This window comes from Phocoena sinus, chromosome 6 (genome assembly GCF_008692025.1).
Source record: "Phocoena sinus isolate mPhoSin1 chromosome 6, mPhoSin1.pri, whole genome shotgun sequence".
Taxonomy (NCBI): domain Eukaryota; kingdom Metazoa; phylum Chordata; class Mammalia; order Artiodactyla; family Phocoenidae; genus Phocoena; species Phocoena sinus.
Genome location: NC_045768.1, coordinates 32896314 through 32967954, shown reverse-complemented (window position 1 = coordinate 32967954; position 71641 = coordinate 32896314). Strand labels below are relative to the sequence as shown.

The following is a 71641-nucleotide window of genomic DNA, read 5'->3' as shown; positions in this document are numbered from 1 at the left end:
ATGGGGAGCATGCTTGATTCTTCGCCACCATGTCCCCAGCACAATGATTTTTTTGTTTTAAACGATACAAGGTATTGCACATAAGTTTGTTTAGCCTTTATTGCTCCCAAGCCAATGGAGGTAAGAAGCTGGTTTTCATTTGTTTTTGTGGGGGAGCGGTGGGTTTTTTGTTTTGTTTTGTTTTTGCCATGCAAATTCCCTCTTCTCCTTGGCTGCTTGAGGAAGACTGCTTCCGGCAAAGACAGCAAGTTTGGGTGATCTCTCGCTTAGATTCCCACACACACCCCACCCCCGCTTCTTAAAACCAAACCATGTCCAGAAAGCGTCCTCATGTTAGCTGATAACCCCTACCTTCCCACTGCAATAAACAAGCTACTCCAGTTTCGCATGTCATGGGGTGTGCCTCATTTTCAGAATTATGTTCGCTGGCTTTCCTGGAGGTCTGCCGCCCCTCCACCTCCTCCTACCTTTCCCCTGTTCATTCTCCTGCTCTATTTCCACTGCTTTGGGCAGCCCTTCCATAATTTTAAGTTTTATTTGTCTCCAGTTCCAATAAAAATTGTTTCCATTGGATGATTTCCAGGAAGAGAAAAGGGGTAAGTTGACATCGTGTCATGAGGTGACTTTATGGGGATTGGGATGAAGCTCTCTGGGGGGCAGCCCCAGCTGCTTGTTGGCATGTGGGCTGTGGGCTCCCTGGTACCAGATCTTTCGGGTGTTCATACTGCGGGGAAAGGACTGAGCCAGAATACTTGGTGTCTGATCATAAAGTCCTCGCTCCTAAACATTATAAGGTCCCCATTAGCCATGCTATTGGAAGAAAAATAGAAAACACTGATAAGCTAAAATAAACAGTTAAAATCACCCATCATGTTTCCACCTAGAGAAAACCACTGTCAAATGTGTGATATGGTGGTTGAAAGCACTCAGACTTTTTCTATACATATACATGCACACAAAAATATTATATCACGCATGTGATTCTGAAACCAGATATTTTTACTTAGCACTATATGAATGTATTTCTATATCAATCAACACAGACTTATTTAACTTTTAGTGGCTCTATGGTATTCTAGTGTATGCAGGGAGTATGATTTATTTAATTAGTCCTCTATTGATGTTCACTGTTTCTAATTTTTAACTTTTTGTACAATGCTGCATTAAATATCTTTGTATATATATCCTGTGTACTTACTTGAGTTTTTCCCCCTAAGTCAGGGTTTCTCAACAATGACACCGTTGATGTTTTGTACCAATAATTCTTATCCCTGGGGGGCTGTTCATTGCAGAATGCATTATAGAATGTTGAGCAGCTTACCTGGCCTCTACCCACTAGATGTCAGTATCAGTAGCACATCCCTCCCCCCAGTGTCCTGACAATCAATATCTCCAGATTGCCAAATGTCCCCTGGGTGGCAAAATTGCTCTTGCTTGAGAACCACTGCCCTAAGGATAAATTTCCTAAATCAAAAGTTTCAAGGATATGGGTATCTTAAGACTTTTGTTATCTATTGCCAAATCACCTTCTAAAAGTTGCAGGATTTATCACTTTATACTCCCACTAACACTGTATGAGCGTGCCCAATTTACCACTCTATGGATATAAGCATTATATCCATAATTTAATAATTTATTAAGACAAAAAGTTCTTTCATTGTTTGATTTTATTACTGAAGTTGAACATTAAAAATACCACATTGGGGCTTCCCTGGTGACGCAGTGGTTGAGAGTCCGCCTGCCGATGCAGGGGACACGGGTTCGTGTCCCGTTCTGGGAAGATCCCACATGCCGCGGAGCGGCTGGGCCCGTGAGCCATGGCCGCTGAGCCTGCGCGTCCGGAGCCTGTGCTCCGCAACGGGAGAGGCCACAACAGTGAGAGGCCCGCATACCGCAAACAAACAAACAAACAAACAAAAAACAAACCGCGTTGATTGTGTTGATTGGCTATTGTTTCTGTAGCGAACTATCTCTCTGAATAATTTACCATTTTTTCTTTAGGAAAATGCTTTTTTCTTATTTTTCCATGTGATCCTTTAATATATTAAATAAAAAGTACATCCCTTTCGTAGCCTGCTGTTTGTCTTTCTGTGTTGATATTTGTGGTAGTATTTGTTTTAAAATCCTTAGGAATCTCATAACCAGCGCCAGGGAAAGCATTCTTGCACATTTGCCTTTGGGGGCTCTGTGTCCCTCCCTGCCCCTGAGCCTCCTACCCGGCTGGTCTTTGCCTGGTAGAGGATGCCTTTGGGTCATGCTCTTTTATATTAAAATCTGCTGAAAGATCCTTTTGTGTTTGAGTGAAAAGTTCTTGCTCTGAAAGCCCACTTGTCAGGAGGAAGCCTTGATCTGGGAAGACTGACCTGGGGCTTGACCATAATTAGTTCAGGTTAATTATTGCCAATCTGTAGATTTGCAGCCCAGGGGCCTCTCTTCCCCTAAGTCAGGTCCTCTGGAGGTTTCTTTTATGAGCTCCAAACCCTGAGGGAGGACTTAAAGTAATGAATTTTCCTGTAATCAGATTTGAGGGTTTGTTCCCTGGGCTATCCGGTCAATTGGAGAATTGAGCACTGACTGGTTTATTTGGCCAAAGGATGCTGAAGATGAAGCACAAGGCATCTGATAAGCAACCCAGTGAGTATATTGAAAAAATGACTTGACATTTCAGAGACATCCACCTCTTCTATTTCATGAAGTTTTTAGAGGGAACAGATTAATTTACAAGGAGAGGATATCATCTGGGAGCTACTCAGGAAAGAACAGGGTAGTTTTTGTTTTGAGTATCAGGGAGCGAAAGTCTGATTATCCTCCAGTGAAAGCTTTTGAGTTTCACCTTAAACTTCTTCCCTACGGGAGTAACACGGTTTGTACATGTTTATAAGTATTTAATTTGTTCAATATTTATTCAGCATTCATTTGTTTGTTCATTCATCCATTCGATCACCAGGAGGCGATGGGGATGTACAATGCATGGTATGAGGCTCCTGCCCGTTTTAAGCAGCATGCCGTTTTAGCGTACATGCCGCCTGTATTACCGGGCGAAAATAGGTGCTTTGCAAGGGTTTGTGTTACGTACATCTGGATTTACAATGTGAATACCTGCAGAGACCAGGTGGCAAAGTCAGTGAAGCCAGTTCAGGGATCAGGAAGAGGATGAGAGCGGGCTGCACTGAAGGCGAACAGTGATGGGTACCTGCCTGTCAGTCCACAGGCATTCCGTGGACGCTAGCTCCTTCTCCCAGGAGAGTCTCCCATTTGAAGCCCTCAGAAATGCAACAGCCTCACTAGCTCTGAACCTGGAAAAAAGCTCCTTGCAAGCGGGTTTCCCACTCAAAGAACAGGAGAGAAGTTCAGACCTTTGCGTTGCTTTGAGGCCTTGTGGTCAGAAGCAGAAGGGAACTGCAATATCTCCTCTTGTCCTGTGGCAGGTACCTAAATGGCCAAATTCAGGCCCCAGGCTGGGTGGGACCTCTAACAGAGGGGAGCATCCCAGACCAGAGCTCCAAGGAGCCCTGGAGCTGGGAGGTAGCCAGGTGGGAGTGAGGGCAGTGGCTGCAGAGAGGACCCTTCTGCCCTCTGACGCATCACTGCAGTGAATCATGTGTATCCTTCTGACTCTTGATCACATTCATTTCTTGTTTTTCTTTATAATTGCATGATTTTTCTTTCCTTTTTAGCAAGTCTCATGGGTGATATAAAGGGAATTCTTGAGGGGAAGTTTCCACTCAACCCACTTCTTCTCAGGCGTTGTTTACTGGTTTCAGACAGGAACGTAGGTTATGAAATTTTAGGAAAAAGACTGTTCTAAAGACGTATTTCAAAAGAGAAGTTCATTATAGAGGGATGTGAAGCTCTCAAAACTGTCATTCTGAGTTAATTCCATTCCGTAGTTAATTCCAATAAAGGAGAAAAGAAAGAGGCAGCTAAAGGCCCAGGCATGGCTGTGCAGGAAATGGTGCCAGCCTCGAGAAACATAACTGCTCTATGCCAAAGATGCAGTAAGAACACACGTGCACACAGACATGCAGGAGGTGCAGCAAGGGCACGCAGGGACATGGTCAGGATGGTAGCCCACTGTGGCTGAGATTTGTGGAAAAGGACCAAAATTTTGCTGGTTCTGCTCCATGTGAGTTCAAAATTGCATTTAACTGCTGATAGCAGTGACCTGAGATACAGCAGCTTAAACGAAACAGGAGTGTGCTTTTTCCTCTCGGGCAGTGCAGGGTTGCTCCAGCGGCCTCACCATGTTATCACAACCTTCTATCTTTCTACTCTGCCATCCTTCGTAAGTGGATTCCCTCTGCAAGTTCACCTCGTGGCCCAAGGTAGCTGCCAGTGCTCCTGCTGGGAAAAAGGATGTGGGGAAGAGCACAAAGGGTGTCTTCCAAATGTGTCAGCCCCCTTTAAAGTAATCCCCCAGAAACCCCCCCAGTGACTTCTGTGTATTTTTGATGGGCCACCTCATCTGCGAAGGAGGCTGAGACATGGGGTTTTGTAGCGTGGCATGTGGCTGCATTCAGCCATGAGGGGGATTCTGTTACCAAGGGAGAGGAGAGAAGAGACGATGACCAGGCAAGTAGCAGTTTGTGACACAAGCTCAAGGACAATGAACAAAGAAGGCAAAGTGCTCCCCCTCTCCTCCTCAACCTGCGATGCGTGGTGCACTGTTACTAGGCAAGAGAAAGCCCAAGACTGGAAGCTCTAACTAATTTGCTTCCATCTGTAACAGGGAAGAGCCAAATCTGACTACATGTTGGATCTGTTTCTTTTACTTTAACCTTTGCTTTCCGCTGCTTTTGTTCATTAAAAGGATACCGTCTATACATAATGGCCTGCCTCCGACAACCCTGCCCCTCTGCCTGAATGTTAACCAAAGTGCCTTTGTTCAGGCAAACATCCGGACCCTGTCCACCTGTGGATGGCTACAAGAAAGAAGAAATTAACACATCCCCTCCCCCAGGCTGGCCATTCCAGGTGATATTTGCAAAACTTATAGCCTTTTTACTTCACTTCCTCATCTCTACCCCCTCTCTGTGCTATAAAAGAAACTGGCATCCAAACCCCGATAAGATGGTTATTTTGAGACTTTAGTCTGCCATCTTCCCGGTCTGCCGGCTTTCTGAATAAAGTCGTATTCCTTCCCTCAACACCTCGTCTCTCATTTATTGGCCTGTCATGTGGCGAGCTTGGACTCGGTAACACGTCTTCTCCTTAAAATGTAAGAGGGAAGTTCAGACCCACGGAAGTTGAGGAGATAGAGCAGAATTTAAAAGGATTTCAAATTCCAGCCCCCTGGATAAGTTTTAACACAGGGCAGTGAAAGGACTGAGAAATCCTGGAGAATCTGATGGGGGAGGGGCTTGAAGGGCATCACATTTTCTGAAGTGTGCTCCACAAGACGCTGTTGGATGTTACATGAAGAAATGGCTCCCGGGTCACAGAGTTTGGGAAACTCTTGATTAAACCAAGTGAAGCTGTTTATTTCGCTGCAGAAAATGTTGGAGTCATTAATATGCTCACTTATCTTGTGATTTTTTTACTTTTCTTAATAAAAGACAGCATCCCCAAGCTTGTAGAGATGGAAGTCACTTCTTGCAGAGGGTCCCACGGGATGTGTCCAGAGTAAATATTTGGGAAATAGTGGTGTGGGCAGAGGCTGCCTCCTTATCTGCTGGGCTCTAGCTTTCTCAAAGCGCTGCCCATGGAACGCCTGCGTCAGAACCAGCTTAGCCTCATTTCAGACCCACTGAATCACAATCTCAGGGCTGTGGCCTGGAAATCTGCATTTTCCCAAGGTTTCTGGGTAATTCTCATACTCACTGAAGTTTGAGATCCACTAGATGACAGAGCTGAGCCTTCACTTTACTAAGAGTACAACTTGATGAATTTACATCCAGGTAGCTCCTCCCGGCCCCCTCAAAACTCATTTCTCTCATCACCATTTGGTATCTGGCTAATTTTCTCAGCTCTGTTCAGAGCGGCTTGCATTTATCTTTATTGCCAGTCTCTTTATTGATTTAGGTCCTTCCCTGCAATTCGTCAAGCTTGGATTGTATTTTAATCTTGTCCTCCAAAGTAGCTAAGATCCCTTCCAGCTTCGTATCATGCAGAGATCTGATTAGCTGGGTCTCGATTCCATCCTTCAAGTCATTAATGAAAATATTAAATGGTCCTGGGTTGGTATGAAGGTCTTCAGGGTTCTCACTAGATGTATGGCTTCCATATCTGCCACTGGCCTCTGCTTGGTGCAGTTATAGGTTCGAGATCACACCCAATATTTCAGTTGTAGGTTACCATTTTCTCATTTACAAATCCACACATGTAGTGCAAATCTATGTAGAAAAAAACCCCATTCATTAATTCAATAAATATTAGACCAGCAAATGCCTTTAAGGCCTCCTTTACTTTTCCTCTCACATCAGTGGCATGTTGACCACAGGGTGAAGAAGCTTATACCAAATACGTGCATTAGAAAGACCAATTTTTATGTAAAAGGGAGCTCAGCTCCAACTCTGAGGTACACCATTCCAGGCTGAGCCAACCTTATGACAAGCAGCTTCTACATAATAATGCAGTAAGAGCGCACTTTTCTGAACATTTCCTAAGTGCCAGGCACTGTTCTCATCTCTTTACATGTGTTCATGTATTTAATGCTCACAACACCCCTATGGTGTGAGTGCTGTTGTCATCACCCTTTTCTAGATGGGCCGCGTGAGGCACGTAACACACATACGGTGACCGAGCTGGGAAGCGTCAGAGCAAGACCTCAAACTCAGGCAGTCCGGCTCAAGTGCCCAGACTCTGGGTCACTATCTGTACTGTTGCAGCAGAGACTGAATGAATCATTTGGGAGGAAATGCCTACCCAGCGCTCAGAGCCCAGAAATTTCCAGAAGACTGACCGTGATAACAGCTCTTCATCAGTTCTCATTTAATGTCTGAAACCTCTGTCAATCAATATTATTTGCTCTTATTGTCTAAATGAGAAAAAGAAGCACCAGGATAACTCCCCCAGAATCAACCCCAGGCCCTGCGGACTCGCTCCTCCCTGGGGGCTTGCCCAAGAGATGTGCCTTGAAGAAGCAGAGGCTGCAAAAACGGGTGAAGAAATAAGCGTTGCAGGTCAGATGTTCGGTCCACCCCATTCTCCCTAGAAATTCTTTCTGTGGCCTCATCTTCAAACCTGTAGCAAAGCACTGACAGGTATGACAGCTGCAAAGCCTGCCTTTCTCCAGAGTGGCCTCATTCCCCCAGTAGGCCTGGGAGATGATGGCTGGGCTGAATTTTCTCTCTTTCAACAAACTCACTCAGTGGCTCCAGGCCGGGCCTGGCCTTATTCCAGGAGCTGAACAAGACCAGCCCCCGCCTTCAGAAATGTAAGAGTTGAGCAGATATCAGCCACAGTCCTGCTGGCCCTGACATGTGGAGGTGTGGGCTGGTAGCCAGCGTGCAAGCTGTCCCTGCTTTGGGGGAGCAGGAGGGAGCGAGCGAGCGAGGCTTCCTGGAGGATCTGGGCCTTGAAGCTGGATCTCAGTGACAGCCGAGGGGTGGGCTGAGGGGGGTCCTAAGAGGGAACCGACAGGCATGCGTTGCCCTCTTGAGCACTGGAGCGACTCTGGTGGCTGGTGACTTCTCAGCCAAATGCCTGCCAAAGCAACCGACAGAAGTCACATTTTCACCTCAGTTCCTCGGCCCTTCAGCCTGGCACTCAACAGCTCTTTCTTGAGCTGATATGCATCTCATTAGTCAGTCAAGCTGAGGCAGCCAAGGCCAGGGTGCCCAGAATAAAAAAACTGCCACCACCACTTCTCGCTTGGCCAGTGAGAGGAGGCTGGGACACGGGCGGGTCTTTGTTCTCGGAGTTACGACTATGGAGCGCTTTGTCCATCGGCCACCAGAGGGCGACGGTAGTTCACACATCCGGATATTCCTGTGGCGAAGGGGGGGTGGGGGGCAGGGTGCCGCAACTGCCTGGGCGACCTGGGTAAGATGATAGGGACTCCCGCACCCTCAGAGCTTTTAAAAACCTTTAAGGGTGGGGGGTATTCCAATCTTAGCAGTCTAGTTTAAGAATGGCTCCTGAGGTACAAAAACACTTGATCTGGCAGAACACAAGAGAACTGGGTTCAGACCCCAGCTCTGATGCTCACAGACGGTGTTTACCCTCAGCCTAAGTTGCCTCATCTGTAAAATGGGGATAACACTGCTTGTCGTGCCTATCTTACCAAGCGGTCATGAGGTTTAAATGAGACAAAGGAAGTTAATGAGCTCTGAAGGATGGATTTGTGAAGGCAAGAGATTTTGATCAAAGCTGCTTTGTTCGTTGCCAGTATCCTTCCTGTCACGGGGAGGGAGGCGGAGCCCGAGGAGCCCATAGCGCAGGAGACCTCAGGGGCGAGGGAGGCGGGGCAGCTGGGAGAGGCTTGGTCATGGTTCACGGGTTCTGTCTGACCCTGACTCGCTGCGTTACCTAAGGCAAGTCTCTCGATCTGTACAGTGGGCAGATGGGATCTCTCTGTGCCCTTCCAGCTCTGCCTTTCCAGTAGCTCCCACCCTTCAGTGTCCCCTGAGCTGTTATGACATGGGAGGCAGTGGCAGGGAGAGAGAGATCGCTGATCCGAGGAGCTGGAGGGGAGGGGCTGAAGAGTAGTCCCGATGCACAGGGAACCTTGGGACTCTTTTTCTCTGGGCGTAGATCTTCTCATCTATGGAATCGGCAGATTGGACTAGTTGATCTCTAACCATTGTCTCCCCCTAACCTGTCTCAATACATACACATAGAATCCACGTGGATACTAAAATTCCCTGATTCTGATTCCGTTAGAAAAACAAACAAGCAAACAAACACTTTGCCCTTGGACTGCTCCTGACCTCTACAGCACCCCCTAACGTGCCCCAGCTACAGGATGGCTGAAGCACATTACCATGTGCACGTGGCCCTTCCCCCCACTATCATCAGAGGTAAAATGATAGAACACTTAGTCCAACTAGACAATGGGCTAACAGGATGGCGGTGAGAACCACGGTCTGGTTGCCTTCCTGATGCTCCAGGGCCTGGATGCTAAGCTCCACCTTCAAGCTGTGGCCGTAGCTGCCCTTTGTCCAGCCTCTGGTGTCCTGGTCTCCAGCAGACTGAGGCTCTGTCAGCTCCATGTTGGCACCTGGTCCTTTTGTGGCTCCGGTGGCCCGTGGAACATTGTTACCTTGTGTGGCCCATATTTCTTCAGTTTTATCTTCTAATGCTTTCCATTGATTTTTTAAAATTTGTTACTTCATCTTTTAATCTTTCATGCTTTTTATTTTAATCGTGCATCTTGTAGTTTAAATGCACGCAGTTTATTTTTTTCAGTTTATTTAATTAATTAATTTATTTGTGGCTGCATAGGGCCTTTGTTGCTGCGCGGGCTTTCTCTAGTTGTGGCGAGCAGAGACTACTCTTCGTTGCGGTGGACGGGCCTCTCATTGCGGTGGCTTCTCTTGTTGCAGAGCACGGGCTCTAGGCGCATGGGCTTCAGTAGTTGTGGCTTGTGGGCTCTAGAGCGCAGGCTCAGTAGTTGTTGCACGTGGGCTTAGTTGCTCCGTGGCATGTGGGATCTTCTTGGACCAGGGCTCAAACCTGTGTCCCCTGCACTGGCAGGCGGATTCTTAACCACTGAACCACTGGGGAAGTCCCTCCATTGATTTTTAAATTCCAGTGCAAATTTAAAGCAAACTGAAGTTTACAGAGTGTAGGAAAGGAAAATCCATCTAAAAAGTCCCCACTTGGAGCTGGGATTACCTCCCCCCTCTCCTCCCAAGATCTGCATTTCTACCCTCTCCCTCCTCTTTGCTCCATACAGGTACAGTTCTTCCCAGTTTCAAACAAGCCTTCCTTTGCTGCTGTGCTTATATTAGGATACAGTCTGGCTTCCCTCTTCCCTAGCTGTGACACCAGCATTAACCTCCTCTAGGGTCCTTTTTAAAATGAAGACTGGATCCCATCACTCTCTTGCCTAAAGATAAGGGTGGCTCCTATTTGCCTTCAGCCAGCATCACTATCCTTAGGCTGTTACCATTTAGAATAATAGCAAAGACTAACATTCATTGCACTTTCACTCTGCATAAGGCTCTTCACTAAGTGCTGTTATGTATGCTACTCTATTTCATCCTCATAACCATCTTAAGAGGTGGGTCATATTATTATCCACATTTTGCAGATGGGAGAATTGAGGCACTGAGAAGTGACCCAGGCCCAAGGTCACTTAGTTAGGAAGGGATGGTGCTGAGATTTGAATCCTGTTTTCAAAGGCTACCCCTTATCACAGTACAATCCACCTTATCATTTTAAGAAGCTTTCTGAGATTACTCCTATGGGACAGAATTCAAAGTTCCTTCATCTTTGCCTCCAGGTTTTCTTATTATGGTCCTCCTTGAAAGACACTTTGCCGTGGGCCTCTCTGCTCCGTTACTAGATTGGAAACAACTCAAGCATGAGATCAAGGCAAAGATACTCAGAAAACATTGGTTAAATTGAATCCTCCTCTGTTCCAATAGTTTCCCGGTATCGCATACCTCTTTTTCTTACCCTCTTCCTCATCCTCTCTGCATCTGGACTCTGTGTATACCTCTGCCCATCACGGCCAAGTCTCCAGGGACAGACATCCTTGTGGCCATGTACAGCTTCATGCCTGGACTCTGCTGCTGCCCCTTCTCCTTGCCAAAGCTCTCCCGCCTCGTGGTCTCCAGCATGCTGCCCAGGACTGGTCATTTTGCCTCTGCCAGCTTCTCTTCTGTCTCCAGCCACAGCCCTCCCACCCCAAGTCAGGGAGCTGTCCCCAGCTTTGCCCCCATCCCCATTACATGACCCACCCACAGCCCATACTGGGCGACATAGAAGCCGTTCCATAAACAGGAGCTGGATGAATATTTAAAGGGAAGTAGTAAGTAGTATATTAACAATTACATTGATGTTGTAATGATCCGCAGTGAAATATTCCTTCACCTACTTGTGAAATTATCATTCCAAACCACGGAATACATTAGGTTTTATGATCTACTTGCTTCTTTGGGGAAATATAAACCTTGAAACATCATCTTAATATGACAGGGCAAAGAGTCCCCTGGGATACAAGATGTTTAAGAACGGTAACTGAGAGTCAGAAATAGTTTGTGACTAATATTGGTGTTTTGTTTATGGTCACAAATAAATCCCAGGTCTACGGCCGACCTGTACAAATCTGCCCGCGATGAAAACTCTGATCGCAAGTGATGGAATGGGGAAACAATCTGAATTTAAAGAGGTGACTGGGGGGGCAGGGTTGCAGTGTTTAGGAGCTAATATTTTCTGACGATAAATTTGTATTCTGTTCAAACATTCATAGTCACCAACTAAACTAAATATGATAGAAACTAGGAATTTATATCGATGGTCTACAGCCACCCAGGTTTGTAAGTAGGTCATATGAAATGATGCAGTTCTTTTTTCTAGGATCATCAAAAGAGGCCCCCGCACCCTTCTTTCACTGTTCAGGTGAGGAGCTATTGGTGATACCTGACACAAGAGGGGCAGAGGAAGACATATTGGCATTTGGGGGTCTGCGTGACTGGAAGGAGGGTGGGGGGTCCTCATGGGGGGCACTGCTTGGGAGTGAGAAGACCCATGTTTGCTTCCCACTTGTTAGCCATGGTCAGGCCTCTTCCTTGTTTAAAACCCATCACATATGATACTATACATAGAAAACCCTAAAGACTCCACACAAAAACTACTAGAACTGATAAATGAATTCGGCAAGGCAGCAGGATACAAGATTAACATACAGAAATTGGTTGCATTTCTTTACACCAACAATGAAATATCAGAAAGGGAATGTTAAAAAAATACCTTTTAAAATCAAACCCCCCAAAATAAAATACTTAGGAATAAGCCTGACCAAGGAAGTGAAAGACTTATACACTGAGAACTATAAAACATTAACAAAGGAAACTGAAGATGGTTCAACGAAATGCAAAGATATCCATGCTCTTGGATTGGAAGAATTAATATTGTTAAAATGGCCATACTACCCAAAGCAATCTACAGAATTAATGAGATCCCTATCAAATTACTCAAGACATTTTTCACAGAATTAGAATAAACAATCCTAAAATTCATATGGAACCATAAAAGACCCAGAATTGCCAAAGTAATCCTGAAGAAAAATAACAAAGCAGGAGGCATAAACCTCCCAGACTTCAGACAATACTACAAAGCTACAGTAATCAAAATAGCAATGGTATTGGCACAAAAACAGACATATGGATCAACGGAACAGAATAGAGAGCCCAGAAATAAACACACACCCGTGGTCAATTAATCTTTGACAAAGGAAGCAAGAGAGTCCTCTTCAGCAAGTGGTATTGGGAAAGTTGGACAGCCTCATGTAAATCAGTGAAGTTAGAACACACCCTCACACCATGCACAAAAATAAACTCAAAATGGCCTAAAGACTAAAATATAAGACATAACACCATAAAACTCCTAGAAGAGATCATAGGCAAAACATTCTCTAACATAAATCGTATCAATATTTTCTTAGGTCAGTCTCCCCAGGCAGTAGAAATAAGAAAAATAAACAAATGGGACCTAATCAAACTTACAAGCTTTTGCACAGCAAAGGAAACCATAAACAAAATGAAAAGACAACCTATGGGCTGGAAGAAAATATTTGCAAATGATGCGACTGACAAGGGCTTAATTTCCAAAATATACAAACAGCGCATACAACTCAACAACAAAAAAACCAACAAACCAATCAAAAAATGGGTAGAAGACCTAAACAGAGATTTCTCCAAAGAAGTAATACAGACGGCCAATAGGCACATGAAAAGATGCTCAACATCACTAATTATTAGAGAAACGCAAATCAAAACTAAAATGAAGTACCACCTCACACTGGTCAGAATGGCCATCACTAAGAGGTCTACAAATAACAAATGCTGGAGAAGGTGTGGAGAAAAGGGAACTCTCCTACACTGTTGGTGGGAATGTAAGTTGGTGTAGCCACTGTGGAAAACAGTATGGAGGCTCCTCAGAAAACTAAAAATAGAATTACCATATGGTCCAGCAATCCCAGTCCTGGGCATATATCCAGACAAAACTATAATTCAAAAAAACACATGCACCCCTATGTTCATAGCAGCACTATTCACAACAGCCATGACATGGAAACAACCTAAATGTCCATTGACAGATGAATGGATAAAGAAAATGTGGTACATATATATATATATATATATACACTGACACAATGGAATACTACTCAGCCATAAAAAAGAATGAAATAATGCCATTTGCAGCAACATGGATGCAACTAGAGATGATCACACTTAGTGAATTAAGTCAGAAAGAGAAAGACAAATACCATATGATATCACTTATATGTGGAATCTAAAATATGACACAAATGAACGTATTTATGAAACAGAAACAGACTTATGGACATAGAGAACAGACTGGTGGTTGCCAAGGGGGAGGGGGTTGGGGAAGGGATGGAGTGGGAGGTTGGGGTTAGCAGATGTAAGCTATTATATATAGAATGGATAAACAACAAGGTCCTACTGTATAGCATAGAGAACCATATTCAGTATCTTATGATAAATAATAATGGAAAAGAATATAAAAAAGAATGTATATATGTATAACTGAATCACTTTGCTGTACAGCAGAAATTAACACAACATTGTAAATCAACTATATTTCAATTTAAAAAAATGATTCAAAAAAACCTATCACAGACTCTCCATGGCTTCTAGTACAAAGTCCAACCCTCAGAATCCTTAGCCTGGCTTATAAAACCTCTGTAATTTGACACTGCCCCTCTCTCCAGGCTCATTTCCCATCACACCAGGCTTTGTGAACTCAGTGCATGCTCTCTACTTCTTGGTCCCTCAACCTGCAATGTCTGCCCAGATGTCTTTCCTTTTGAGCCATTTGGTAAACTGCTGATTTTTAAAAACACCATGAAGGTCATCTTGTCCCTGAAGCCTTCTCAAGGATAGTTTCTCCTCCTCCAACTTTCTAGTAAACCCTGAACACTGCCCTCTCCCTCTGTCTGGTGACCTCCTGGTACACAGAATGATAGAATATATTTCCCTGCCTCACTGGTTTTGGACTTGGCCAAGGGACTCGTTTAGACCAGTGACATGTGAATGGAAGAGCCAAGGCCTTAAGAGGCAATGTCTTTTTTATATTCTCTAGTGCTTCTTTGACTTTCCACATGAAGAATGTGTCTTTGGCAGCTACTGTTCCAAGGAGACTATGGAATCACGTGGAGCAGATCTGAACCCAGCTCCGAGTGAGGGCAGCAGGCGCGCAGCACTTGGTGGGGGTGTGCTGGGGGTGGGGAGCTGCCTTCTGGGGAATGGCAGGGGAAGGTGGGGGCCTCTTGGGACAGAGGGCAGGTAGGTTTTTGCTTGATGCTAGACTGGGAGGAAAAATCAGTGTTCAATTGTGATGTTTTGGGGTTTTTTTTTTGCGGTACGCAGGCCTCTCACTGTTGTGGCCTCTCCTGTTGCGGAGCACAGGCTCCGGATGCACAGGCTCAGCGGCCATGGCTCACGGGCCCAGCCGCTCCGCAGCATGTGGGATCTTCCCGGACTGGGGCACGAACCCGTGTCCCCTGCATCGGCAGGCGGACTCTCAACGACTGCGCCACCAGGGAAGCCCTTCAATTGTGATTTTAAACAGATTGTGTTTACTTAAGAAAGTAATTAGCTGCAGATATTTCTTTGTAAATGGCTTGAAACCAAGTCTTTACTCAGTTAAGCAGATGTTTGCAGGTAAAGAGAATATTATCTTTAATATGAATTCACCAAATATACTGAGTGTCCATCAGGTGCCAGGCAGACTAGAGAATGGATTTTGGCACGGAGTGGTGAATGGATGAAGAGAAACACAAAAATGAATAAATCGACGTCACCAATTTCAATCCGCTTATTATCTACTTTAATGTTTTCCCATATTTGCTTTATCTACTTCTTAAATTTTTTTTCAAGACTATTAGAAAGTAATTCCAGGCATCATAGCTCTTCATCCCTATGTATTGTAGCACAACTCTCCTAAGAATAACATACTCCTATATCACCATATACCATTATTACTAAGAAAATTAATAATAATCCTCTAATATCATCTAACATCAAGTCTACATTCAAATGTCTCTAAAACGGATTTTATAGCTGTTTTGTTTTAATCTCCTCTGTTGTGGTGGTGGTGTTTTTTTGGAATTACCTGGAGTAAAAGCAACATTTGATTAGTGTAGTAATTGGCATTTCTGTTCATCACACAGCATTTGCTTGCACTGCAGGGTCCTTTGTGAAAGGAAGTCACCAGACTTTGCAGGGCTTGCCCTGCACGCTCTTATTAAGTAACGTCAATTACTGAGGCTTAGAAGGAGAGCTGGCCCCTTTCCAATTCCTCTTTCCAACTGTACCTAGGAAGACCTTAGGCTTGTATCTCCTGGACCATGGAGTGTCCACTCAGGGAGGGTGAATGGGCTGCAGCAAAGTAGGTTCTTTGACCCCTTCTGCAGTTGCCAGTTTCAAACTGATACCATTCAATTTGGCAAACATTTATTAAGTGTCTACCACGCACTGGCCCTTTCACACGTATTACACTGTTAAGTGTTCACAGAAACTCTGCAAAGCAGTACAGCGGTTACGAGTCTCAAATCAGAAACCCAGGTGTACAAGAAATATTATTCTTTATTTCCTTTAAATCAACTTTGGACTCTTGGAGTTCTTTTACCATGATTATTTTACCTTTCTGCTTCAGTTATCACTGGGGTCTTCCTTCGCCGCCTTCTTTTCTCCTTCCCTCTCTCCAACCGTCTCTCTTCCCCCTCTCTTTCCCCCTGGCTCTGCCTTCCTCCACCTCACCCCTTCTGCCCCTCCTCTCCCCTGCTCTTCCCTCCCTCATCCCTTCCTCCTTTTCCTTCTCGTCTGTCTTCTCAACCACACTGAGCTCCTGGGGATGGGGCTATGGTCCATAGTCATGACAGTAAATTCCCATTTATTGAGTGCTCACTGCATACCAGGCACACAGATGCCTCTAATTAGCCCTCACCTAATCCTGTGAAGCAAGTTTATTGGTTATGATGCCTTAGGCTGTAAGTAAAAAGAAATTCAACCAACAGTGGCATGAACCATGAGGACATTTATCCTCTCCTTAACAGGGTATCTGTAGGAGAATGTCATCTTAGTTCAGAAGGTGGCATCAGGACTCCAGCCTGCTCTGCCATCCTTCCTTGGGCTTATTCCTTCATGATCTCAAGATGGCTACTGGGTCTCACTTCCATGTTCAAAGGCAGGAAGCAGGGCAGAGGCCATGGTTGTGAGAGACTTTATTTTCTTGTGCTTTCGTTTCGCGAGACAATGGCTTTCCCAGGAGCTCACCTGAAAACTTGCCCCTCTCAGCTCACTGCCCTAAAGTTATATGGCCACTCCTACCACAAGGAAACTGAGTGGTTAGCATTTTTAGCCTCTGCAGTGGTGAGAAGAGAGGAAGGAGTTAGGAATGGCCTTTGGGCAGCCATTTAACAGTGTCTGCCTCATTACTGGCCTCACTTTTACAAAAGAAAAACTGGGCACAGTACTTGACTAAAGGTCCCACTGCTAATAAGTGACCAAGGATTTGAACCCACATTTCTTTGATTCAAGTTCACAAAAGTTTTTCAGAAAGCAATTCTTATTGACAGAGGGTACTCTACAAGGCACATAACTCTGTCACCATCCCCTGCATACATCTATTCAAAATCTCTGAGCTCTTACTGTGTGCCAACCCTGGGCTGAACACCAGGGGGCCAGAGATGAATGAGGACAACACAGGCCAGTGAGTTCATTAACAGATGATTCCAGGACAGAGTGGCAAGTGCTCCAGAGAGCAGGTGAACAGAAGCACGAGCAGCTAAGGCTCAGAAATGCACCTTGACCGCTATCAGCAGTTAGAAGGTGGCAGGGCAGAGACTCAAAACCTAAGCTGACTAATCACCAAGCCAGAACTCTGCCCCCCTCCCCCTGCGACTTCAGCCGTGCAGTGAGTAACTCTGACACTTAAGCAAGAAATGGTCCCCAGGTCAGTGCAGGTGGTTTCTCAATGGTGGTGATTCTTCTCATAGCACTCCACAAAAACCATGACGAGAGCTTAAAGAAAACAAAAGCACTGAAAGAAAGTAAAAGCATCTCCAGAATAATTGCCCCTGAAAACCTACTGTATTGGTCAACTCTGGCTGCCATAACAAAGTACCACAGACTGCGTGGCTTAAACAACAGACATTTTTTTCTCACAGTCTGGAGGCTGGAAGTCCATGATCAAGGTGCCAGCAGGGCTGGTTTATGGTGAGGCCTCTCTTCCTGGCTTGCAGACAGCCACCCCTATCACTATGTCCTCACATGGCCTTTCCTGTGTGCACACTCAAGGCGGTGGGGGGGAAGGAAGGAAGGGAGGGAGGGAGGAAAGAAGGGAGGAAAGAGAGAAAGAGAGAGGGAGAGCTCTCTAGTGTCTCTTCCTCTTTCTATAAGGACACCAATCCTATTGGATTGGGTCCCCACTGTTATGGCCTCATATAACCTTAATTACCTCCTTAAAGGCCCTACTTCCAAGTACAGTCACAGTGGGGCTTAGGCTTCAGCATGTGGGTTTTGGGAGAACACAATTCAGTCCATAAGACCTGTTCAGTGTTTTTACTGAAAAACAAAAGTTTTGGTCCCATCTAAATTGGCTCAGCACAGAGTAGACAGCCATTTGGATCATCCACATCCTACTTATTTTCTTCAATGCTGACCATTTCTTCTCCCCTTAATTGAGTTTCCACTTGGCTATGTCTGCAGACCCAGTGAAAGGAAGTGCCAACTTATCACAGCTTGGAGAAAAAAACCCAGATCAGTCCTCAGTTTCTTCCTGAAGTCCCCTCCTTGAATCCGCCTACTGTAGAAGCTGAAAATACCAGATACTCACTGCCCCATATCCTTTGCACAAAGCTAGACCATGACCCCGGCTCAGCCAGGCTGACTCATCACTTTGAACTGCAAGCTAGTGAAGCAGAGAAGGGAGGACCCCACAGAAGCCATTCTGGCAAGGGACTGGCCCATCTGGTGGCTACATCTGAATCTAACATCAGAAGGCTGATCATGTAAACTGTGGAGTGTGGGTCCATGACACCAGCAGTGGAGTCTCCACCAGGCCAGTTCTGCAGTTGCATGGCCTCCCTGGTGGGGTTTGGGCCCTCTCATAAACTCTGTGTGCTACCCAGTGTCCTATAACAAATTCCTTGTCTGTGTAAATTAGAGTAAATTTCTGTCACTTGCAACCAAGAAGTCTGGCTGATGCCTGCCTGACATAGGAAGGAGTAGTCTTACTACTAGCTTCCTACTAAGCACAAAAGATGCCTCTAACTTCCTTTTTAAAAAAATAAGCTTGTTATTTTAGAATGATTTTAGACATACAGAAAAACTGCAAAGATAGCAAAGAGAGTTCTTGTATATTTCACACCCAGTTTCCTTTATTATTATTATAATAATTTTTTTTTTTTTGCAGTACGAGGGCCTCTCACTGTTGTGGCCTTTCCCGTTGCGGAGCACAGGCTCCGGACGCACAGGTTCAGCGGCCATGGCTCACGGGCCCAGCCGCTCTGCGGCATGTGGGATCCTCCCGGACCGGGGCACGAACCCGCATCCCCTGCATCAGCAGGCGGACTCTCAACCACTGCGCCACCAGGGAAGTCCAATAAACCATTATTGATACATTATTATTAACTTAAGTCCATTAAGTTAAGTCCATTAATAATCTTAATTATTTAGATTTCCTTAGTTTTTACCCATTTAAACCAGGGTCCATTTTCTGTTCTAGGATCCCATCCAGGATACATTGTATTTGGTCACCATGTCTCCTTAGGCTCCTCGTGGCTGGGACAGTTTCTCAGACTTTGTTTTTTTTTTTTAATTTGTAGTTTAAAAAGATTGAGATGTAATTGACATATAACATTATAGTGTCCTTGTTTTTGATGATCAGTTTTGAGGAGTACTAGTCAGGTGTTTTGTAGAATGTCTTTCTACTGACATTTGTCTGATATATTTTTTCTTGATTAGACTGAGGTTATGGGTTTTGGGGAGGAAGGCCGTAGAAGCGAATTGCCAATCTCATCACATCATATCAAGGGTACATACTAGCAACATGACTTATCCCTGTTGATGTTGACCTTGATCAGTCGCTTGAGGTAGTGTTTCTCAGATTTGTCCACTGTCAAGTTACTCTTTTTCTCCTTTTTCATACTGTACCCTTTGGAAGGAAGTAACTATGCGAGGCTCCAAAATTACCAAGGAGGGAGTTATACTCCATCTCTTGAGGGTGGGATATCTACATAAATTATTTGGAATTCTTCTACATGGGTAATTTGTCTATTCTATTTTCCCCCATTTATTTATTTACTCAATCATTTATTTATATCAGTATGGACTCATGGGTATTTGTTTTGTATTTTGGGTTATGATCCAATACTACTTTATTTTGTTGCTCCTATGTCCCATTGACATACCCCCCATCGATGTGGGTTTTTAAATTTTTTTTAGCAATTTCTTACTTTTGGGCATTACAAGAAGCTCTAGGCTCACCTTGTATATTTCCTGCACCATTCTAGGCTCAGCCATTTCCCTGTGAATGCTTTCTTTTACCGGAGTATGGTATTAGAAACCAAGAGTTGGTGCTAGGTTTGCTTTTTGCTACTGAGTCATTGTTGCCATTTTGTAGCCCCTTTCAGGTGAGAAGGCAAGGAAATATATGTGTGTACACTAACCTATGTATATACACAAATCTATAAATATTTCTTTGTGTTAACCATCTGTGTCTATATTAAGTTAAACATGAATTCATACTGATATCTCCAACCACATCACCACATTGATCATTCTAAGCCATCTCTCTTGGCTTATGTGAAAACTCCCACTCCAACAAGGAGACACCTGGCTCCACCATCTGCCATCCATACTCACTTGTTCAGTTCCAGTGGTTTCAGAATCGTTAACCCGCCCACCCGTGGTAACAACTTTGTCAACTAGAGTGAAGTGCTTGTGTGCCTTTACTTTTGTAGACTCTACTGATTTCCAGAGTTACCTAGGGAGGCACCTTTTTCTCCCACCCCTTTCAGTGAGGTTGTCTCATACATTTGTACAAAATTCCCTTTTCTCCCTGGTAGGCAGATTTCAGTCCACGTAGAGTCAGCCTCAGACAGTCTCTGGGACCCTTTCTTTCTACTGACTTCCCTTCCTCTCTTCCTCCCTTCTGCCCTCTTCTTGGACCCTGGTTTCATCCTGCTCCCCTTTACATGGTGTGGGCCAAGAAGTAAACATTTGGTTTCTATCTTGAAGGAACAAAGGTGTGTTCTTACAATTGGTGGTGATGCTTCATAGACCTCTGGGGGATGAGATCCATCGTCCCAGGTCCTCCAGAGGAGAGAAACTAGAAAACAAGAACTTTCTCTAATGTTCATACACACTCTGATCGCATTACTTCAGTATGCTCTTATGCTAACTTAACTGCCATCCACAGACGGGAGGATGGAAAGGAAGACAGGGGGCGAACAGGGTCAGAGGACACCATCCTGCCACTTGGAGGACTGTGAGGACAGGCTGCAAGGCTGGGTGGGAATTAGCCATGCCAGAGCCATGCCACAGTTCTACATGATATAGATTTCCAAAATCAAATCATTCATGGAAACATTCACCTTTAAACATTTTGTACTTTAAATGTCTCTATTAGGTTTATTTTTAATAAGTCATCAGAGTATTGGAATACTCTGAAAAATCACTCACTCCTCCTTAAAAGGTGATCTAACATTCTCATAGTTATAATAGTCCTTGTGGCTCTCGGGTAGTGGTGGTGGGGAGATGTGGGAGGCTAAAGTGTGAAGTGACATCCTGATCAGTTCTGTCCCTGGGGATGAGAAGAGAGCCTGACAACTCTTGCCTTTGATAAACACCTTTCTTATTCTAATTACACCTTTCCGTAAAGTAACTTTTCCAGCTTCCCCCCTCACCCCACTCCTTACATCCCTGTATAAAAGAAGCCTATTCAGACAGCTTGTGAACAATGCTGCTTAAGGATGGTTTAATCGGGGAAAGGAAACCTGTAGAGGGTCTTATCTGGGGTGAGCGTCTCAAGCAACTAAGATTATCTCCCTGTCACCTTGTGACCCATCTTCTTCATGCCACCTTTTAATTTTGGTAGCAATTACGGTGTATATGGATAATGCCCATTAGCATATTCATGTCATCTCTTCGTATTTATTGTCTGCACAACTCATTAATCTTCATCTACTTTGTGTGCTTGACAGCTCAATCTATTTTGCAATCTCTGGGAAGCAGCCATAGCCCCCCAAAGCTTTTGTTTTCCTGTAAATAAACTGTGTAGGGGACCAGAGGACAATGGTGCATCCCGTGGTGATTGACACCAGCCACGGCTACTAATCAGGATGGGACTTCACTGCCAGCTGAGTCGAGTGCATCATGGGGCCATTGTTCCAATGCTGCCAGGGCAAGAACACACACAGCCAGTCACCTTCACGAGATGGGTTGATTGTTCTTCAAGATTAGACCGAGCTGCCTTATTATCTGTCCCAGACAACAAGGCATCTCACCCAAACAGACGCATTTGCAGGAATGGCCAGTACACTGGCCAGATTTGAATTGCTAATGTATAATCTGCCCCGCACAGATGTGCAATGAATATTTAGATGTTGTTTTGCCCGTCAGTCTAGCAGGCTGAATTGATGAGGTGATGAGTATTCAATGATGGGTCCTGGACGTTGGCCAACATCAGAGTTTGAGCACTTGCGCTGAAGATAATCAGATTACCCCCCAAAGTGCCTTTGCAGTAATTCAGCGGCAAATTCTGTTACTGAGGCTATTTGGTGGAAAGTTCTTTTTTCCTTTTTGGTGCAATTAGATGTTTTGTTATGCTTTTCAGACTTGGGACAGTTATAGAAGTTGCCTTTACTGTGTCCTTACTTGCCAACTGTTAGGGCTGTGAGTAATGTGGAACTGACTGCCTGGGTTTGAATTGGCCATTTTTGAGTGTATTTTCTTAAGCTCGTTTTGCCTCAGTTTTCTCATCTGTTAAAATGGGTTGAAAAATTCTATCAGCCGTATAGAGCTGCCATGAGGACCCAGTGAATTGATATCCATAGAATAAGTCCTAGAACATTGCCTGGCTCATAGTAAGTGTTCAACAAATATTAACTATAAACATATTATTGGTCACTTGCTTTCTCTTGAGATTACTGTGGTCCAATAGGTTGGATACACTGGAAATAAAATTAAACCACCTTTGTTATCTCAGGATGTCTCCTGGCCTTCACCATGCTACTCTGCCTAGTACATTTAGAATTGTATGGAACATTTCCCACACTTATTTGACCATGCAAGCCTTTTCTCTGGAGCATCTTTCACACCTTATTTTGCCTAGAACATAGCACAGGAAAATCTACCTAGAAGATGATAACACAACAGTTGCAAAGGTTTGAAAGAAAAACGTGATTCAGGAATTTTATATATGATCAAGCTATTCATATGTGAAGGCAATGGGAATTAATTATGCAAATACATGTATTCTTTCTGAGAAAATGGTACTCAACATGTGTCCATAGGAAGAGGATGATGGCTCTGAAGAAGGAACTCAAGAACAGCAGGCAACAACTTGTAGGAAGCAGTGAGACCAGTTGATTGTATTGAAATAAGTCTAAACAACTGCAACAAGTATCTTGTCAAAACTGACATCAAAAGATTAAAACATTTGAAAGAAATTATTATACTGAAATAATGGGCTATTGGCATACATCAATGCAGATCAAAAGAATGAAGAAGGGGGAAGGAAAAGCATGTGTCTTTTTAAGAAAAAGAAAAGGTAGAAAGGATACACTTCTGTTTAATAAAGGTATAATAAGAACCACCAGTCATCTTTAACGAAGACTTAAAAAAAAAAAATCTAATAAATCATTAAAGGCCAATACTCTTAGATATGAGGAAAAAACCCATTAAATCCAAGGTTTCTCTGCTTATTAGACAAAAAAAAATAAAATGAAATATTCAGAAATTAAAATATGAGTAAAATATAATTATTCAAATGTGAACATAAAGAAAGTCAGGTCTGGCAACATTAATATCAAGCAATGCAGAGCTATACAAGTCAAAGAGTATGAAACTGTTAACTGCATTCCTTTATCTCCAGGCCCTTGGACAAGGAAGGTTGTAAATAGATATTAGCAAGATGTATTGTGGAAGTGGAAGTAATGGGCAAAATGTACATGGGAAGGGATGGCTTGTGTGCCAGGGCCCCTTGAGTGTAAGATCATTTTTTAACTAGAGAGGACACCTATTTTATCTTCCCAACTCACCTTCTGGGATATGCTTCCTCCTCCTTCCTCTGTACACCCTGAACTCCTTTCTCCCAGCTGTATGATTCCTGCTGCTGTGTGATCCTGGATCCTACCCACAGTTGATGGGAGCCAACCTGAGCCCGGCAAACCACAGTACCTTGTCTCCTGACTTGCTTCCTTACTTTCAGGGAAGGCACCTGAACCAAGAAGGTGATGTCTTCAATGATGTCTTTTTTAACACTGAAGAAGAAGGCTGGTTCCTCTTTGATGATGGAAAAGTAAGATGGAGGTTCTCGGCTGCTATTGGTGGTCATGTTTCCTACCATGAGAAAGAAACTAGTCTATAATGAAAGACAGTGACGTCATATATTTTAAAAAATAGTTTCCTAGTGGCATGTGAATTCCTGGTTCCATTTGAACCTCAGGCCTAGCTATATACCTGCACTTCCCCTGTTTCAGTTATGTAACTTTTCCTTGAATCATCTATCCCTGTAGCTTCCTAAAAATTTCCCTTTTCTGCATTAGCTACAATTGGGTTTCTGTCACTTGCAACCAAAAGAGTTCTGGCTAATACAGTTACCTTGTTAAAGTTTTAAAATAGTGGTATGTCCTGACATATGATATTGTATTAGTCTACTGAATTCAAGTGTTAAGTTAGGTTTCCAGGTCCCACAATGAAAGGGAGCATACAGTTAAGCTGAAAGCAAGCCGGACAACATGGTAATTTGGTTTGAAAATAAACGTCACCAGTTAGTGATTTTTTTTTTTGAAAATTACTAATTTTTTTGGTGTATTGCTAGGCAGTTTTGCAACCTTTTCATATGTCTACGTTTTTCTGATTTTTTTCCTTGTTTTTTCTTTTTTTTTTTTGCGGTACACGGGCCTCTCACTGTTGCGGCCTCTCCCATTGCAGAGCACAGGCTCTGGACGCGCAGGCTCAGCGGCCATGGCTCACGGGCCTAGCCGCTCCACAGCATGTGGGATCTTCCCGGACCGGGGCACGAACCCGTGTTCCCTGCATCAGCAGGTGGTCTCTCAACCACTGCACCACCAGGGAAGCCCATATTTTTTCCTTGTTCTTGCTTTTTAAGTTTGCTTTTTAAAATTTTAAATATTTACTTTTAGAATTTAAAGTCAATTATTTTTCTGCTAGGTTGCTTGTAGTAGCAAACAGTTGGAGCAATCATAATATATAATAATTAGGAATTAATTAGAACAGACGATACTTCCTAAATAGGGCAATAGTTGGTAACACAAATGTCTAAAACTACACTGTAAGAACATAAGTGACCAATAAGATGTTATGCTTTCTTTTATGTTTGAATTTTTTTATCTTATGAGAAAAATCAGCTTATGGTGTATCAGAAAATACAAGCAAACAAAAGAAAAATTTAATGCCTACGGATTAATCACACCCACCTGGGGACAACCAATGTTATCACCTTGGTGTATATTCTATTAGAAACTTTTATAATTATATATATATATAAATATTCTCACATTTATTCATTTAGAAAACCTTTTCTATAAAAATGGGACTACAAAAAAAAAAAAAAAAATGGGACTACATCACTTGTGCTTTTTTAAAAAACAACTCAATGAGGTATAATTTACATGCAATAACATGCACTCATTTTAAGCATACATTTGATTAGTTCTGACAAATTTATACACCCTTATAACCACCACCATAATAAAGATATAGGACATTTCCATCATGTCAAAAAGTTCCTTTGTGCCCTTTCCTAGGCAATCTCTCTCTCTCCCTGGGCCACAGGCAAACAGTGATCAGCTTTCTGTCACTATAGATTAGCTTTGCTTTTTCTTTCCTTAAGGTTTCACATCCATGGAATCACACAATATGAACTCTTTTGTGTCTGACTTCTTTCACTCAGCATGTTTTTGAGATTCATCCACATCATTGTGCTTATCAGCATTTCATTCCTTTTTATTGCTGAGAAGTATCCCATCGTATGAATGTACCACAATTTGTTTATCCATTCACCTGTTGATGGACACTTAGATTTTCAGTTTTTGACTATTAATGGAAAAAGATGCTATGAATATTTGAATAAGTCTTTGTTTAGATATATGTTTCCACTTATTTTAGGCAAAATATCTAGAAGTGGAATTGCTGGGTCGTGTGGTAAGTGTCACATATAATTTTGTAAGAAACTATCAAACTGTTTTTCAAAGAGTTTATTCCATTTTCCATTCCTATCAGCAACGTGTGAGAATTCCAGGTGCTCCAGTCTCACCAACATTTTTACTGAGTCTTTCATTTTATGGGTATGCACTGATACCTCACTGTGGTTTTAATTTGCATTTCTTTAATGACCAGTGATGTTGAACATCTTATCATGTGCTTATTGGCCACTTGTATAGCTTCTGTGAAATGGCCATTCAAATCTCTGCCCATTAAAAAATGTGGGTTGTTTGTTCTCTTACTATTGAGTTGTAAGACTTCTTTACATATCCTGGATGCAGGTCTTTACCAGATATATTACATATTTTCTCCCAGGCTGTGACTTACTTGTTCTTTATTTTTTTTAAAAAGATCACTGTCCTTTGAAGAGTTTTTAATTTTGATGAAATCAACTTACCAATTTTCCCCTTTATGCTTTGTGCTTTTTGTGTCCTATCAAAGAAATCTTTGCCTACCCCTGAGGTTATGGAGATTTTCTTCCATTTTCTTTTCTAACTTCTGCAGTCTAGCTTTTACATTTAGGCCTATGATACACTTCAAGTTCATTTTTGTATATAGTGTGACGTAAAGGTTGAGGTTCTTTTTTTTCATACAGATACCCAATTGTTCTAGTGCCATTTCTTGAAAAGACTATCTTTTCCCCATTCAATTACCTCGGCACCTTTGGCAAGAATCAGCTGCCCACATGTGTGCAGATTTATTTTAGAACTCTATTCTGTTGGATTGATCTATTTGTGCATCCTTACTTCAGTACCACACTGTCCTGGCTGCTGGGAAACCTGATATTGAGTTACACAATCCACAAACTGAGAGGGAAATACTACTTGTTGGGGTTGCTTAAACATTCTGTCCATCCCGCCATGGTGTGACTTTCCCTGGCGAAGGCAGACTTCCAATGCTACTCTTACTGGGATCCCAACAGACAGGGACAATTCATCCTGACCTGTGAAAGACGGCCTTCATCCCTAAGAAGCTTATGGCATTCTACAGTTTACACATCAGCTTCACATCCTCTGTCTCACTCATATACTGATTCAGTCCTCTCACTAACTCTCTTCACAACCTCCCTATGGGGTGGGCTGCTTAGAACCTGATTATACCCACTTTATAGATAAGGAAACCTAGACTTTAGAATTATCACCATCAGGACACCTTCTCAATAGTTGTGGAACCCTGAAATTCTAGTTTAAGTAACACAGAAAAGCAAAGGCCGATCTGACTTCATCAACTTAGCAGTCTGCTCTAATTCTGCCTGTAAATTTCTCGGGTGAGTGGCAGGTCACAAAGGTAAGTCACACCTGTGCTACACCTGTGCCCTCCCCCCCCAAACCCCCAACACACACAGACACACACACATACATATACACACACATACATACACACAACCCCTGAGAGACTTCTAGGCTATATTTGTCTCAAATGACTTCAGTGGCTAGCCTAGTGATAGTGCTTCCTACAAGACAGTTCAGCATTTGCTTGTGGTTCTGTTTCTGGGTAACAAGACCAGTTAACCCTTACTGTGAGCTCCACGCAATCCCCAGTCCGCTGGACAAGGACACAGTGCTGGCTCTAGCAGCCCCTTGGCTCGGAGGCAGTGTGGTAAAATCTCCCCCTATCTCCCCTGCCAAGGGTTGCTGTTTAATCAGACGACAGTTGTCACTGAGAAAGCTCCCCACCGCTCAGCTAGCAGGCAGGAGAGCACTGGTGTCTGGGTGGTGGCACCCTCACAGGCTGTTGGGGACAGAGCTGCAGGGGACTGAGGTTAGGAATGAAGCAGTAAGAAGTTCAAAGGAAGTCGCAGGATATAAGGGGTTTTGGACAAAGTAGAGGTGGTGTGAGGGGCTTCAGAATGAAGTTAGAGGAGGGCTGCAATTGTCCCTCTGTGTGACCTCAGGCAGGTCCCTTTCTCTTTTTGGGCCTGTTTTCCCATCTGTGTAATAGTAAATTAGGTTGCGTGATATCTGGGGTCCTAGTCTACTTGATTCAGGGAGTTGGAAATGCAAAGAAAGGAGGTCACAGGACAGTTAGTGATGTTGGCAGAGGTGGACAGAGAAGGGCTGATGGTCATGAACAAGTGGAGTGTCCAGGTGCCTCATTTTCTTTATGGAAGGAGAAGACAGTAAAAGTGAAACTGGCATAGTGGGCCCGTTAGAAGGTGGTGAGGCAGTTACTGATGACGCATCTGTAGTACAACTGAGAGAACTGTTGACTTGGTCCAGGGCTTCCTGGCTGTAAGCCTCAGCTTTTCAACAGTAAGCATAGCTACAATAATTGCCTGGAAAGATGCTGTGAAGGGCAAATGAAACAACCTGGAAAGGGCTTTGCCAACTCTAAAGGCTGGCCAAATAGGGCTTCAGTATCATTAGTCATTAGATCCTTTCCAAACAGGAAGAACCACAATACTGCTCCCCGTCAGCTGAGTGAGTGGATGTCTTTTCTAAGTACATGCATCCAGCCCCACCTCCATCTCATGTGTGTGTGTGTGTGTGTGTGTGTGTGTGTGTGTGTGTGTGTGTGTATGTGTGTATAATCTGAGCTAACTGGTGATCCATGGAAGGCAGTGAGGGGTCAGGGGTTGCATCCATGTGCACAGGTGAGTGAGCTGACACAGGAAAACAGTGACCTCTTTGAAAGAGACTGCATGGGAAAGAAGCTTCCATCTCCAGCTCACCCATCCTTGGATGGGGGTGGGGACGTGACAGTATTTTCTGGTGTGGATTTTTTCAAACACCCAACTCTTAAAACCTTTTGAGTTACAACAGCTTGCATTTCTGCTTTGTGCAAGGAAATGACCCTGATAACTCCACTAGGACTTTCAATGACCCAATGTCTGCAACAGTGAGGGCAGGTGGCATGGCCTCCAAGCTGCAATTCTCACGGGGTTGGGATAGGGCAATGAGGTGGGTGTGGGACATCAGTACCTCTTTTAGGGTCAGAGCACTAATTTGAAGACAGAAAAGTGTCCTGTCCCCCAGCTTTGATTTGACTCAAAGAATGCTATATTTATGTTGAATTTCATAAAGTATTGAAGGACGTGTGATATTTATGATTGTCAAAGGGGAACTGGCTGAGAAATTCTGATATGTGCCATCCTGGATGGGTCAGGTAATCATGGGTTGAATCCTGGTTCACTCACCTTTCAATTGTGCCCTTGAGCAAGTCTTTCATCTCTCTGAGCCTCTTTGTGTATAAAATGAGAGACAATCATACCCACCTCACAAAACTGCTCTGAAGATGAAAAGGGAAAATGAATAACAAAGTCTTTCTAAACCTGAGGACCTGAACAGGTGTGCCTGCAGTGGGGTAGAGGACTTTTGACTGAATACACACACAAGGAGCTTGGTCAGGGTGGAGGCAGACTGAAGAACAGTAAAGTGGTTGGACTTTGGAATCAAAGACTTGAGATGCTGCCCATCCCTCCAGGCTGTGTGACACAGGCAACTGCTTAACCACACTCATCTCGAAAGGGAAGAGTACCGACACCTCATAGAACTGTTAGGATGTCATGAGTTGTCTGATATGTGTCTCATGGCCCACAGTTAAGTGCCAGAAGAATTACTACTGTTAAGGTCCTGGACAGTTCACTTCAGTCTTCTATGCTTCTATTTCTCCTAACTTCACCTTAGCTCTGGAAGCTGTGAATACCTCCTATGGGCAAAGCTCCATCCTAGGTCCAAGATGCACCAGAGGCTGGAAGCTCAGGCAGGGCTTTGCATCCTTTCCAGATCTGTGGTCTTACTGTCACCTGCTGGGACCTCAGACAATGAAGGGAAGTTAAACTTAAGGCCCATGAACCCAGGTAGCCCATTTTGGAGGGGTCTGCATAAAAATGGTCAAATAGGCAAAAGTTTTAGTGCTTGGAATGGGTAAGCATCAGTTATGGCTCAGCACATGACTGAGTCTGTCTGTCCTAAACCCAGTGGTCAGAGCCATCAGGCCTTTCTGGAAAGGCTGCAGTTCCCTGAGAAATACATGCACCAAGCCACAAAAGATGGGATGAGCTACTTTACTGGATGGCAAGCTTTCACGACGCCAAAGGAAAGAGAACTCAACTGAACTTTTCATTCCATAAAAGACTCAATAAACCTGACACTCTCATTTTAGTGAACTCCTTACTGGTACAGTCATTTCATTTCATTAAAATACTCCTGCGAGAATCCAATCTTTCTAAATGTAATGAAATGTTAATGAATACTAAGTCTGACAACATTAAATTTGGTAGTGATTTAAACATTAATAAAATAAAATAAAATACTCCTGTGGTATAGACTGATGTGATAAATCACAACCTGAAACTTCATGCTCTAAAGAACCCCAAAGAACAACATAGTAGCGCAGCGCGAAACCACACGGAACTTCGACAGTTAATTTTTGATAACCCTAAATTGCAAAATAGCTAGTATTTATAGAGCCCATACTATATGCCAACTACTATTTTAAGTACTTTACATATATTATGGTAATCCATCACAACCACCCTATGAAGAAAGTACAAGAGTAGTTACTCCACTTTACAGATGAAGAAGCTGAGGCCCAGAGATTAAGCAATTTGCCCAAAGTCACACAAGCTGTTAGGCTCTCAAGTCTGTGCTCTTAGAGTTGATTAATGTGGAACCTTTGGCTAGTGATCTTTGCTATTTCTAAAAATGAATTTAGCTTTAACGATATGTGAGAAAGTGCTTTATGTTTATTTGTACTTAGACCAATAGGTAAATAATGAACTCTAAGACTGGTCAGTGCCACCAGAAGGTCAGAGAAAGTGGAAGGGGAAGGTCACTTCCAGTTCGGGAGCTGGGTAGAGGGTCAAGGAAAGCTTCACAGCAGTGGCATGAGGCAGGCCTTGAAGGATAAAAAGCACTTGTGTCGGGCTTCCCTGGTGGCGCAGTGGTTGGGAGTCCGCCTGCTGACGCAGGGGGCATGGGTTCGTGCCCCGGCTCGGGAAGATCCCGCGTGCCGCGGAGCGGCTGGGCCCGTGAGCCATGGCCGCTGAGCCTGCGCGTCCGGGGCCTGTGCTCCGCGGCGGGAGAGGCCACGGCAGTGAGGGGCCCGCGTACCGCAAAAAAAAAAAAAAAAAAAAGCACTTGTGTCTTACACTTAGCAGGCGCTTACTTAATAAAACACAAATATTAATGAAGCTGATGACTCAGATAACACTAGGAAACAAACCCTAACGAAGATGCACGCTGCACACGTGACAATAGCCATTCATTCCAATATCCAGTTAACTCTAGTTTCTGATTCAGGCTTGGCTGTCTATAGTCCTAACACCACCACCATAGATCACAGAGGCCAAAATCTAGTATTTTGTCTCTTCCTATGATAAACATCATTTATTGTCATGTCTGTATGCAAAAACACAACAAATCATCTTTGTTAAAAAAAAATACACAGCATTCTTGCTATGGATCCAGGCAAAGGTATGACTAACAAAAATTTCCTAACAGAGGTCATTGAACACTGAGGTGGACTGATTCTGGAAACTACAGTAAGTGTCTTCTGATTACACTATGAAGCCAAATTAATCAACTTTGATGATGATACACTTAAAGTGTTAAAACCAAATAAGGCACAAAATAACTCAAAATTTATTCGTACAGCAACAGTCTAGAGAACATATAATTAAAATATTCTGCTGAATGTGAAATTGTACCATATTTATATCTTAATCAACATTGGTAAGACTCAGAATTATTACAGCCTAAAAGATACTATTTTTTTCTAAAAAAGCAGACTGGGAGATATGGGGGTACAGGAAGGTGATTCAGATTTAAGATTCAAGTATGTTAAAAAAAAAAATCTCTTCTGCCTTAGATACTAGGCTTTTTTTCTTTGGTTTCAAAACTGGGTCAACAATCTACAAATGTGATGTTAATGAATACAGCATAAACACCTGAAAAAAATCTGACTATACCAGCAGCTTGGTGACATATTGGTAAAGCTGTTCTGTAAATGCTTCAGGGGAAAACTTCTCTTTCACCCTGGCTCTTCCGGCCAGTCCCATTGTGGCCTTTAAGGAAGGTTCATGGATGAACCTTTCTATTGCTTCTGAGAAGTCAACTGGGTCAGGCTCACACAGAAACCCTGTGACGCTGTGGACAATGGACTCCAAGGGCCCGCCTGAATTAACAGCAATGACTGGGCACTGCATGTACATGGCCTCCAAGGGAACGATGCCAAAGTGCTCATTGCTTGGTGTGTAAAGCACACACATGCAGCCGTGGAGGAGTGAGATTTTCTGTTTGTCCGAGCAAGACCGAAGGAAAGTCACGTACTGGCCTAGGTCAGACTGCTGGACCATTTTCTTCAATTCCTGGTAGTGTTGTACATTCTCCAGGACTCTCTCATCATAACCACCTGCAATGATCAGATGAACTTTGTCCCAATCTTGGGATGACAATCTTCCACGCAGCTTTACTAGGGCTTCTAGTGCCAAAGTCAGATTTTTCTTCCTTTCATATCTGTTGATGGAGAGGAGTATGAATTTTTTCCCCTTGGGGACTATGTCATCAAGCTTTTCAAGAACAGCTGAATCAAAGCTGGTGATATTCAGAGATGGGTAGAGGACATCGGGGTCTATGTGAGACAGGGACTTGAACGTTTCCTTAAAAATGGCAGCTGTGAACCGGCTGTTGACCAAGATGCAGTCTGCCATGCCTGTGGTGTATTCCTCTACCCAGTCAATTGGGGCCCTGTATAGGCGCTTAATAAAAGAATCTCTCCTGGTGAGAAGCAGATCTGGGAAGTGACAGTAAAACAGGATTTTCTTACGCCGTCTGGCCAGCTTGAACACTGGGATACAGGCAGACACCTAGCCAAAGCAAAAATCAACAGCAGATGAAGTGACTGGTCAACTAAACTTCAACCAAATCAAAGAAACAGATACCTACCCTGCCTGCTAGTCTGTGGGCCCTTCATGGGCAATGTCTGGTTCTGCGTTGTGTGCCCCCAGACTCTCACCTGGTACAATGCCTGGTATACAGAAAGCTGGCAGGCAGTTTCTGGATATGCGCTAAATATTTAAAGCTGCAAGTCCAGTGGTTTCCTCTAGAACAGCACTGTCCAATGGAAATAAAAATCTAGTCACTACACTAACAACTTCTTAAAGGTTAAATTAATTTTAATGTATTTTATCTAAGATACTATCACTTCAAAATGTAATTAATACTTAGAAAGTTGATGAGATCTTCTATTCTTTTTTTCTTTTTCACATTAAATCTTTAAAATCAGATGTGTATTTTACACTTACTGCACATCTCAGTCCAGACTAGCCACATTTCAGGTGCTCAATAGCCACCTATGGCTAGTGGCTACCTCACTGGACAGAGCCACTCCAGTATCTTCCTCGTCCTAAGGAAGTGAATGAATGAACTATAGTAGTTTAGAGTGTAGGCTCTGGAATCAAGATTGACAGGGTTTGAATTTCAACTCTACTAGCTAGCTGTGTGACCATGACCAAGTAATATACCTCTCTCTCTGGGCCTCAGTTTCTTCTTCTGTAAATTGGTGACAATTTCAGTTTAAAAAAAAAACCCATACAGTTTTTGTCATTTTTAAATGCACTGGTGCATGTAAAACATGTAAGAATTTAGCACACACTATGTGCTCAGTATTTATTGAAATGTTAACCATAATCATTACTAGAGACTTTCCTGTTGGGTAATCTTTACAAGTCAATCTCCGGCTCACTTAACACCTGAAAAAGGTGAGCTTTAGGGATATTGAGGGATTTATCCAAAGCTACTTAGAAAATAGCTGATATGGAACTTGAATCCAGGTCTCCCACTTCCAAGCTCGGTTTTTTCTCTATCCACTACAGTCTCAGCTGCCTCATGCTTACTGACTAATTTTACACATGCAGGATATTTGGTAAATGTCCACGTTTCTCAAAAAGAAATAGCGTGTACACAAGCAAGGATGATCAAAAGTAACTCAGAAGTAATAATTAAAGAAATACAAATACAAACGTGATGCCATTTCCACCTATTAGTTTGGCAAAGAATAAAATGCCGATAACATCCAATGTGAACAAAAGCATGGAGTAACAGGCTCTATCACTGTGGGAGAGTAGAATGACAGAACAGTAGAATGACAGAAGACAAATCTGGCAAAAGCTACTGACATTTAAGATGTACAACTCTTTGACCTACCAATTTTGACCTACCAATTTTATTATTATGAATTTCAAAGGCTATGCTTGCAGAAGTACAATAAAAAAGGCATAAAGATGTTCATTACAACACTGATCTATTCACAAAAAACTGGTCACACTGATACTGTCCTTTAGCAGGAGAATGTATAAATGATGGTACAGTCAAACAAAAGCAAATTTTCCAGCCACTATGAAGAATGAAGTGAATCTCTAATATTGATACGTAAGGATATCTCAAGTAAAAATTTTTGGTGAAAAAGAGCAAGTTGTCCAATAGTAGGTGTGCCATAATCCTAATTATTACAAATAAAATATGTCTATGAACAGACATCATATGCTGGTATAGCCACAGACCATTTCTGAGAGCATACAGAAGAAACTGTTAACAGTGGCTATCTTTAGGGAGCGGAACTAGAATGGGGCTTTTACATTCTAGTCTTTCTTATTATTTGAATTTTTAGTCCTGAGTAGGTGTTACTTTTTAAAATAAATATTTTTGGGGATAAAAAAACAAAACACAGAAAGAGTCTAGAATAGCTAGAGCCCAGATCCAGGTGGACATTATCTACCAAGGTAAAGAGCCTGGACTTTTCTCCAAAGACTAATGGGGAGCCATGTTAAAGTTTTAATAGAGACATGACATGTTTAGCTTAGGGTTTTATTAAACACATGACACTGCTGAGGAGCGGAGTGGCCTGACAGCAAATGCTACAGTGGGATGCATGTGGCTTGGAACTAGTGTTAAGAGAAATAATGCAAAACATGGAAGACATACAAAACATGACTGAAGGCTGACTTCTAATGCTTGCGTTTCTTAGAGAGAGCACCAAGGCCCACATGCTTCAGAATCTCCCGATGATCCAGTGAAGATGCAGATTTCGGGGCCCCACCTCAGGGGCCCAGGATGAAAACACCTGAGAGTGGGGCCAAGCAATCTGCCACTTTAACGGGTCCACACTAAAGTTTGAGAACCACAGTCTCACTCCCACTTTGATCTCTCCAGATCAGTTCCGATCTTTCCGAACCACAGACAGGGAGAGGTCAGCAGAGGTCATGCGGCGCGCCCTCAGTAGTGAGAAAAAGAGGGGCGGCGAGGGCCGGTCGTGGCCACCTCACCTGGTCGCACACTACCACGTCGAACTCCTCGTCGCCAAGGAACAGCACGTACAGAGCCAGGAAGATCATGCGCACGTAGGCGCAGATAGCGGCGCCGCGGCCGCCCCAGCCCAGGCTGCGAGGCAGCCAGTCCCCGGCGCAGCGCACCGGCAGCTCCCTGCTCTCCGCGAAGCAGTGGCCGGGGTCGTAGTGCGCAGTCCAGATCTTCACGCTACATCCGCGCGCCCGCAGCGCCAGGGCTGCGTCTACAACCAGCCGCTCGGCGCCGCCCACACCCAGGTCCGGGTGCAGAAACAACACGGACGGTTTAGGATCCAGGTCCTCATCTTGGCCCTGCTCCTCCGCCATAGCCCGGGAGCCGCACCTTTACCTCTCACGCTTAAAGGCTTCCGCACAAGCTCCTTCCTCCAGCTTCCCAGATGGCCCAAAACGGGGACCGACCACGCCCCGCGGCGCGTGCGTCGGTTAGGTCACGTCAGCGCAAATCTGTAGGTGCCTAGTAACTGCCGGAGTAAATTTCTCGTCTCATCATGGCTAGATCCTCCCATTGGTTGAGACTGGACTCTAGGAAGGACGCTGTGATCCAAAGGAAAAATACATGATGTCTGTAATTCCCATACAGCAGCTCACAGGGTCTCCTCTTGCAAAATTCCTACAGGCATATCGTAGGACAGCCCAGGCGTCCCTGGAGTCAGCGAGGACCCTGCCAGCAGGTCTGGGGGCGGGACCTGAGTCAGTCCCTCCGGCCGCCGGGCTCCACCGCTTCTCCGCTGTCCACTTCAGCTTCCTGCCACCCTCCTGTCTCCAGCATGGTTTGTGGCCTCAGCCGTCCCTCCTTGTCCCGGCTTCTCCCAGGCGCCGAGATTCCTGCCTTACGCTTTGTCCTGCTTCCGCGGCTCCCTTGTTTTCCCCAGCCCCCCGTGCATGTCCCGGTCTCGGCCGTCAGAGCCTGGGGTCTGGGGGCCGGCCGGCGGCGCTTACCAGTCTCTCTCCTTGTCTACCTCTACAGCCTGGTCCGACCCCCAGTGGTACTAACGTGGGCTCCTCAGGGCGCTCTCCCAGCAAAGCAGTGGCCGCCCGGGCGGCGGGATCCACAGTCCGGCAGAGGTAAGGATCTTGCGACCCTCTCGGCTGTGGGCTCCGAGGGACAGGGCCCAAGAATTCGTTGGTCCTGAGAAGGAGATCCCGGGATGTTAAGATTCATAAGGGCAGAACGAGCTAGCTGCCTGTGATGTGACCGTAGGGGTAGTTAAAGACTTCTTGGTCTTTTGCGTCTCGAGAGGGAGGCAATATTTTCTTCACACTGCTCAGCTTTGAGTACCACTCTTGAAAAAGGAAAGTTAAACTGGAGTAAGGTCATAGACAGCATTGAGAAAACCGATGTCATTAAAATGGTGTCTTTAGACCTGAGCTCTTCACTCACATTTCTATCTGGAAGTCCCATACACACTCGGTCTAACATGACTCGTCTAATGCGCAGCTCAGTCTTTCCTTTCACCTCAGCTCCCGCCGCCAGTTATATCTCCCTACGTCCATAAAGCACTGCTGTAAACTCGTTCACTCAAAGCCAGAACTTCAGCGTCATCTTGGATTCTTTTAATGCTGTCTTTATCCAGTACGTTTATATTGTACATGAAGAACTTCTCATCTGTTTTTTCCTTCTCCATTTCTACTGCCTCAGTTTAACACTCAGTTTCTCACATCTAGAGAATTTTCTACCTAACTCGCCTCCTCTCCAGATCATATCCACTTTAATGCATCTTCTGCTCTGATTCTGGCACACTGCTGGTTAGTTTCTTGTTGCTGAACTTAAACACGGTGGGGAGGTGGAGAGGGTTACCAAAGCTCTTGATGGTGGGTTTTTTTTTCTCCCCAGCCTAATCGCTTTTCTTCTCTCTCTCCTGTGATCCAGCAACAGTGAGCTTATTACTGTTTTCTGAACTCACTAGACACCCCCCCCACCCCCACCCCCACCCCTCCGGCCATTTGTGTATATTCTCCAAGACTAGGCTCAGGGATTATTTCCTCTTGAGGCCTTCCCTGACTGCAAAGGCAACAGCAGCTACTAGTCTTCTCTTTTACTCCCATTTTGTTCATACCCTTCTAATAGCATTTATGTTTCCATGTTTATCTCCTTCATTAGACTTTGACAAAAACTGCCCATCAGCTCTATCCTACCATTAGGCTGACACAATAAATGATGAGTGAGGGAAGGAATCAAGCCACCCTGTAATCTTGGGATTATTTTGAAGGAACCAGTGGGGGTTTTATCTAGAGAGGAAAAGACCTTGAAGAGATACACAAAAACTATTCTCAAGGATGTGAAGAGGGATGAGACTTCTCTTGTTGGCTACAGTAGGTAAATCTAAAACTGATGATTTGAACTTACATGAGACAGATTTCGTCTTAGAGCAAAAACAATTCCAGTAGAACTGTGAGAAATGCTAAGATGACCCTGAATGATTGTGAGTTCCCTGTCATCAAGATGTTCAAGGTAAGGCTGGGATGGACCAGCTGGGAAGTGTGTCAGGCTGTGGTGTAGGTTATTTGGGCTTGGGGTGCTGTCTTGTTCCCACGCTGGATTTCAAAGATTCTTTGTGCTGGAATGGAAAACCTGTCCTATCGGTACAGTTCCTTGGGGAGTGGGTCTAGTTAAGGAGAATTGGTAACACTGTGGCAGAGAAGTTTGATCATCTGAAAACTCTTAAAAAAAAGAGAAATCATGTGTTTATCAAATAAATGAAACAAGTATTTACTTAATAAAATTGAAATAACTGCTGCACAAGTGAAATGGAGAAACAAACATTTGAGGACAGATGGAGCTTATCAAGTTGGGGGTGTTGATGTCTTTTAGAATTCACTACCGCTGGGGCCAGTGTAATTCAACAGACCATGGCTGTATGTACTGAAAGACCCTACAGAGTTCCCATCTAGAATCTTGGCACTCTTCTAAGTATTATTTCATGAGTGTAATGTAATAGGTATTGACTGTTCGAGAATATATTCTCTCTTTGTGAGTCTATAAGAAAAAGTTGAAGCTAACAGTTAATAATAGTGCTGTGGATTATGTAGTCCACAGATTTGCATTCTGTCTCCATGTTCAATGAGGTAATAGAAGTAGAACCTTGAGAATTAACTATGGGATTTAAGGTCAGGCCAGGGTTGGAGTCCTTGCTCTGTTACCACAGTATAAATGGAAGTTGCTAGGATGAAAAGGAGCAATAACACATTGTAAACTGTAAAGCCTTAAAATGCTTCAGTGTTCAGGATTTTTTTTTTGAATTTCTTTTTATACAGCAGGTTCTTAGTTTCTGTTTTATACATATTAGTGTATACATGTCAGTCCCAATCTCCCAATTCATCACAGCACCCCCCCGCCATGCTTTCCCCCCTTGGTGTCCGTACATTTGTTCTCTACATCTGTGTCTCTATTTCTGCCTTGCAGACTGGCTCATCTGCACCATTTTTCTAGATTCCACATATATGCATTAATATACGATATTTGTTTTTCTCTTTCTGACTTCACTCTGTATGACAGTCTCTAGTGTTCAGGATTAATGGGAATCAGGCATAGTAAGGTGATGGACTAGCTGGGGTATTAAGGAAGTCATCAAATAGTTATTGAGGGTACATGCCAGGCACTGTTCCAGTCATGAGGCTGTATCTGTGGACAGGCTAGTCAGGGTTTGACCTCATGAACCTTATATTCCAATGTAAGAGACCATAAACAAGGCAAATAAATAGATAATTTCAGGCAGTAAGGCCAAGAAGAAAAATAAAGTTGTGTGGAGACTAGAGGGTGGGTGAGGATAGGGTGTTCAGAGTAGGTGACAGGTGAGTAGAGACCTAAAAGAGACAAGGGAGCAAATTATGCAATGGTCCGGGGAGGAATAGGCTTCCTAGACAGGAATAGTTAAGTGTAAAGACTCTGAGGTGGGAATGAGCTTGGCTTCTTTGAGGAACAGCCAGAAGACCACCATGTTAGAACAAAGTATGTTCAAGGTTGGTTATGAAAACCATTGCGTTAGGGTATAGGAGGAGGGAGCAGTTACACAGTGGCCAGAAAGAAAGGGTAAAATAGACCCCAAAAAGAAATTTAGGAGATTAAAATGGGCTCTGTTAACTTCTACCTAGCTTCCCGGTAGGGGGGATGGGAGGTATTTTGAGTACATTTTTGGTATTTCTAGGTGGCCTGAATCCTCTGCTATGTCTGTGTGCCAGCAGATGTAAGAAATCTTCAAAGAGCACAGACTGATTCCTTGGGGGCTCCTGGAGATTTTGAAGACAGGAACTGGAGTTGGGTGGGTGTGGGAATAGTAGAAAGTACCTGGGTCCTAGTCTTGGCTCAGCCGATGACTTATGTCCACACTGGGTTTATCATCTAGCTCAAGTTCCTTTTTATGAACGAGGAAAATTTCACGTACCTACTCCACCAATTAGATGATGTGTATCTGTGTGTGTGAAAGCTTTTGTAAGTGTATGAATTTCTCTGTAAATCCCTGTACAGTTTACAATCAGTTTTCCCATAGAAACAGTCATACAGATGGAGTTAGAAGTTCCCAGGTGACCATGTAGCCCATAATTAATGTGTCTGAAATGTAATCTTTTTAGTACAGTACATCAAAATCATCGTTTGACACTAATTGTTTTTAGATTTCTAGCATGAACACAGCTCTTTTTGCTGGAGCCCACACTGGAACCAGGACTCCACTCTCCCACTCCATGCAGCAGGGCAGGTTCCCTGAGCTCTAGGCCAGTGCTTCTTGCATTCAGAGTGTGGAATCAAGTCTGTGGTAGGGTGAGGTGGGGATTAGGAACCAGAGTTGGGAGGCAAGAAGAGACGGTGGGGACAGGGTATTCACTTTTGGTTTCTCCCTGTATGCCCGTCTTTTTTCAAAAATCCAGAACCAGCAGTCCACGGATAACTGGAATGGGATTTTGAGGGAGGGTGTGTTGGGATTCGGTTAATGGCGAGGGGTGGTGACGGGACAGGGCTTTCTCTCTCTTCCTTTCCCCTTCCCTAGAATTTCTGAGTTGGTGATAAATGGGCTGAAGGTTTCTTCTGACCTCATACTTACTACTTATTTTTACGTGGTACCAGTTTTGCACTGAGGGGAAATGAGAAGTGGGATTGGAGGAGTGCTGTGTGGGAGAATAGCTGTTGGGGAGGGTTTCCTAGTGACCGAGGAGAGGAGGGAAAGGATTCCCTGGCTTCCTTCCTGGTCAGTGGCATTAGTGCTGTTCGCTGCTTCTGTGTGCCAGGGCTGCCCTGCACCACACAGCTCACTTCACAAGCCTTGATCCCTTTGTGAGGGACAAGTTCTGGTTGGGTGTTTCCTGCATTTTTTTCACATCCTACCTCTGTCCAGGATCTATAGTCAGTATATCAAAATAATGAAAACAGATTGCAAAATAATTTTTCATAAAATATATACTCTGTTTTGAGACTTGGATTACAATTACAACTTATGTTTTTTGTCTTTTTTGTAGAAAATACAGTAATTTAAAAACATTTTAAAGTAGTCATTTAAAAATCAGGTAATAGGGATTCAGGGTATTTTTAAGCAGGAGTTTTTTACTTGACTTCACAAAAATACATGTGAAGTGAAACTGAAGTGCACTGTCCAAATGAGGTGCCCATATGTGTGAGCAAGTGGATGGGCTCAAGTCAGAACTGGGTCCACAGCCGAGCGTGGCTGCCTGCTGGCTATGTGGTCTTCGGCACTTTGCCTAGCCTTTTATGAGCCTCATTTTCCTCATTTATAAAATGGAGATGGTAAGTACTTTTCTGGGTTATTGTATGCATCAGTGTATGGTGGGTACTCAGTTCTTAGTGGTCATGATCAGTGGAGTAAAAGCAAGCAAAAGCAAGGAGGTATTAGCAAAGAAAAAGTTAATATTTTGGTTCTTTACCAGTGTAATGGTAGCATATGTTATAATGCTCTGATAAGGATTTCCAAGAAAAGGCCATTTGTCACGTTTTTTCTCTTCACAGGAAAAATGCCAGCTGTGGAACGAGGAGCGCAGGCCGCACGACCTCAGCAGGCACTGGGGGGATGTGGCGATTCTACACAGAAGATTCACCGGGGCTCAAGGTGTAAGTCCTGGGAGCAGACCTTGTGTTTCTGTCCAGAATCACAGAGCCCTTTGGCAGCACTCTGTCTCTGCCACCAGTGGTGTTTGCTTTGATGAGATTTGTAATACACAGCAGCTTCCTTTGTGCCGGGTGGGCGGGGTCTGGTTTGTCCATATAGCAGCCAATTAGTTTAGGGCCTGGAATGACATCTGTTTATGGTTTGAGTGAAAGCAAGGGAACATCTTCATGTAGCTCTGTTAGAATAAATGATGGGAATAGAGAGAACTGGAGGGAAAACGGTTTAATTAGGTGAAATTGCTCTTCATTTGGTGTTCTTATCCCACACTGAGAAATAGAGGAGTAACCATTTGAATAGGAGCTAGGTGATTTTTCAAAGCTCTCCTGGAGGCATAGGCTGATATTATTGCAGTCTAATGGGAGTTTCTGCATTAGGCTGTGTTACCTCCTTGCCGTTGGTGGGTGGTGACTGGATCCGTATCACTTCTCAAGTTCTAGGCCTGGGAATGCTCATTAGGTGATGGGATATGGGCATCCCTGGGAAGCCCTGTCCCCACGCCTCACCTCGCTTTCTGGTACTGTGAAACCTAATTCCACAGGTTTCTGACCAGGTAGGCTCTAGGACACCACTGCTTACAGCTGTTTCCTGACTGAATCCAGTGGATGAGGAATTGGAATAATGACAGCAGCTCTCATTCATATAGCACATCAGGTTCAGAAGCTCAGATTCATAGAGGCAAAGCTACTTGTCAAAGACAAACAGCCAGCAAGAGCTGGAACCAGATATTCAGGGACTGTTAAATTCCATGCTCTTTCCATTCTGCCTGTTTGGTAACAGAGACATAATCAGATTTATTTGGATTAGTTTAATTAACTTGACCAGTAGGTTGACTTAGATCACAAACTTAATTTAGAAAGACTTGCCTAGAATTCTTGAGGTTTTGTTTTATTTATTGATTTTTATTTTCCCCGTTATGACGAAGACTTACAAGGTGAGAATGTATTTCAGGAAATAATTCTTGGGGTTGGGGATGTGTGAGTTGGCAGCGTTTTGGTCCTTGTTAGAGGTAATTTTTCTGAATATATCAGAGCCCCTAGCTCTTCAGGGTATTCAGGGGACAACATTTTAAACCTTATCGAGGTGGTGAAACAACTGTTCTCTTGTGGGTGAATCTGGCTTGTTCTTGCTTTGGGCTGTTGTGCAGCCAGGCTTGCTTGCTGTTGTTGTGAGTCCTAGGAATCGAGAGAAGCTATCCCTTTGCAGTGTCATAAACCACAGTCTCATCATACTAGAGAGAGAGGTTTTTGGTGAAAGGCCATAGTTGGGAAATTGTATCCTCAAATCCACATCTTGGAGCAGTCAGGTACCATCTTGGAGCTTGCTGTTGGCTCTTCCTGGGAGTTAGAATTTTTTTTCAGGTTGATAATAGTAGCATTTCCTGAGAGCTTACTAGAAGCCTACACCGTGTGTGTGTTAATATATTTAATACCTCAGCAACCCTATGAGAGAGGTGCTGTGATTATCCCCACTTTACAGACGAGGCAAATAATGTTTGGAGAAGGTGAGTCACAGGGCCACAGTCATAGCTTGTGAGGGACAGAGTTGGTTTCCAGACTCCCTCCAGCGCTTGGAGTCTCAGCGCTGCACTCTCAGCTTTATGCTTTATGGCTGATGTTACCTGACTGCGCTTTAAAGTAAGGCAGTATGATCCAGTGCCTCGTGACGACGATCTCTTCCTAGGTACTTTTAAGTTTGTTTACTCCCATAATTGTACAAATTTTGGAAGAACAAAATAGTGTAGCAGGACTTGGATCTCCGTGCATTGATTATTGTCCACTAGTGGACTCTTGTTACCGCCTGCTCCGCTGGGTTACTGTACTGCCCAAATTATAAAGATTCCCGGGGTCTTTTCCTGTGTCCACCCCCAGGTGCACCTGGGAGGTGAAGTGACATCTTGAATTCTCCAAAACTGTTGTTGGCAAGAGGAGTCAAAAAGATGAGGCCTTTGACTGACATCAGCATTGACAGGTTGTGTAAAATCAAGGAGTTCTAACTTTTAAGAAACCCATGTACTAATTCTCAACCTGGAAAGCATTTGATTTAGGGAAGGGCTGATGAGTAAAATCTACTTCCTTTCTACAGTAAACTAAATATAAATCAAACTTAATTAATGTTGCCTAGAATGTTTGCTCCCCTAAATATGGGAACCTTAAAGCAGTAAAATGAGCACTATGTTTGGAATCAGAAAACCTGAGTTCAGATCCCTCCTTTCCATTCTGGCTCTGTGTTCTTAGGCTCTGTGTTCTCATTTCATAACATTAATATTTGTTTCACCTGTGTCTTGAGCTTGTTAATCATATGGGATCATATATTTGAAAATGCTTCATAACTTATAATGGGATATTCATCTTTGTTATGCCAAGTTTATTGTAGTTAGACGATGAAGATGGTCTTTATTAATTTGAAATAATAGTTTGGTAATTGGATCATTTGCACTTAAAGAGTTTGGGAAATTTTTTAAATTACTTTTTATTATGGAGAATATCAGATGCACGAAATTAAAGAGACTAGTGTCTCTAAGACATTAGATCCTTTTTTTGTATATATTGTAGTATGTTTCATTAAAAGATAAGGATTCCTCCTTTCTAAATAACCGCAATGCTGTCACCCTCAAAATATCCACAATAATAATTTTTGGAATATTTTTAAATGTTGTAAATAATACTCTTCTATGGATCTTAGGTGCTTTCCCCTAGGCAGTCTTTAATATTACAAATATATTAATGTATTATTACTGAAACTAAGCCTGCCTTTTCTTATTTTCAGCGGCCCTGTTCCAGTATTGGTTATGAGTCTTCTGTTCATCGCTTCTGTATTTATGTTGCACATTTGGGGCAAGTACACTCGTTCATAGATTCCGCTACATCCATCTGTCTGTCATCTGAAGAAGAAAGGAAAAAAACCCCAACATATCTTGGACCAAAAGCATAGTGATTTTCTGTTCATGAGAAAGAAATTTTCTGTAAGCTTACTGTTTTACAGGGAACTTAATGAAAACTGATTTTAAGGAATCATTTTTTTCCTGTGGCTAATAAACTTTTAAATTCATAAACCAAGTCTCATTGCTTATGCCTGGCTGCTAGGGCCCTTAGTCTCTCCACCTTTAGATTTACAAGTAAATATGCAGAAAGCATTTTGTGGAGATTGTTTTTTTGGTTGGATTGACAGTTTCTTCTATGACCATGTAGTCATTCAAATGCACGATACTGTCAGTGGCCCTGGCTTGTTTTCTTCTAGGTTTCTCTGTCTTGGTCATTGTTATTTTGGGTGTTCTGTGGTTTTCAAGGAGTGTGCCTATGACTCCATCAGGCAGATCTGTGTTCAAAGGCAGCTGGTACCCAGCGGAATCGTCATAGAAATCATCCAGAAATCTTGGATGAAATGTTTGCTCATTCTATTCTTTGTCTCTAAAACCATACATAATATTTTTGCCTCTTCTTTCTGTCAGTTCTTAATTCTGTGGGTGTAGATGAGGGGTTTCAATCTATTTGTCACTTGTTGCTAAACCCCTTTTGAAAGAATTCATTTGATAAATTGGATTTCTTATATAAAATTTTGTTTTCATTTTGGAAATTAAAGACCTTAATAATCAGTGTGAGATACCATTTCTAAACTGAGTTGATATAATTCCAACCAAAAATAAAAATGTTTGAAGCTTCACTTAGCTTATGCTGCCTTCTGGGTATGAGCATTCACGTTTTGGCAGACCACAGGAAATACCAAGAATAGCTCAAAGGTGCGCACTCCAGGAGTCTAGGACTCTAAGCCACAATTTTTAAAGATTGAGATCCATTTAAAACGCCCTAGTTGTCCAGCAGAATCATAAAACGATGAAGAGGTGTATTAGTTTAAAAAAATTAATAATTTGGAAAACATCTTTCTCTAAGCCTATTAAAAAAAATTTCTACAACAGTTTCATAAGTGTTTTTCTTAAATCCTGGCTGAAAAGTAATTTTAGGTCCAAAGTGCCAAATCTAAGTGGTGAAAGTATGTATCTTTAAAAATGATTTCCTAGGGCAATATATGGGTGAGTGTGCTCTTGTAAATCCTAACAGATGGCAAATTATTGGGGAAAAAAATGATGAAAAACTGGTTCCTTTTGATCTTGGGAATTGATTATTGCATGAAATAAGTATCTTCATTTTGAAAGTCAGAGGAAAAAGTCTCAATTTTCATTTGGAAGAAATTAAAGATGATAGTATCTATAATAGAATTTTTTTTCTGATATTCATGTTGACAATACTAATAACAGTTAAAAGTTACACATTTAATTTGGAAAAGAAATCTGCTCTTCTGCAGGAGGGGGTCTGTTTTTCTTTGGGGGAGAAGCTGAAGCCACTTGGGGGAGCCATTTGGTTGTAAGGGGAGCACTCTTCACTGCACAGTGCTGCTGTTAGCCTCCTCTGCTTAGCAGTGGTCTCTAGTGGACTGATGGCTGAAAAGTCACTGACTTTTCTGAGCTAGTGGTTTATAAGAAAATGCTAGTTTTCAGTGGCAGAGCAAGATGCTTCATTCAGCAGAAGGAAAATTGGGGGTTGGGCATAAAAATGTACAACATTTATTATGTAGCTGTTTTTGGCTCTGATGAGACAATGCTAATACCATAGCCGAGAGTCTTAGTGTTCAAGCTGTTCCTTTTTCTCTTTTTCTTTTTTTCCAATTTTTAAAAATTGTGGTAAAATACACATAACATAAAAAGTACCATGTTGGCAGTTTTTAAACTGTGCAAGTCAGTGGTATTGAATACATTCAGATTTTTGTGCAGCCATCACCACTATCCATCTCCAGATCTCTTTTTCATCTTGCAAAACTGAAATTCTAAGCCCAGTAAATAGTAACTCTACTCCCCCTCCCCCTTCCCCTCAGCCCCTGGCAACCACCATTCTACTTTCTGTCTCTATGAATTTGACTTTCTAAGTACCTCATATGAGTAGAATCATATATTTTTTCCTTTTGTGACTGACTCATTCCACTTAGCATAATGTCCTCAAGATTCATCTATGTTTTAGCATATGTCAGAATTTCCTTCCTTTTTAAGGCTGAATAATATTCCACTTATGTATGTATCACATTTTATGTTCCTTTCTTTTTAAATAGGGATTCCTAGACTGTTGTTTCCTAGGGGATCATGAGCCGTTTATAGTAATTTCAAAAACTTAACAAATTAGACCTTGACCTGCATTGAGGCTACCTTGGCCCAAAGAATCCTCAAGCTCCCTCGACTATGGGCTAAAGTCTAGCCATTACTGAATGGACACAGCCAGCACATGCTGAATAGAAGCTCTAAGTGATTAAAACTGGGAAAGTGAATTACATTGTAACTGCAATTTGAGCTGAGTCTTGTAAGTCACTGGGGAACAACCATATTAGGGAAAGCGCCCAAGAATCCCTGAGGCTAGTGAGGGATGGAAAGACTAAGATCTCTGGGCCCAACAGTGCCTTGAACACATTCCAGTAAAAGAGTAGACAAGAAAAGATCTATTCCTGGGAGAGGCGAAACACGTTATATACCTTCTGTTTTCACACCTGTCCTAGTCTAGACTCCACTTTTTTTTCCAGGTGCTAATGTCCTCATAGGAAGAATTGAAAAAAAACTTCTGAAATGCAAATGTTGGCATCAAGTTAAAATGGATGCAAATGTCTACAAAGCTGGCTTCATTCAACAGGAAATACTGTACAGTATGTGGTGTTCCTATGCACAGGAACTCCAGAGCTGCACTGCCCCTCCCCTCAAGTGCTGCAGGAGGAGAGTTCCGGCCAGGACCAAGTTTTTGCACAGGCTCCGGATGCGCAGGCTTAGCGGCCATGGCTCACGGGCCCAGCCACTCCGCGGTATGTGGGATCTTCCCGGACCAGGGCGTGAACCCATGTCCCGTGCATTGGCAGGCGGACTCTCAACCACTGCGCCACCAGGGAAGCCCCCAGGACCAAGTTTGTTTGACTCTCTTAGGAGGTCTAAACTTACTGCACTTACGACCCCATCTTCCAGGCTTGGAAGTGTTTCTTACCTGGGTTCAACTGCTGGCCCTGCCATTTACCAGTTGTGAGATCATAGGTGTCTCACCTCTGTTTTTTGGGTCTCATTTTCCTTAGCTGTAAATGACTATAGATATGATAATTCCCACCAAATAGGAAGACTAAATGAGAAGAAAGATCCAAGAGTTGCTTTGTTAATTAGCTAAGAGTTAACACGTGCTTATTCTCAGTAATTTTGGAGATGTAGGTTTCTTATTAAATCAACAACCTAATGAAGAATTTACTATTTGCCCCATTTTACACAAGAGGAAACTGAAGTTTAAACCACTCAGCTTATAAGTGGAAGGGCTGGGATTTAACTCCAGATCTCTTACCCACTAGAGTCACACAGATAGGATTATTAAGTATTTGGGTTGAGGGCTAGGGAAGGGTGTCACAACAACAGAGCTTGCACGCAGAGCTTTAAAAATAACACAACTTCAAGAAAAGCGCCATCATTTGGTGTACTCCAGACATTACATAGCTTCAGTTTGAGGTTTTGGTTCCGCAGAAAGAATTGGTTTCTCTATTTCAGTCCTGAGCTTTGTTCAGTCTATGGAACTCTTGTGTTTGTAGAGAAAGTGTAGTTGTTTATTCATTCAACAAACACTGATTACTGTGTGATATGCTTTTCTGCTGGGGTTTTAGAAATGACCTGGTGAGGTGACTCATTGCTTAAAAAGGCTAGGCATTTGGATGTTAGGATCCTAGTCCCACTTGGGGCTACTGGGGCTACAAGTCCTACATAACTGTTGATTATGGAGAAACCAGGCAGGGACCCCCCTCAAGGGCCCCTCAACTATTGGTGAAATCAGTAGTTGGGACCACAGTTTAAGAACCAGTATGCTCATGATGTGTGGGCAATGGTGCCAGGGATTGCAAAACTGGAACTACCTTCCAGGAAATCTATACTGTATGGCCACGTGTATAACAGAGGAAGACCGGGGAACCCTGGGATACTCTAGCTGGAAGGGCTGAGAGTTCACTGTGTTCTCCCCATTGTACAACAGAGTTCTGGGGCCCCAGAGAGGAGGGGCTTGCCCAAGACTGTGCAGCAAGTCTGTAGTAGAGCAGAGGCCAGAACCAGGCTTCCTGTTTCCAGGCCAGGGCTCCACCTCCGAACTGCACTGTGAGCCCTATTTGGGGCCTCTGCATAAGCCAGCAGACCTCTCTGGAGGCTAGACTCTGGAACGAGGTAAACCAAGTGATGGGCTTTGCTCAGTGGGCAGTGTTAATGAAAGGGAGAGGAGTAAAAGCAGCAAGGTTAGCTAGTAAAAATAAAATGAATAATGTTAGTAAATTTAGGAGAAAGTCAACGAGTTCCTAAGACTTGACGGAGAGACAAAATAGGGAGAAGCAGCCAGCAGAACTGCACCGTTTTGCACTCTTGTGACCACAAATGTTAGGTGAGCCAAGAACACAGCGAGATTGACCAACCAGGGTTAAAGTAAAGGCTAAACTTTTAAATACTATTCCTGGCCGCTCTGGCAACTAGGTCTCCTTCCCATGCTAAAGATAAAATAAAACATGCAAATTAACTGAATAGAAATCAAAGGTGTAGTCATAAACGGTCTAGATCACTCCATTTGGGTAAAGGGCTGGAAGTTTGTACCTCACAAAGCAAATGAAGACACAAGAAGAACTTGAATTACACATAAGAGGGTTAAATTAGCCCTGCGAAGTACTTGTTTTCCTCCCTATCAACGCTGGTCATAGGCGATGCAGGTGGTAAATCCTGTTCTTGCCTGTCCCTATGGTCCCAAGCTGTTCTAACAGACAGTAGTCGCTGGGAAGAAAACGGAAGCTCATTCTCCCAGGGCCCTATCTAAACTGGTTTGGGCTGTAGAATTTAAACAGGGGTTCTCAAAGTTTAGCATGCACTGGAATCACCTCAGTATAATCTGCTTCTGCTCCATGGCAGATCTGGCTAGCCCCAGACTGGGCGTCCCAGCTCTCTAAACACAAGTCACACAGTGGGGTTTGTTCCCGGCCCATCTCAGGTACAAGTGTGTTAATTTTGTCCCCCTTTCTCTCTGAAGCTTTAACTATGGTGCTATTTGTTCTCAAGTCTCTGCACTGCATCTGGGGAAATCCACCTGCCTTGCGTGGCTTTGCATTTTGTGTATTTGTGACCTGGTGGTACGCACGGTCAGCTGGCAGTGGAGTGGAAGGCCCTGAGAGCCTGCAGAGTCCTGGTTCTCCCTTCAGTTCTCTTTGACTCAAGGCAGTACCTCTTTTCAGAGAGCATGTGCTGCCTGAATGAGCAAAACAAACTCTTGTCAGACTTCCTTTTGTGGTAGCCTTGCTGCACTGAAACCTTCCATCAGCTCCAGGAAGCAGTAAAAACATGAAAGGTGCTGCAAGTCTTTCACGACTATGCTGGCAGGGATTCCCTTACTGGGTGGGCCATTAGATACTGGCTTGGCACTCCCCCACGTCTGTCCATCCAGATGGTGTAAAAGGCTCTAGCCGGCACACGTCCCACCGTGGGAGAGCTGTCGGGTCCACCAGACTTGCGAACACTTCTATGAGACCCAAGTGATGGTGGGAGGGGCAAGCAAACATTTGCAGTGAGGTGTGCATATCCTTTGCACTTCTTGTTGGTGCGTTTAGTAAACCGAAATTAAAGGAAATTTAGGTGAGTGGTGAGCTGTCATTCTCACCGATCTCTGAACCTGGTGCAGGCCTGATGGTCTGACCTTGCTCACTGCTCTTCCTCTTTTCCTCCTTCCCATTCCCCTCCTCCTCCTTTTCTTTTCGTTTTCTTCTTTCTCCTCTTCCCTTGACCCTCCCCCTCCCTTCTACCCTCCCATTACTCTCTTCTGTTCTACACAGCTTGAATATTCCTGGGCTATTGTTTGTACAAATACAATAAACTGTGCAAAGAAACACAATTCTCCAATGAAAGTTATTTAAAAGTAATTCTGATTTTCACTTACATTTTCCCAAGTTGCTATGGGTTGAATTGTGTGCTCCAAAATTTATATATTGAAGTCCTAAGCCCTAATACCTCAGGATGTGACCTTATTTGGAGATGAGGTCTTTACAGAGGTAATTAAGTTAAACTGAGACATTAGCATAGTCCCTAATCTGATATGAACTGCATCCTTCTAAGAAGGAGAAGTTTGGACACAGGCAGCCATACAGGGAGAACACCTTGTGAACTTGAGGACATCCATCTACAAGCCAAGGAGAGAGGCCTGGAACAGGCTCTTTCCCTCATAGCCTTCAGACGGAACCAAACCTGTCAGCACCTCGACTTTGGACTTCTACCCTCCAGAACTGTGAGGCAATATGTTTCTATCATTTAAGCTGCCCCGTTTGTGGTATTTGTTATGGCAGCCCTAGCAAACCAATACATAATAAAAGGGAAGCTAGTCCGTAATTCTCAGCGATGTTTTTAACCACCACCCTCCCTCCTGTCTTCCTAGTTCTCTCACATCTGCAGCAGCTGTGGTACCTCTTGATCTCTAAACTCCAGAAACCCTTCCCCACCACTAGCTTGAATGACTCCTATTTTTCTAACACCTCTCCTGCTGAGCAAGAAATCAGCAAACTTTGATTCATTGCTCTGGTAACTTAACCTTGAGAAAGGTGGTGCCCCAAATTGGAAACACAAGCATTTTGGGTCACTGGAAGTGGATAGCCTTAATGTAAATGTAAATATGGCCTATTTCATGCACAAGGTGAGCACGATTTCTATTTGGATTGTTTAGTCCAGAGACTTGTTTATGTCATGGTGAACTGAGAAAACCCCAGTGTTCTGACTCAAGACCAAGAAGACCTTGGTTGGTGGTAAATTATTGGCAGGGAATTTGGTAGTGACCAGAGCTTGTTTAGCAGAGTGGATGGCATTCATACAGTAACCATAAGCCTGGACCAGTGAAGGCCTGGCACACCTAGCTAGGATTTGAGGGTGTATACAGCAGCTTGGGTGTCCAGATTCAAGTTTTCACTTATGTGCATTATCCTTGCATTCCTAGAATGAGCTCCACTCTGTCACTGCAATAAAAAGAGTTAACATAGCAGGCTGAACACTGCTATTTTTAGAGGTTGGCCCCTGGCTGGTGGTCTGCAGACTTGGCATTTAAGGCTGATTGATGATGTGATTTCTCCTGTACACGAGCTTTCCTTCTGAGAGTCTGGAATTTTGGTAGTTGTGCCTAGGCAACCACTGCCAATAAAATCTTTGGGCACTGAGTCTTTAATGGGCTTTCTGGGCAGAAACATCGCACACATGGTTGCATTCTTCGCTGCTAGAGAAAGGATCATGCTTGATGTGTCCCCCACAGGAAGGAAAGAGTATAGGAAGCCTGCATGGATTTCTCCAGAACTCACCTGTGTCTTTTTCCTTCCATGATCCTATTTTGTATCCTTTTACTGTAATAAACCTGAGCCATGCTGTGAGTACAACTATGTGCTCAGTCCTGTGAGTCATTCTAGAAAAGCAACGAACACGTGGGTGGTCTTGGGGAATCCCTGAAAGGGTCACGGTGTTTTACTTTTTAATGTGTTGTTGCGTTGTGTCTGCTAATATTTTATGTTTTCTTTATTGATATTGTTCAGTTCAACTCCCATTTATCAAGCTTTTCTTCATGCACATTGTTCTACACATTGACATATAGCAACTTCTTTAATCTTCTGAGGTGCCCAGGACAGCTCATTTTATAGGTGAGAAAGCTGAGGCCCACAGAGATGGAGTGACTCACTCAGAATCATGGAGCTCCTGACTGCACAGCAGAGCTGGGAACCAGGGCTATCTGCCTCTATGTTAGTGTGACCAGCAGTCCCAGTTTGCCCTCGACTGAGGGTTTCCTAGAGCATGGCACTCTGAGGACTAAAACTGCAACGGTCCTGGGCAAAATCAGGACACCTGGTCACCCTACTTCAAGTCCACAGCTTTTTTAATACTTTATCCAACTAGATACTTCTATTTTCCTGAGGGAGAGCTTGTCCCCATTAGGAGGTGGCCTATTTAGACCCAAATTGGAAGAGCCAGACACCTGGTCTCTCAAGGAGACCAATTTCCAAAGACCTTGCCTTAGTGCCAAACACTCTGCACCTCCCAACCCGCCTTGCTCAGTCTGCTCTTTCTTCTTCTCCACCAAGTGCACCGCCCATCTCTGCCCACCACATTTTTCAGCATTACTGGTTTTAATTTCCTGCACCATCCCCTTTGCAAAAACTTCTTTCCTGATTTAATTACTATTTCTCTTAATTAAATTTCATTCTCTCGATTGTCGTTAAACTCCTGAAGTTGTTTCTCCAACGAATTTAACAGTGAGGCCCTGTGCTTAGAGATTAATTGTCGTCATTTTTCCCTCAAACACAGGTACTTTCTTACTTCTCTTCAATTATCTGTGGGCAAAAGGAAAGTGACCATCCTTCTTCCCAGGGCCTCTCCGAGAACAAACACCGCTGGGGGCTGCCGTGAGAGAGAGAGGGAGAGAGGGAGAGAGGGAGAGAGGGAGAGAGGGAGAGAGGGAGAGAGGGAGAGAGGGAGAGAGGGAGAGAGGGAGAGAGGGAGAGAGGGAGGGAGGGAGGGAGGGAGAGAGGGAGAGAGGGAGAGAGGGAGAGAGGGAGAGAGGGAGAGAGGGAGAGAGGGAGAGAGGGAGAGAGGGAGAGAGGGAGAGAGGGAGAGAGGGAGAGAGGGAGAGAGGGAGGGAGGGAGAGAGGGAGGGAGGGAGGGAGGGAGGGGGGGGGAGGGAGAGAGAGAGAGAGAGAGAGAGGGAGGGAGGGTGGGGTGGGGAGGGTGGGGTGGGCGATGCCAAGTCTCTTGAATTTTTCTCCCACCTTCTACTGAGTCTAATCTCAGGGTAAGTAGCCAGAGAGCCCCAGGTGACTCAGACAGCTCGTGAACAGCCTGGCGGGGGTGGGGTGGGGGTAGGGAGGAGCTCCAGGGGGACAGCTCAGTTTTCAGAGATGATGTCTCCCTGCCAGGAGGGGTTTGGGATGGTGCGGAGGGGAATAGGGGCTGGCTCTGGCCTCAAGCATTGCACCCAGCCAAGGTCTCTCAGAGGAACTAAGGCTGTGGCTCAAAGGAACAGAAACACTTTCCGCTAGAACTTCCCTTCCCTGGAACGCCCCTCTTAGGAAACCAAAGCTCCAGTACTCTACCCTCTGATCACCTTTCTCACGGTCACAGTACAGCAGCCTTTTGACCTTTCAGCCTCAAACTCCTGTTTTCCCAGCTCCATCACCCCAGACTCTCCTCTGTCTTTGTGCACAGACCCTTGAAAAACGGTGACTAGAGAAGGATGCATGGTTCCGGGTGGGGCCCAGTAAGCTTCCTGTATGAGCTAGTTGCTGCATCCTCTGGCCCTGTATGGGTGAAGCACCCGCAGAGGTACAAAGCACAGGCTCTGGGGCCCTCAGACCTAGCCTGGCACATACAGGCTGTGGGATCTTGTTTCTCCAATGCCCCAAGCCTCAGTTCCCTCGTCTGCAGATATTCAGATATAGTACCATGTGAAAGGGGTACAGGGCTGCCTTTTATTATATGTCAGGATTAAATGAAACAACTGAAGTAAAGAATTCAGCGCAGTGCTTGGTGTGTAATTAGCCTTAAACAACAAGTAGTATTACTCACACTGAGTAGCATTTGCTCCTATATGTCACAGAATCCCCAACTTTTAGGACTGAAAAGAAAACTGAAGTCCTTTAAGCCCTCTCATCTCCCCAGCCATTTGATTATGACATTTCTATTTGGTCTCTGACTCTGCTTGGGTACCTCCTGGGATGGCGAACACTGCTCTGGGGAATCCCTGCCTTCTTTGGGTTACTCTATAGATGTCAATTAGCTCTGTTTACAGGTGTGATGTATTTAAACTGCTTTCCAGTTGCAGGGAACAGGAAGCTGTCCCCTATTCAACTACAATAATGTAGGCTGCCAGAGAACAGGACACAAATGATCATTTGGAAGATAAGTCAGCAAATAACTCAATGACATACTCACAGGTGAAGGATTCAGGCTCTAGACTCTCTGCCTACCCAGTTCCTGGGAGGGGGGGTCCGGTCCAGCTGAAGATAAGGTCCTAAGAATGAGGTAGAACCCGGTTAATTCAGACACGTCTTATAGACAAGGCCTCAAAAATCCCAAAGGAACCCTTTTTTTTTTTTTTTTTACATCTTTATTGGAGTATAATTGCTTTACAATGGTCCAAAGGAACCTTTGAAGTCACCCTTTTCCTGAGTTCACGAGGACTCACAAACAATACCATCCATCCCTGGATATTCATGCTCATTAAACGTCAGAATAAAGAGCTTAGAGCTCAGGAGGGGCTCCATCCCCATTACTCCAGGGCCACTTAGCTGCATTTATGATGAGAAGGCCCTAGGGGTGTTTAACTACCCGATTTGCTTAATAAAGTCCTCCCGGTCCTGCTGATGTTACCAGCTTCATGTCGGGCATTCTTGTGCTATTGGGGTGGTGCCAGAATGTATTTAAATATCCCATTGTGTCTATTTCATTTTTATTTAAAGGAAATGAATTTCAAGGTTTAAAGCAGATTTTCTAATGTAAATGCACCTATGCAGCTAGGTGTGAGGAGCCAGAAGTAAGGGAAGGGTTACAGTATAGGAACTGTATGAGGCATTCATGGCTCATCTAGCTGGAGGTCCTGTTCTCCTGTGAACTGTGGCTTGTGAGACGGTGGATTCTCATTGTTAGGAAGTACATATTTGTATAAACCTGAATTTTCATTTAGTGCTTAATAGATTTAATTTTACCTTAATGATATATTTTATTTCTTCTTTTTGGTATAAATTTACTTATTTATTTTTGGCTGTGTTGGGTCTTCGTTGCTGTGTGCGGGCTTTCTCTAGTTGGGATGAGCGGGGGCTACTCTTCGTTGCGGTGCGTGGGCTTCTCACTACGGTGGCTTCTCTTGTTGCGGAGTACGGGCTCTAGGCATGTGGGCTTCAGTAGTTGTGGCTCGCAGGCTCTAGAGTACGGGTTCAGTAGTTGTGGTGCATGGGCTTAGTTGCTCCGTGGCATGTGGGATCTTCCCGGACCAGGGCTCAAAGCCGTGTCCCCTGCATTGGCAGGCGGATTCTTAACCACTACGCCACCAGGGAAGCCCCAATGATATATTTTAAATGGGCTCCTAGAAGGTTTGGATTGGACCTTAGAACTTAATCTGACCAATCTCTCCTGTTACAGATGAAAAAATTGAGGCCCAGAGAGGTTAAAGTTTTTTCCCCAAATCACACAGGTAGTAATAAGTGTAGGGCTGGGATTCAAGTCTAGATTTTAAAATTTCAGATGGTATTGGTTCAAAACTCACCCCACGTGCAGTAAGATAAGCTTCTTTAGCAGTCTCTCTGGCATAAAAGGGAAGTGTTAATGTTTCCTCATCCTCTAGCTCCGAGATCCTGTTTATTTGGAATTAGCTTGGCGGAAGGATAAACTTGCCTGCTCACAGCTGCTGTCCCTTCTCATGCCACACTGAAGAGGAACCACAACCCCCTCTCCTTGACCTCCCCTCACATGCTGCACACACGGCAGCTACATACGTACAGCAGACTTTATATGAAACTTGAGGAAACAGAGGTTTGTGTCACCATGTTGCTCGTTTCCCCTTCTTTTTAGAGCACACTTCTGTAGGATTCGTCCCAGAAATTCCCCCATTTCAAAGCACAGAGTAACATAGCTCATCAATTCCCTTTCACTCAGGACTACTTTTTGCTGCAACAGAGACCTGTAAAACAATGCCTTAAATAAGGTTTACAATTTTTCTCTCATGTAAGTCTGGAGGTAGGCATTCTAGGGCTGGTAAGGTAGTGCCACAATCTTATCAGTGTCCTAATCTCCTCTCATCTTTCCATTTTGCCATCCTTAGCACAAGCCTACTGTCCTCAAGCAAGATCACCTCAGGACTGCAAAATGACTGCTGCAGCACAAGTTATTACATCCATGTTTCAGGTAAAGGAAGAGGGAAGGCCAATAAGGGGCCTGCCAACAGAGTCAGTGCCCTTTTCAGGGAGCATTCCCAGAAGTCTCATACTATAGTTATTCTTTCATTCAGTTGGCCAGAAGTTACTCTCATGGGCACACTTCTCTGGAGGGGAGCCTGGGAAATGTAATTTTTCAGTTGGCACATTGCTACCTCCAACAAAATCAGGGCCCTGTGTAAGTAAGAAGAGAAGAATAAATTTTGGGTAGGCAACCAGAATGTCTGCCACAACCCCCAACTCAGGTCTGGACCTATCTTTGCATCCCAGTGACTCATTATTCTATCAAACCTAAGAGGCCATCACAGGGCTGAAGGGAGGGAGCTGGAGTAAAAGAAATGGCTGAATCTTTCATCTGCTGTCTTCACTGACAGTCTCTGAAAGTGGATGGCAACAAAGAGATTTATTTGCCCACTGATATGAAATTTACCACCCTCCTTAGAAGGCAGAAGCGGTTACAGTTGCCTTTTATTTTCCTATTGCTACACCCAAGGATTGTTGTGAGAATGAAAAGACAGATATGAGACAGCATGTTATAAACTATAAAACACTATTCAGTAACAGAAATGATCGTTTATCTTTATTATAAGTGTTGTCACGTCTTCTAAAGCCGTGCGCTCAGCTGAAGAAAAGGATTTTCTGAGAGAGAGCAAGAGAGCCAAAGAGAAAAGGAGAGAAAGAGTGAGGGGGAGGGGTAAGGGAGAAGGGAAATGGGGAGAGAGAAGAGTGGAGGCTCCTTTTCTATCAAAGGCAGAACAAAAATATATTGACATAATTGAATCCTATGTCTGACCTAAACACATATACAACTACCTGGGAGACAGCATCAAAGTTCTTTGCTCAGGGCTCTCTGATTATTTAAAAAATATCTCCCTCATTTTAAAGCAATATATGTATATTGAAGACTATTTGAACCATATGAAAAGGCACAAGGAAGTTTTTCTTAAAAACCTGCTTTATTGATATATAATTGACGTATCATAAACTGTGCACATTTCAAGTGTGTAATTTTATATATTTTGACATAAGTATACACCCATGAATCCATCACCACCCTCAACATAATGAACACATCCGTCACCCCCAAAAGCTTCCTATGCTCCCTCTCTTCTGCCCCTTCCTGGTCAACCCCCTTCCTGCCAGGAATCAACTCCTCTGCTTTCTGCCACTCTAGATTCCTTTGCATTTTCTTGAATTTTATAAAAATGGAATATAAAATTCCACAAAAACATGTGCAATGTATGTACTCTTTTTTGTTTAGCTTCATTCACTTGGCATAATAATATGAAAACAAAAAAAAAAACAAAAAAATGCCAACAAACCTCACAACTTACAGAGAAGTATAATTAATGACATAACACAGATCCACCAAGATTCAGAACAGTTAATTAGCCATATTCGCTTCAGCTCTCCTCATCTTTTTAATGTGATTTATACAAGAAAAAAATGGTGACAATTTGCATAATTCTATGAATAATTATAAAGCAAACCCCTGTGGGCAACAAGTGAACACTGTAAGCACCCTGTTATCTTCTGTGTCCCCTCCCTGACACCCATGTCTTCCCCCCCAATTCTAGGTCATCACTATCCCCACTTTCGGGAGACTCACTTTCTTGCTTGCCTTTCTGGTTTTATGACCTAGGTATCCGTCCCAGTATGGTAGAGTTGAGCCACCTGTTTGTGAATTTTATATGAATGAAACCATAGTATTTGTCTTCTTCTGTGACTTGTATTTTTTACCGTTATGTTTGGGAGATGAGCCATGTTGTGTCACGTGGCTGTGGTTTGTCCATTTTAATGGCTGTATTCAATTTTATGAATATACTGCAGCGTGGCATGGCCCACACTAGAAAGAAACCTTTTAAATGTGATCATCACTGTTTGGCCTGTGTTCGCACCCAAGCCTTGTACCCATCAGACAGTCGTCATAGGATAGAAACAAGTGAAACACCCCAACTCCTGCTGCCAGTCCCCTGACCACCGCCCTGTGTCCATAGAAAGTTAATCCATTAATATTCACATATACAAATCATAAATATTTACAACAATATCTTCTGTCCTGACATAGTATTCTTTCTGAAGAAGCAAAGCACAAAGCAGCTTCTAAAAAAAAATCATAAACTTTATGTAATTTCATTAGTCAGCCCCGGCTAATAAAAAAGTACCACAGACTGGGTGGCTTAAACAACCGAAGTATATTTTTTCTCATAGATCTGGAGGTTGGAAGTCCAGGATCAAGGAGTCAGTAGGTTTGGTTTCCACTGAAGCCTCTCTCTGGCTTACAAAGGGCTGCCTTCTCCCTGTTTCCTCATGTTTCTGTCTCCTCTGTCTTCTCACTGTATTCCCTCTTTCCTTCTGTTTCCTAATCTTCTCTTTAAAGATCCCAGTCAGATTAGATTAGGACCCATCCCAATGGCCACAGTTTACCTGTTTCAAGGCCCTGTTTCCAAATATGGTCATGGTCTGAGGTACTAGGGGTTAGGACTTCAAAACATGAATTTCAGCCCATAGCAGTTGCATTGATCTTAATACAGCCCATAGCAGTTGCACTGATCTTAATACAGCTAGTTATATTCTCCGTGGGAGAGAGAAAAACAAGGATGAGGTCAGACACTCTCCTTCTACAGCCTGCTCTTCCCTTTTCACTCTTTTCCTCAGGCCTTCAATTCAGAACGTCCCAGCTCACTGCTCCTAAATGATGCTCTCACTATAAATTGCATAGAAACATAAGACATCAAAACCTAGTTTTACATTTCTTTGTGTATAAGAAATAGTAAGAGTCACTGAAGTCGGTGCTTGCAGTCTGAGACTTTTCTAAAAAGAGTTCAGTGTATTATTCAAGTTGAAAAAATAGTAATTTGGACCTTAGCCTGTCTCCAGCAGATGGACGACGCTGCCCGTCCCCTGCCCTTTCTTAAGAAGTTCCTTTTATTCTGTGATACCCTAAAGTGTCTGCTGGCATGGTGGTTTACAAGCACCTTCTCACGTGGTGAATAATTAGGTCCTAATCACCACCCAGTGAAGTAGAGAAATAATTTGAATCCCTGTTGTACAGATGAGATAACTGGAGCATAAAGAATGTGGGATTTTCAAGGTCACACAGCAAGAAAGGCACAAAGCCAGCTTCCATTTCTCAGTCTAGGTAATATGAATTCCACAGTTCCATGTTGCCTTCTCTCCCCAAAGTGGCGGTCCATCCACCAAGTTTTTGTTTCAATTGGGGTGCAGTGGTGCTAGCCATTGGGAGGGGGAACAACTGAAAACACTATGATGACTCAGGGCAGTCAATAAGAAAATGGACTTTCTCGGTGAGGCAGAGATGGGGAAGTAGTCATCTTCTTTCTTCTGATAGCAGGGCGTACATTTTGTTTTTCAATCGGCATGCTCACTGGATCCTTCTTATTACCCTTTGCCTTTCATGCTTTTAAAGCTTACCCACAAGCATTTTTTTCATTCCATCTGTATTTAGTAGTTGTTGTTCTACTACAAAGAAGACTTTCCTCTCTTCTCCATCTATTTGTGTACTCATTTATTAATTTATATCACTATAGTCTCATGGTTTCTTATTTTATTCAGTGAGTTTTTGTTTTATTCCACGGGTTTCGATGACCAGACTGTGCTTGTTCAGTGGGAACCCCTTAATTCTGGCTCCTGGGTCCTCTTGACATGTTCCCATAAGTCCATGAGCCTATCCTTACTTGGCACAAAAAGGTGTTCCACATTCTTCTCATATTTTCACTGCCCCAGCCTTAAACTCACTGTATTTTGAGAACGGGTGGATACCACCCAGTGTTAAAAGTTGAAGTCTTGAACCACTGTAGGAGCCAGAGGAGACAGTGATTTCTCCTCAAATTATGACCCTTCTTGACCTTCAGATGAAAGGATTAAGAGGATGATTGCCCCCATGTGCTTGTAATTCATCCCAAGGATAAACAAATCTACTGTCTTAAGTTTCTCATGATTTCCATTTCATGGAAGAGAATTTCAAACTGAGCCTCAGAGACACTAGGTGGGAAACGGGAATTCAAATCTGTGGGATAGGGTAACGGGAGATCAATACGGAACGGACTGCCGCCCTTACTAACAGTGACCCTGACCCACACAAGCCTGTGTGTGGGAGGAGCTTGGGCTCCTCCCAAGGAGCCTGCAGAGCCGGCGGCGAGCAGGAAGCCTCAGGGTACAGAGGACCATGTCACTCTGAATTCCCAGATAGTGAAAGGTAAGCCTCTGTCCTGGGGACACCGGAGTGGGCGGGGTGTCCTTTCTACACTCACAGGTGCAGCCAGAGCTGACTCTAAGATAAGACAGGTTTAATCATGGCTCGTTTTCCTTTCCATTAAAAATAATTTCAATTAGGAAAGACTTTAAGCTTTACAGAAAGTTACAGATAAAAATGTCATAAGCACCAATGTACCCATCACCAGACGGAGGAAATGTTAACATTAGCCTTAGATCCTTTTAGAAAGAAAGTAAAACTACAGATAAAATTGAAACCCAATTGCCCTCCCTCTTTCTCCAGAGGTAACTCTCAAGTTAGTACGCAGCTTCTCGGTGCTCAATATTACTTTGTTTTCACGTGGGTAAACACCAATATATAGTATTGCCTTGTGTACTTAAAACATTTCATAAGCAGTATTGTTACCCACGCTATGCAGCCAAGGCTCCAGGCGTGGAAACTGTTTTATTTTTTTCAATCATACAGGTTAGTTGTTTTTTTATCAACAGGACGCCACGAAGGCCAGAAACAAAACCAGACTGAACCAGCTAGGTCCAAGATGACGGGCAAAGTAGGCTAAAGGTCACTGCTTTCCTTGCCTTGATTTATCTGTGTTTCCCTACCAACCCCTGAAAGCTGAAAGATACTTACCCAGATTTATCTCTGTGTTTGTTTCAAAAGTACCTGGTGTTTGGCAGACATGCTTCGCGGGCTGTACTTTGAGAGACACACAGTGGTCAACCATCCCAAACCAGCTCTGACGACCACGGGAACACGCCTGCGCAGATGAAACCAGGGGGCTGTCCCAGCATTACCTTCGCTTCATTACCTTGCTAACAATCTCCACCCAAAGCGGGGATTTGTGCTCTGCTAGGCACAATTTGTTCCACGTGCAAAGGAGCATGGCAGACTGCGCATGACCTGGCTGCCCCTGGAAATCTCCGCCCCTTTCCTAAAGCCCTGATGACCCTCTCCCTCCTAACCCTAAAATTCCCTTACTCCCCTCTCTTTGGGGAGAAGGTGATTTTAGAGTTTGAGCTTCCCTTCTCCATTCTCTGGCCTTTGGGTAAAAACCTGTTTTGCTTGCACCAAACTCAATTTCATTATTGGGAGCTCGAAACTGAGTGGGAAGGAACTCCCTGTCTGATAGGGGTTGGGGGAAGGGAGAGCTTAGGTTCAGCTAAGGCACCAAGAGTGGGGGGTCTCACGTCTAATTCAGTAACATTACCATACTGCTTGTATCCGTTTTCAACTGACTTTTTTTTTCGGTACGTGGGCCTCTCACTGTTGTGGCCTACTCCCGTTGCGGAGCACAGGCTCCAGACACGCAGGCTCAGCGGCCATGGCTTACGGGCCTAGCCGCTCCGCGGCATGTGGGATCTTCCCGGACCGGGACACGAACCTGTGTCCCCTGCATCGGCAGGCGGACTCTCAACCACTGCACCACCAGGGAAGTCCTCAACTGGCTTTTGATTTTCACCTAACAGCGAGATTTATTGATATTAATAATGTAGATCTAGTTCATTCATTTTATCTGATAGTATTTTGTTGTATGACATTTCTATAATGATATATATTACTCTTAATAGTCCTAATGCTTTGTATATTGGATTTTCTTTTAAGATAATAAACTCACCTGGAATAATGACAGTTTTGTTTCCTACTTTCTATCCCTAAATCTCTTATTTCTATTTTTAGTATAATGTTGGCTAGGAGTTCAAGTGGGGATTATTTTCTTGTTCTTTTTCTGATTTAAAAGAGATTTTAAGGTTTGCATTTTTAGGTATGATGTTTGTGGTAGGTTTTTGGTAGTTACCTTTTTACCAGGTTAAGGAACCTACCTCCTAGTACTATTTTGCCCAAGGTGTTTTTTCCCAAAGTCCTTTCATGACTGACTTCATTATGTTTCTTTTTCTGAACCTATTGACATGATTATATAATTTTCTCCTTCTAATTTCCCAATTTAGTAAATTACATCAGTAGATTTCCTAATGTTAAAGTATTCTATATTTTTAAGGAAAAGATAAGATAGAGGACCGTCCTCTATTTGATCATGATGTATTTTTTATACATTGCTCAATTAAGTTTGCTATCCAGCTGTCTGTCTGCTATCTATGTATGTATTTAAAAAATTCTTGTATTTGGGTACATGTTTGAAGTGGGGGGCCTGTACATATTTCCCCCCTGTCTGGTTTGTTATCTAGACTATATTAGCTTCATAAAATAAGTTGAGGAGTTTCATCTTTATTTACTGTCTGGAAGAATTTATATATAATTGGAATTATCTGTTATATGAAAGTTTAGAGGATCCACCTGGAGAGCCATCTGTAATGTATAATTTCTTTGTGGGAAAATTGAAAATCTATTAATTCAAGTTCTTATTTTGTTATAAAAACAATTGGGTTTTCCATTTCTTCTCAAGTTAGTAATGGCAAATATGGTACTTTACATTGGGGCAGGCAAACTATGGCCTGTGAGCCAAATGCAGCAGCTTTTTGTTTTTGTAAATAAAGTTTGATTGGAATACAGCCATGCAATTCATTTATATATTGTCTATGGCTGATTAGGCTGTGCTCCCCTAATCAATCCCCAGTACCTATCCTCTATCTCCTTGAATCTCAGAGCTTTTCTATTCTCAGTATAGATGAAGAGTTTAAGAACTGAATTTTCAACTCACTTTGTCCAACTCATCCATCCATCCTTCCATTCAGTGACTATTTACTGGGTGTCTACATTCTCAACATTATTCTAAAGCACTGGGGATATAGCAATGAACAAACAATTCCATGCCCTCATGAGGCTTACATTCAAAGATGGAGACTCAGACAATAGACAAATAAGATAGTACATATACAATATGCCTGGGGTATTTGGGAGAAGAGAGTCTTTGGCTACCGTTTCCATTTCTGTAACATTCTTTGGTCTATTCAAGTTCTTTTTGTATCAATATTGCATTTTCTATATTTTACAATTTATCAGTTTCATGTAGGTTTTCAAATTTATTACTGTGGAGGGTTTCATTCTTCTATTTTCAACTTTTTGTACCACTGTCTTTTGTAGATAACATATTGTTGGATTTTATTTTTTTAAAGCCCAGTCTGACTTTTTCTCTTCTAATTGGGACAGTTAGCCCATTTATATTTATTTTATATATTTAAACTTAGTTGCCATCTTTTTTCATATTTTCCATTTATATGTCTTCTTTTATTTCTTTTTATTCTTACTTGTCACTGGATGTATTGAATTTTCTTCTGCTGGTTTAAAAGTTATACTCTATTTTGTGCATCTGATGATTGCTTTAAACTTAAGACTAATATATATTTAAAAAATTTCCCCTATTAATCTGTTAAACTTGTCAGTATTTATGTCTTTCCCCTAAAAAGACAAATACTCTAGTCTGCTCTCATATCCTTCAGTTTCTTCCCCACCCCCTTCCTATGCCATCATTATATGAAAATGATTTTTTTTCTTTTTCAATCATGCTAGATTTTTTTTATTACCTTCCTAGATTTATGTGTCCAAAATTTTGAGTACTTTTTCCAAAATTATTTTCAATGTGTGGTAACCCTTTTGGTACCTTGTATGCCTGAGAATGTTTTTTACTACCCCTCATATGTTAATGCCAATTTTTGGATATAAAGTTCTACCTTCCAGATTATTTTCTTTCAATTAAAAAAAATTACTTTCATCTTCATGTATCCAACACTTCTTCTGCAAAGACTAATGCTTCTCTGTAGATAGTCTACTCTTTCTCTAGGTATTTCTCTGCTTTGTCTAGGTAGGTATTCTCTACGCTTGGAAGTCTTTTCAAATTTTACCTTTGTCTTTGGGACAATTAAAAAAAATATTACTACAATCTAAGTATGGGTTTTCATTCTCTGTCTACTTTCAATGTGACGTCCTTCATCTTTCCTTGATTCTAGAAAATTAATGTCCATTTATTTGTTCAAATATTTTCACCTTTCTGTTTTTGTTTCCTCGCTCGTTAGAACTCCTATTATTTGGATGTTGAAAATTTTACATCTAATCTCTTTATTTCTTCGATTTGTTTTCTTTTGTGTTTCTTTAAAAAAATTTTTTTTCTGTTGACATCTGGAAGAATACCTAATACCTGCTAAGGTCTTTCTCTGCTGATTCTAACACCTGTGTTACTTCTGAGTTGGTTTTCATTGGTTGGCCTCACTATGGGTCACGTTTCCCTGATTTTTTGCATGTCTGGTAATCTCTGATTGGATATCAGACATTGTGAATTTACCTTGTTGGAGTTGGATATGTTGTATCCCTATGTATCTCCAGTTTTGATCTTGGATATAGTTAAGTAGTGGAAACATTGTGATTCTTTCAGGTCTAACTTTTACAATTCGCTAGGTGGGTCTAGAGCAGCACAGTTTATGACTAGTCATTCCTCACTGCTGAGGCAAGACCCTCCTGAGCACTTCGCCCCATGTGCCGTGAATTATGAGCTTTTTTAGTCTGACTGGTGGCTGTAGGCACTGTTCCCAGTCCTGTGTGAGAACTAGGCCTTTTTTCTTCCAGTCCTTTCAGGTGGTTCTTTCCTCCGCTTCAGGTAGTTTCTTCACATGATGTGTCGTTGATGCATGCACGGAGGGTTCTATGCAGATTTCTGAGGTCCTCTCACTGTGCGTTCTCTCCTCTCTGGTGCTCTGTATTACGAACTCTGGTTGCTTTGGTTCCCTGGACTCTCAGCTCCATCTCCTCGACTCAGGGAGTCTGCAGGCTCTGCCTCAATTCCCCCTCAAGTGCCACAGCCAGAGAACTGTCATAGGCAGTACATTGGGACAATTTGCTTCTGGTCACTCAGGCATGGTTGTCTTCTGTTTTGTGACTTCTGTGTCTTGAAATTCACTGTTTTATGTACTCTCTTCCTTCCTTCCTTTCTTTCTTCTTTCCTTCCTTTCTCTCTTTCTTTCTTTTCTTTCTCTCTCCCTCCCTCCCTCCCTCCCCCCCCCTCTCTCCCCCTTTCTCTCTCTCCCTCCCTCCCTTTATCTCTTTCTCGCTTTCTTCTCTCTTTCTTTCTTGTTTCATAAAAGAGGGTAAATTGGTCCCTGTTACTCCATCTTGGCTGGAAGCAGAAGTCCCACATTCTTTTTTTGTTCCCTCATTTAAACAGTGTGTTTAGGGAGGTTTCTGTGGTGAGAGCAAAGAGGGGCCAGGACAGCTATCCCAGTTTCAAAGCTCAGTGGCTCCCTCTGCCATTGTTACCACAAAGAACTCAAAATGTGGCCTCTCTGCGTAGCCACTTAGTCTCTCAGAGCTAAGCTTTCTGCCCGCAGACAGTGTTTCTTAGAGTTTTACAGGCCTTACTCTCCAAGGTGGACAGGGCGCAGGTTTTTAAAAATAGACAAAACAAAAGATGGTGTTGAAGGGGACACCATTTGTGAGATGGCAGGGCCGAGGGAGACATCGGTGCAGATGCAGAGGTGAGGTGGACGCAGAGGCCAAGGCCCGAGAGATGAAGATGCCAAACCTGGGGCCAAACGCAAGGCCACATGACAGCCATGTCTAAGGAAAAGTCCATTCATTCACATACTCCATGTCTGGGCAGGGGCAGGCACAGAGTAGAGGAGGCGGTCATGTATAAGAAAAGGCCCACGTGTGCCTATGCAGGATGTTGAGCATTGGAGAAGAACTTGGTGTTGGCAACACTTACATTCTTTTGCAGGGCTCCCAGGAAGGTCACTGTGGAGAGGCTGCCTGCTTAGGGACTACATTCCCAGTCTCCTTTGTAGGTGGACATGCGGCTTAGAGGCAGGCCACAGAATGTGCCAGTGATGTTCACCTCCCACACAGGCTAATCCACATGCTTCTCCCCTTCCAGCTGGTTGGAATGGAGACCCCTGGAGATAGTAGGTGACAATGGCAGAGCCTGCAATATCCCGGGACTAGCCCACCTAACTAGGGCATGAACAATTTTTGCTATCATGGTGGTGAGACTACAACGTTATGTTAAGAACATTTTCAGTAATGAAGTGACTTGATCATTTGGTAAATTGACCTTTGACAATCCAATTTCCAGCAAATTCTTCCTTGAGGGTGTGTGTATATATATATATATATATATATATATATGAATAACTTTGGCTTGCTTCCTTTGGAAAGACCAAGTGGTGTTTTGAGTAGAATAACACACCAGTTTTAGCTAAGAGCTGATTTTACTCATAGATTTGCATATTTTATAGTTTTTTTTTTTTACCCTGTGGTTAGATGAGGAAGGACTTGCCTCCATTCTTTTCTTTTTTTTTTTTTTTTTTGCCTCCATTCTTGTCCTTCCATTCACAGGATGCCAAGCCCCCACTCATGCTCCCCCTACTATTACAAGGAAGACAACTTAAGAGGAAGAAACCAAGGGAACTAGAGAGAGGGAGAGAGATGGCAATCACAGAGGAAACTCACTCAGTGTTGTCAAACCTAGACTAACGTAGATGAGAGAGACTCAAGGGGAAAAGAACATTTTGCCCCATCCGTGTGTGTGTGTGTGTGTGTGTGTGCGTGCAGACATACTTGATTGTTGAATTACTAAAACATGTCCAGTAATGTCCTGTCCTTCTTAATGTTAGAGGCATAACAATGGACTTATAGGTCTAACTCCTTTATTTTATAGATGGACAAGCTGAGACCCATATAGACACAGGGCTGCTCAAGGTCACTGTTCATAAGTTGCAGAACAGTGAAAATTTGGGATTTCCCAAATTCACTTGATTCAGACGTCACAGAGGCCCCCTCCCACTCCTCATGCCCAAATGCACATTCGAGCTACGGAACTTGCCTCTCTGTGAGCTGGTGAAAACCACAGGGCGAGCGTGCAGGGAGATAAGCTCCCCATCATCACTAGGCTGCCACCCAAACAGACTGCACACTGCAGGGAGAATGACATGGCAGAGAGAAGCTTCCCACACAGGGCCCCCACCAGTGCCCCCCTCCGTTGCATTTTTCAGGGGAATCCCTCCTGCCTTCAGCTGGTGGCCCCGGGAGGCAAAGGTCTTGAGTCACTCTGGCCGCAGCACTGGGCTGGTGACCACAGAGGGTGACCAGAGGTCTGGGGAGCTGGGGCTGTCTGGAAAGCAGTTTCTCTTTTAATGTCTCTCTAGAGGCGGTCCTGTCTGCCCTTCCCAGCCTCCTCCCAGGCTGACTGCTCTCAGCCACGCTGTGACCCTATCTTCCCTGGAGCCCACGGAGTGGCATGCAAATGTTCCAGGACATTCAGGAACCTCTCCAGCCCACTGAGGCTACCTCTGCGTGTCTCACATGTCGGGGGCACTTTCGCTATTTCCAGAGAACACCAGTTGCTTTCGTACGTCTGTGCTTTAGTACAAGATGTTTCTTCTGTCTAGACCTCTCTCTCCAACCTGGACTGCTTAGAACACTCCTTCCTCATTCTTTTATTTTTTACAATTATTTATCTTTAAAAGTTGGGTAAAATATACATAACATAAAGTTTAACATTTTAACCTTTTTTTTTTCAGTGACGGTTTCAGTGGCATTAAGAACATTCACGTGGTTGTGCAACCATCACCACCATCTGTCTCCAGAACTGAAACTCTGCATCACTTAATAATTCCCCGTTCCTTCCCCAGCCCCCGGCAACCACTGTTCTACTTTCTGTCTCTATGAATTTGACTACTTTAGGTAACTCATAGGGGTGGAATCATACAGTGTTTGTCCTTTGTGACTGACATTGCACCTAGCATAATGTCTTCAAGATTCATCCATGCTATTGCATGTGTCAGAATTTCCTTCTTTTTTAAGGCTGAATAGTATTCCATTGTATGTATACATCACATTTTGTTTATCCATTCATCTGTTGATGGACACTGGGTTGATTCCATCTTTTGGCTATTGAGACATAATTTGTGGCCTAACATATGGTCTGTCCTGGAGAATACCCCACGTGTACTCAAGAAGAATGTATATGCTGCTGTTGTTGGGCAGAGCGTTCTGAGTTATGTCTGTTAGATCTAGTTGGTTTATTCAGTTGTCCCAGTCCTCTAGTTCCTTACTTGTCTTCTGTCTGGTTATTCTATCCATTCTATTGAGAGCGGGGCATTGAAGTCTCCAACTTTTATTGTAGAATTGTCTATTTCTCCCTTCAATTCTTTGTCAGTTTTTGCCTCATACACCTTGATGGTCTGTTATTGGGTGTGTAAATGTTCCTCCTCATTCTTAAGCCTCTATCCAAACACTCCCTCCTCGGGTGCCCTCACCCCTGCCTCCCTCTATCCTGGGCAGGGTCACTCTCCTCTGTGCTCTCACCGTAACTTGGATACACCTCTGTGTCCCACATTCTGCTATCCTGAGTAATATACATGTTTCTCGTCCCATTTAGTTTGTCTTGGAGGTCATAGAGTTTTGTCTTCTTTATGTTTGCATCTTCAGAATCGGGCACAGTAGGTGCCCAGTGAATGTTTGTTGAACGGACATTTGTCATTGAATGCAATTGTTGCGTCATCCATGTTCTTCCTGGGATAAAAATAACTGTAGTCGGAAATTCTCAACACACCATTGCTTTTTGTATCAGTAACGTATAGCCTCCAAGGTGCTTGTTCTTCTCCCTCGTTTGATCCGCACCCCAACCCTATAAGGGAGGTAGGGCGGGGTTTACAGCTCCACTCTACAGGTAAGGAAACTGAGACTCAGAGGTTCAGGCTGAGTGTCTTGCTAGAGGTCGAGATGGCAAGAGGCAGAGCTAGGACTTGAGCCCAGGTTAGTCTGGCTTCTGACCAGGACTCCTTTCTCTGCCCACTGCCCTGGTGGGCTTGGCTCTTTGTGGCTGCCCTGGATGGGATCACAGCCTGTGTATGTGGAGGCCGAGCCTCTTTTCTCTTGGGGAATTTGAAGTTTGCCTTTGGATGTGTTACGAGGAGTTCTGAGCGTCTCTGAGATACACCTCATGAGATTATTTTAGAGATAGTGACTGCTGAGTATCTTGCTTGCTGAGGCACAGAGGGGAGCTGAGGCTCCAATCTGGGCTTCCCTGACTCCAGGTTTGATGTGCTTGCCATTTGACCTAATGCACCCTGGGCAGTCTTAGGATAGTCAAGAAGCTTTTTCATGTTTTGAGCTAAAATAGGTCCAGTGTGTCCACCCTCCCACTCTGGCCTCTGGAGCCCTTCAGAGTGAATCTGCTCTCTCTGCTCCTAACACCCTTCCAGGGATGTGCATGTGTTTCCCTGAGTTTTTTTTCCTCAGGCTGTACGGCACCAGTGCCTTCAAGTTCCTCCACTGCTTTTCTAGAGACCTCCCTCTCCGGGCCACCTCCCTCCCTCCAGTTTGTCTATTGGCTGGGTCTGAGTCACAGGGAGAGCACACCCATAACAGGGCATCACTGAGCTGGCAGGGAGACTGCAGAGGCTCTAACTGCAGCTTCCTCAAATGGACAGGCAGCTGGCTGTCAGGCAGAGAGTGGGGGTGTGGAGAGGAGAGGCAAAGAGAGCCCTGGCGTGTGTGATGGAACAAAAATAGAGGGGCTGGGGTTACTGTGCGCCAAGCTTCTTCCCAGCACATGTTTGCAGGGAGACTCCGGTTCAGGTGAGCCCACCAGGTCCTGTGCTGGTTGTAGGGTGAGCCCCCTGGGGGGGAGCGCTGGATGCTCCCAGGCTGTTCTGCTTCAGTGGTCGGAGCAGGGTTCGGAATGATGTTTAGCAGAGTCCGTAATGTGGTCCTTGAGACCTCGGGCAACTGGAATTCTGTTTATAGCTCCCTTCCTTTCTGTTCCCGGGGTGCTCTAGAGATGTCTGGTTTTACTGGTCCATTGACTGGATGTGACAGTGAGGGGATAACAAGGACAAGGGATGACTAGAGAGGGTCCAGTGAAGGCCTCCTGGTTAATTTTCAAGTAAATGATGATAATAATTACACTTACCTTATAGGATTGCTGAACATATTAAAAAAGGCAATGCATATATATGCTTTGTGCAATCCCAACTCTGTACAGGGCAACTACACTTAGTACTCACCCCGTGAGGGCACCTGGTGGCTCTTAGCAATGTTTCCCTCATGACCCTTTGGGGGCCAGAATGACATCTGTCACCTCCACGCTCTGAAAGCGTTTGTGGGCTGAGAACTGGACTGAACAGCAGGGCTGGATTTTAGTCCTGGCTGTAAGTTGCTGTGTGACCCAGGGAAAACTCCTTCCCCTCTCTGGGCCTCTGTTTTCTTTCCTGTTCCATGAAGGACTTGGGCTAGAAGATCTTTGAGGTCCTTTGGCCTACAGAAGCTGGGGGATCTGGGCCATGGGCCAGGGTGCTACTTTCTGATGCTCTGGACTCTTTCTTTAGGGAAAGGAACCTCTCTCCGCTCTACCTTTTGCCGAGCTGGTCTGCTGGTTTCCTAGACCAGTCCAGCAATGCTGGACATGGGTCTGGAATGGGGGTTCTGAGGTCAAGACGGTTTCCCTTGCATGAGGGCAGGCGCCAGGACCAGTGCCTCCTTGCTGCCTTGCCTGACAACACCCCCAGGAAAGGGGTGCTGCCTGGATTGCTTTCAGTGTCCTTGCCCCACCTGCCCCAGACAGCCCAAGCCATGTCCTCAAGTCACAGGGAGAGTTTAGCATGTCTTACTGTGACACATGGCCAGAAGGCAGTAAAACCCAGGCCCTTCTGGTGGGCAGGTGATCTTCATAGAGATAGCCAGGCCTGACTCAGAGCCTCAGCCTGCCACCCTCCAACCAGCTGTTCCCTGGGCCACCACACAGAAATCACGCCATGGGGGATGGCATCGGGCTGCAGGAAAGCGTGTCCCTGGCTCGGGGGCCAAGGAGAGGAATGCAATATCAGCCTGGCACCAACTGGTCCGAAAGAACAGCTGACTCTCTGTAGGGAAAGCTGAGATGAAGTCCCAAGTTCAAGACTGGCCGGTAGCCCCAGGACAGGGATGGCTGATAGTCTGAGCAACTGCCAAGGAGAGAGCTGGACCAGACCCTCTGAGGCCAAGCTCCTAATTCCACCCTCCACCTGACGGTGCATGACCTTCACTTGATTCCTGCCCCCTTCTTCGGACCTCGGCTTCCCCATCTGGGCTGAATATGAAGGTCTTAAGAGAACAAATTTTGTGGTGTCTTTACTTAAAATCTGGGGACCCTGTTCCTCCAGCCTTTAGCGGAAATGCTACTACGAAGGGTGAGTGTCTGACATGTCATTTTGTGCTGCCTGGGACGTTCTCCCTCTTCACCCAGACTCCCCTTTCCTTACCATGTCCTAATCTGAGCTGGTACACATTCTCCTGTTTTCTAGAAGGAATACTACCTTAATTCTGGATTATACGGAATGACAATCTAGACATTTCAGCGTCTAGTTGAAGATGGGCTAACCAAGGAGGTTTTATTTCTAGTTCCAGCTCTCCCTGTGAGGTCTTGAGCAATTCTCTTCCCTGTCTGGGCCTCAGTTTCCTTCTTTGTAGTGAGAGGTGTTTGAGGCAGGTGATCCCAAGACTTCTT

The 71641-nt window shown here is 43.8% G+C and overlaps 2 protein-coding genes and 1 long non-coding RNA gene across 3 annotated transcripts; 2 read left to right on the top strand and 1 right to left on the bottom strand.

Moving 5' to 3' along the window:
- Window positions 1-30888: 30888 nt before the first annotated feature.
- On the bottom strand, window positions 30889-35293 carry ALG2 (ALG2 alpha-1,3/1,6-mannosyltransferase). The gene is made up of 2 exons (XM_032635861.1): window positions 34852-35293; window positions 30889-32394 (listed from the first exon to the last, which is right to left on the bottom strand). Exons 1-2 carry the CDS (start codon window positions 35197-35199, stop codon window positions 31492-31494), a joined length of 1251 nt encoding a protein of 416 aa, XP_032491752.1. The 5' UTR covers window positions 35200-35293; the 3' UTR covers window positions 30889-31491.
- Window positions 35294-35349: 56 nt separating this feature from the next.
- SEC61B (SEC61 translocon subunit beta) lies at window positions 35350-44058 on the top strand. The gene is made up of 4 exons (XM_032635862.1): window positions 35350-35663; window positions 35861-35958; window positions 40847-40948; window positions 43773-44058. The coding sequence occupies exons 1-4, from the start codon at window positions 35661-35663 to the stop codon at window positions 43858-43860; spliced, it is 291 nt and encodes a 96-aa protein (XP_032491753.1). The 5' UTR covers window positions 35350-35660; the 3' UTR covers window positions 43861-44058.
- Window positions 44059-55388: 11330 nt separating this feature from the next.
- Window positions 55389-61007, top strand: LOC116755851. The gene is made up of 4 exons (XR_004350483.1): window positions 55389-55572; window positions 55862-55944; window positions 60699-60771; window positions 60871-61007. It is a non-coding gene; the product is annotated as an uncharacterized LOC116755851 (long non-coding RNA).
- Window positions 61008-71641: the final 10634 nt, after the last annotated feature.

Bases quoted from the DNA above. Each gene is read 5' to 3' on its own strand.
- ALG2 (XM_032635861.1), bottom strand. From the start codon at position 35,199: ATGGCGGAGGAGCAGGGCCAAGATGAGGACCTGGATCCTAAACCGTCC. The intron at 32,395-34,851 runs GTGAGGTGGCCA...TGCTTTGGCTAG, and splicing joins ACGTGGTAGTGTGCGACCAG to GTGTCTGCCTGTATCCCAGT.
- SEC61B (XM_032635862.1), top strand. The intron at 35,959-40,846 runs GTAAGGATCTTG...TTCTCTTCACAG, and splicing joins GGATCCACAGTCCGGCAGAG to GAAAAATGCCAGCTGTGGAA. The intron at 40,949-43,772 runs GTAAGTCCTGGG...TCTTATTTTCAG, and splicing joins GATTCACCGGGGCTCAAGGT to CGGCCCTGTTCCAGTATTGG.